The 72,089-nt window shown below is 40.0% G+C and overlaps 1 non-coding gene across 1 annotated transcript; it reads left to right on the top strand.

Moving 5' to 3' along the window:
* The first annotated feature begins 52,866 nt into the window (after positions 1 to 52,866).
* On the top strand, positions 52,867 to 52,973 carry LOC117281809 (small nucleolar RNA R71). The gene has a single exon (XR_004512434.1). It is a non-coding gene; the product is annotated as a small nucleolar RNA R71 (small nucleolar RNA).
* Positions 52,974 to 72,089: the final 19,116 nt, after the last annotated feature.

Below are 72,089 nucleotides of genomic sequence, written 5' to 3'. Positions count from 1 at the left end.
ACGAGTAGCTCCATATAATATATTAGGACTTGTATTCAAAATTTGAGTTCATTCTGAGTTTATTTAATATATTTCGGCGCGAGTTTTTGGAAGTCGAAAGTTCGAAAGTTCATTAAGTTTGATTTGAGGTGTGTTTCATCGTTTCGATGTTGTTATGCATGATTTGAGGCCTCGAGTAAGTTCGTGTTATGTTATGGGACTTGTTGGTATATTCGTACGGGGTCCCGAGGGACTCGGGTGAGTTTTGGATAGAATTGGGTTGTGTTGCGCTCATTTTTCTTATGTTTCGACGTCGTTTCTTCAAGCATAAATGGTACCACATTGAACAAATGAGATCCGATTTCTATTTTGATTGAAGCATTAGATCTGTATCGTAATTACGGATCCGCAACAAAAAGAATTGTCGAATTTGGACATCGTATGAGGATTTTATGGTCATTTTACTATGAATTGGATTGCTAGATTTTTCAGATTCATTACGAAATTGCCACTCACTTCGTATTTAAAAATCTGCACTATTTCCAAATATTAAAACCAACATATCTCCTTCATTATAAGGTCAAATGGAGTGATTCAAAAGTCTATCTTGACTGAAATTTTACAAGGAATCCATTGGAGGCATTAAAAGCAAGTTTTGGGATCGTTTGGCATACAAAACGAGGCAGCACAGCTGGACAAACGTACTTAATATCGAAAGTTTATTCATTTAGTCATATTTTGAGTTGGGGAGCTCGGATTTGGATAATTTTTATAGGAAGTTTTCATCATATGGATTGGGATAAGTGTTCTATACTTGGTTTTGATTATATATCTTGAATCCATCTTCGTTTTTAGCATTTGATTGATGATTTCAAAGTAAAATTTGGGGGTTTTGTCTAAAATTTCATAAAGTGAATTTTGAGTTTTGAACATCGATTCGGAGTCGGATTTGAGTGAAACTAGTATGGTTACTCGTAATTAAATGGGTTGTCGGATTTTATGAGTTTTGTCTGGTTCCGAGGCGCGGGTCCGGGTTGAGCGTTTTGGCCGATTTTGGGCTTTTGATTAAAGATTCTACCTTTTTCGATTGAGATCGGTTCCTTTAGCATTTTTTGATGTATTTGAGTTATTTTTGGTTAGTTTCGAGCCGTTCAGAGGTCGGAACGCGCGGGGATGGTATTTTGGAACATCGCTTGGCTTGCTCGGTATTGGAATTGGCTTGTTCGAGGTAAGTAACTCTTCTAAACTTAGTGTTGAGGGTATGAAACCCCGAGTTACATGTTATGTGATTGATGATGAGGTGACGCACATGCTAGGTGATGGGCATGTGGGCGTGCACCCGGTGAATTGTGACTCCTTTGTTTTCATGGCACTGTTTAGTAGCCTTATTTTGTTGATATCTGTGTTTTCACCAAGTGATTAAGTAACTGAACTGTGAATCATGCTAGCTATCCTGTTTAGGCCTTATGCTAATAAATAGTGGTCGCTTCTTACTGTCATCTCACTGATTTCATTGATATTTCGTACTCAGTCATATTCTTGCATTCATATCATATCTCAGTCTCAGTTGTTGTGTATTGATATATCAAATCAATGTTGTCGGGCTACTTTCATGCTTTGTGAGCCCGTGAGTGAGACTGGAGGGAGTGATGATTGAGAGAGGATGAGAACCTGTTTATGAGTGGCAATTATGGGATTGGGCTGCACGCCGTAGCGGTTATATTAACGATTATGATAGTGCTTGGGTTGTAGGAGCCCCTCCGTAGTCTGTACACACCCCCAGTGGGCGCGAATGATATTATTGAGGGATGGATTTTCCTGGACATGGATTTGTCCGAAGTACTTGATACCTGGAGATGGATTTCTCCATAGGGTTGGATTGCCCTTTTTCCTCGGTACTGGGTGACTTATAGTCAGTGTTGTATATGTTGTGGGATGGATTTTCCTGGGCTGTATGGGTCATATACAGTACCGAGTGGTTGAGCATGATGAGTGGAAAGTGTGAGACAGTGAGATTGAGTACTCTGAGAGTGTGAGTACATGATTCATCTCTGAGATACATGGCATTGGCATGCACACATGACATACAGGCATAGAGATGTATTTTTTCTCATGTTGTACGGTATTACGTCATTCATGAATTTTTACACATATTAATATGTGGGCATAGAGAGGTACTTCACACTTGCTATCTGGAAAGAAAATGAAACATCTAATTTATTGAGGAAAGGATTTTTGGAAAAATTTACGGTTTTCAAATTATCTCATATTTTACGACGATTTCAGTAAAGGATTTAAGTTTTCACTGATATTCTTGAAAAGCAGAACTATTTTCGAAAAATAGTGAAAAAATTGAGCATTTGTATCGCTGAGTTACTTTCTTATTTATATGCTCTATGTTGTTATGAACTGCTATTGGTTATTGGCGTTGGACCCGACCTATGTTCCAGCTCGTCACTGCTTTCAACCTAAGGTTAGGTTTGTTACTTACTCAGTACATGGGGTCGGTTGTATTGATACTACACTTCTGCACATTGCGTGCAGATATTGGCTGATGTTGTTGCTGTGCTCGATGGTTGCCGGATTTGAGGATGTACCTGCGTTCCTATTGTAGCTGCCTCTTGTTCATGGTAGCCTTAGATTTATAAAAATTATGTTTATGTACTTTTCAAACATAAGATGTATTTACTTCATATCAGCTTGATAAATTCTATTCTTAGAAGCTCATGATTTGTACTACCAGTCCTTGGAAAAGGTTTAAGATTCAGTAAATTCCTTTGTTTGATTGTCTTATCACTATTATTGAAATTGGACAGTTATTAGTTGGCTTATCTAGCAGGTTGGGTTAGGTGTCATCGCGACTAGCGGATTTTGGGTCGTGACAGATTGGTATCAGAGCTCTAGGTTCATAGGTTCTACAAGTCATGAGCAGGTGTCTAGTAGAGTCTTGCAGATCGGTATGATGACGTCCATACCCATCTTCGAGAGGCTACTGGACATTTAGGATATACTTCCCATCTTTCTTTCCTTATCGTGCGGCATTGATTCAGCTTGAAGCGTAACTCTTTGAATTCCTTCCACGCATTTGTATGCGCATGTGAGCGCTCGATATCAGTTGTGCATCGACGTCTTGTGATTCCATGGTTGAGGTGCAAAATATGATTTTGGCGTGCTGATGATGGGCCAGTCTGGAGGACTTGAGGCCGGGTTTTGACTGTAGCTTGAGCACGGAGATTTTGATTGTGTGAGCACGTGCTTTTGGGACTTATATGTTTGGTAGTATCCCTATTAGTGGGATTTGTGATTGGATGACTATGTGGCGAGTATGATATGACTGTGGAAAGTGTTCAGATCGTTCGAATGTGACGAAAAAAGTTTGATTGAGATGTAAATTTGGTGCTTGATTTCCGTCTTGATTTGACGTATAGTCTCGGGTTATGGGTGTGTTGAAGGATCCTTTCATGTTTTTTAGTTGAGGAGTGAAGTAGATTTTCATGTGGTGATATGAGTTCAAACTCAGGAAGATTAAGTGATTGCGTAATAGTTATGACTATGGAAGGGTATAAAGAGATGTTAGTTTGAGGCGAAGCAGGTGGGTTATCTCCTACGTGGTGTCCCGAGGTTTGAGTGATCCCTATGTTGTTTTGTAGCGAGTTCTCTTTTACTAGTGAATTATATATAGAGCAATTTAAGTTTGGATCTCTTGTTCAAGTTGGCTTGGCTATTACGAGGATGAATGCGAGATTTACAGATGATTTGAGATATTAGATGGTTTGTGTTACATAAACTTATAAAGAATTTAGTTGAAGTTCAGTGCGAGATTTTTGCAGCAACAGAGTATGGGCATTGTGAGTTATTGTGTGCTTTGATCTATGGCTTGGAGCCAAGTGGGGGAGTCTGCTATGGATAAGTTGATTGCACAGTTATGTGCTGTATTGGTTTCAGTTTGAGGTATACTGGTGAATCAGTTATAACTGGCAGAGGTTGAGTTCGAGGAGGACTCGAGTAAAGGAATTTCTGGATACGGGTTGCATTATGTTTGTGGGTATATGGGAAACACTGAATGATTGATTTGTTATCCGTAAAGAATGTAGTGTGCATGGAGTAGGGAATTCACTCGGTTGCTTAGAAGTATGGATTACTTCTTAGCATGTTGGTGTGCAAATGGGGCACAGGTCATCCGGTCTGTTTGATCAGTTTAATTGAGATTTGAATAGAGTGGATGACTCTCGAGAATGGTTCTAATGGATTCAAGATTTATATATAACAATTGGGAATCTTCAGGATGTATATTTGGCTAGAAACTGAGATTTATATTGGAGGGTGTCACGACTTGTGGCATTTCTATATCATTATGGATTCTACATTTCAGTATCAGGAAAGGGGAAAGAAATGGCTTTAGATTCACGGAAGGTCTCTTCAGAGTGGGTATCTTAGTTGTGGTACTTTTGGGGTGCTTAAGAGGTAATTCAATGGCTTATGAGCCTTAGGGTTGTGTGGTTCCATGCTAGAGTTCGAAGGGCACGTTTGGTTAAGGATCGTAGTGTTCTGGCAAGGAGAAGTATCAATTTGAAAGGCAATTCGGGAAGAACTCGTAGAATTAGGACAGCTTGTTAGTAGGTTGGATCAGCACAGTAATGGATATAATCGGTTCTTTGGGTGCTTATGATGTGGTGGGTTTCTATAGGTGCTTCATGGCAATGCTCTTGGGTTTTGGCTGCCTGCGTGGCTTGGTTGAGATAGGGAGATTTAGTTCTGATGGCTTGATTATGTGTAAATAAGTTTCGAAGAGTTTTCAATGGTTACTACCATGGTTCGAGGTGTATATTTCCTACCGGTGTGTGGAACATGTTGCGAATAGGGGTTTTCTCTTGGATGAGATCAAATGGAAGGTTTCTAACTAGTTGAGTATGTAGTTTACTGTGACTTGGAGTGGATTATGAGATTTTTGTACTTTTCATACGATGGCATGGTATATGCGGTGTGTTGTATGGGATTGAGATTTGCATGAGCAAGGTCACGATGTATTCTTAGGCAGCATGGACGGTTTCAAAGGACTAGGTGAATAATATTACTATTTGGTATGGCTGGATGAAAGTATACATTTCAGAAGGGGCAATGTGTTTTAATTTATGGATACTTCATTGGTATTGCGGCACTCTTGGTTGATGGACTGCTGATATTCAAATTTTATTATGTGGCACGAAAGAATTATAGAAGTATTCCTCATGGGATGATCGTGTATGAGAGATGTGTTAGACATTCGGGTGGTGGAGATGGGATTATGGTGATTCGTGTGTTCTATGGATTTGGAGACTAGGAGTTCTCAGGAGTAGATTGTATCATGGTTGTGGACTGTGAAGTCGTGGCCGAAGCTAGCCAGATGATAGTGTGTGTTATGATTCAGTTATTGTGGAACATCAGGAGGTTATTTATCTATTTTTAGGTGACTAGAGCTGATTTGGGGTCCATTGGTAGGCCCAATTAGAATGTGTATTCTACACCAAGTCGGATTGGTTGGCTCCATATTGTTATTGCTGAGGGATGTGCCATTCGGTTGTTGTTGATCTTATTCGTGTTATGAAATGATCTGTGGGTTACTCTTCTATGCTACGAGGAGTTGTGAATTGTGGGTTATAAGTACATATGGTGCGGTTCTATTGGGGCCATATAACGGAATTTGAGCGAGATGAGTATTTGAGTTTTGCATGATTGATGACGTATTGGTTATGTTCTTTCGGGGTTTGTATGGCACTGTGTCATTTGCCTCTCCATGGTTATGGTAATGCATTTTGAGTACTTGATGTCGAATTACGCGTGGCTATTGATTATGAGTAGGGTGGCTTGAGGTATATGCCATGGATCAGTGTTTGGATGGGGCACACATTGCAGCGAAATTATATCGAGGTATGAACCTTTGTGTTAGATTCGTATGATGGTCCTACGGGGTGTGATGGATTTTCAGTATTTCGATGTGGCAGTACTTGTTAAGCTTGCGGGACAGTTCTCTCATTTGAGTCATTTTTTCATGATTTGAGTACATTTGGATTGTTGCTTATTGGTGCACAGATTGCACGAGTTGTGGCTTTAGATTGTGTTGGAGTGGCATGTCACTAGAATGATTGTGCTGGATGAGATGAGGTCATTGGACCTAGAATGGATACTATCGTAATTGATTACAGCATAGTTGGAAGGATAATATCGGAAGTCGGCTTAGAAATCGGCTATAGTTCTTGTCGAAGGAGGGAGAGTTCCATGACTTGTTGGTCTGATAAGTGGTTACGAGTTTCTGCGTGTTTCTTTCATCATTGGCAGTGTACAAAGGTTCCGAACAAGATTTTAGTTGATATGAGGTTCGTTACCGGTGTCGAGTTGGTTATCGAGTAGCTATTGCGGTCGGAGGTTATCGCTATGAGTATTTGAGTTATGTGGTATATCCTGTGATTGTATCGTGGGTCATGATTATGGCTTGATACAGCTTGTTCAGACTTATATAATGTGTATATGCGAAGTTCGGGTCTTGTAGTAATTTTGGATGTTGGAAATTGGATACTGTGGTTTACGGACTAAGGATGGAGTAATGATATTCAGTTGTGTGGTGTGGTCGATCCTAGTTGAAATAGGGTGACGTGGGATTAACCCCGAGTATGTGCATGGTAAAGTTAAACGGCGGTCTGATGGCCTTGGGAACAACTATTGGCACGTTCGAGGACGAACGTATGTTTAAGTGGGGGAGAATATAACGACCCGAACGGACATTTTGAGCATTTGCACTTCTCTTGGTAATTTGAAGGCACGAATATCTCTATATGATGTATTAGGACTTGTGTGCAAAATTTGAGTTCATTCTGAGTTGATTTGATATGTTTCGGCGCGAGTTTTTGGAAGTCGAAAGTTCGAAAGTTTATTAAGTTTGATTTGAGGAGTGTTTCATCGTTTCATTGTTATTATGCGTGATTTGAGGCCTCGAGTAAGTCCGTGTTATGATATGGGACTTGTTGGTATGTTCGTACAGGGTCCCGAGGGGCTCGGATGAGTTTTGGATATAATTGGGTTGTGTTGCGCTCGTCTTTCTTATGTTTGACGTCGTTTCTTCAAGCATAAATGGTACCACATTGAACAAATGAGATCCGATTTCTGTTTTGGTTGAAGCATTAGATCCATATCGTAATTACAGATCCGCAGCAAAAAGAATCGTCGAATTTGGATATCGTATGAGGATTTTATGGTCATTTTACTATGAATTGGGTTGTCAGATTTTTCAGATTAATTACAAAATTGCTACTCACTTCGTATTTAAAAATCTGCACTATTTTCAAATATTAGAACCAACATATCTCCTTCATTATAAGGTCAAATGGAGTGATTCAAAAGCCTATCTTGACTGACATTTCACAAGGAATCCATTGGAGGCATTAAAAGCAAGTTTTGGGATCATTTAGCATGCAAAACGAGGCAGCACAGCTGGACAAACATACTTAATATCGAAAGTTTGTTCATTTGGTCATATTTTGAGTTGGGAGCTCGGATTTGGACAATTTTTGGAGGAGATTTTCATTAGGTAAGTGTTCGATACTTGATTTTGATTATATTTCTTGAATCCATCTTCGTTTTTAACATTTGATTGATGATTTCAAAGTGAAATTTGGGGGTTTTGTCTAAAATTTTATAAAGTGAATTTTAAGTTTTGAACATCGATTTGGAGTAGGATTTGAGTGAAACTAGTATAGTTGGACTCGTAATTGAATGGGTTATCGAATTTTATGAGTTTTGTCGGGTTCTGAGATGCGGGCCTGGGTTGGGCTTTTTGGCCGATTTTGGGCTTTTGATTAAAGATTCGACCTTTTTCGATTGGGATTAGTTCCTTTAGCATTGTTTGATGTATTTGAGTTATTTTTGGTTAGTTTCGAGCCGTTCGGAGGTCAGAACGCGCGGGATGGCATTTTTGGAGCATCGCTTGGCTTGCTCGGTATTTGAATTGGCTTGTTCGAGGTATGTAACTCTTCTAAACTTAGTGCTGAGGGTATGAAACCCCAAGTTACGTGCTACGTGATTGATGATGAGGTGACGCACATGCTAGATGACGGGCGTGTGAGCGTGCACCCGGTGAATTATGACTCCTTTGTTTTCATGGCACTGTTTAGTGGCCCTATTTTGTTGATATCTGTGTTTTCACCATGTGATTAAGTAACTGAACTGTGAATCATGCTAGCTATCATGTTTAGGCCTTATGCTGATAAATAGTGGTCGCTTCTTACTGTTATCTCACTGATTTTATTGATATTTCGTACTCAGTCATATTTATGCATTCATATCATATCTCAGTCTCTGGTGTTGTGTATTGATACATCATATCATTGTTGTCACGCTAGTTTCATGACATTGTGAGCCCGTGAGTGAGACTGGAGAGAGTGATGACTGAGAGAGGCTGAAAGCCTGTTTATGAGTGACAATTATGGGCTGCACGCCGCAGCGGTTATATTGATGATTATGATAGCGCTTGGGCTGTAGGAGTCCCTCCGGAGTCTTTACACATCCCCAGTGAGCGCGGATGATATTATTCAGGGATGGATTTCTCTACTAGGTTGGATTGCCCTTTTTCCTCGGTACTGGGTGACTTATAGTCAGTGTTGTATATGTTCTGGGATGGATTTTCCTGGGCCGTATGGGCTATATACAGTACCGAGTGGTTGAGCATGATGAGTGAAAAGTGTGATTGAGTGAGATTGAGTACTTTGAGAGTGTGAGTACATGATTCATCTCTGAGATACATGGCATTGGCATGCACATATGACATACAGGCATAGAGATGCATTTTTCCTCTTGTTATACGGTATCACGTCATTCATGAATATTTACATACATTGATATGTGGGCATAAAAAGAGATATTTCACACTTGCTATCTCAAAAAAAAAAAAAAAACAACTAATTTATTGTGGAAAGGATTTTTGGAAAAATTTACGGTTTTCAAATTATCTCATATTTTACGACGATTTCGGTAAAGGATTTAAGTTTTCACTGATATTCTTGAAAAGTGAAACTATTTTCGGAAAACTATAAAAAAGCTGAGCATTTTTATCGATGAGTTACTTTCTTATTTATATGCTCTACATTGTTATGAACTACTATTGGTTATTGATGTTGGACCCGACCTATGTTCCAGCTCGTCACTGCTTTCAACCTAAGGTTAGGTTTGTTACTTACTCAGTATATGGGTTCGGTTATACTGATACTATACTTCTGCACATTGCATACAGATGTTGGCTGTTGTTGTTGCTGTGCTCGATGGTTGCTGAATTTAAAGATGTACTTGCATTCCTATTGTAGCTGCCTCTTGTTCATGGTAGCCTTACATTTATAAAAACTCTATTTATGTACTTTTCAAACAGAAGATGTATTTACTTCATATCGGCTTTGTAAATTCTATTCTTAGAAGCTCATGATTTGTACTACCAGTCCTTGGGAAAGGTTTAAAATTCAGTAAATTCCTTTGTTTGATTGTCTTATCACTATTATTGAAATTGGACAGTTATTAGTTGGCTTACCTAGCGGGTTGGGTTAGGTGCCATCGCGACTAACAGATTTTGGGTCGTGACTGTATATTATTATATATTGTATAAAATTTGTATATAAAGTGTATCGTGCAATTTGCAATGTATCCCAAATGTATCTCCAAAGTGTATAGACTGTTCTATGATGTGTGTGTGTGTGTATATATATATATATATATATATATATATATATATATATATATATATATTATTTTATAATGTATAAAAAGAGTGTGTGTGTATTATACTAAATTTTTATTTCACTCTCGATGAGATAATTTATAATCACAAAAAAATTTGTGACTTATTCATGACCACTAATTTCAAGATCTTCTTTTCTCTTTCAAGCTCCGAAACTCGGAAAAAAAGAAAAGAAAATTGAGCTTACATATGCCGAGTAAAAGAAGTCATACATGATACCACATTGCAGTCTCTGCAGCGTGTAGCCCTCTTAGTTTGATAAGAACTTGTTTTGGGGACAATACAGCTGGCACACTATACTGTGTATATTTGTTATCCAAATTGATACATGGCAATTTTGAGGTGTTAGTATTCACTCTGCCACATGACATCATGCTCGCATCATCTCTAGTCCAACAAGCTCTTTAATTTGCTCATCCAATTCTTCTGCGCCTAAGAAAACGTGTACTTATAGAAAATTTGAACCGTGAAAAAAAAGAAAGAAAAGTAAAAATAGTCTGCATACGGTAAGTTTGGGCTAGCCGGTATAATTAGTTTAGGGTTATGAATTGTCTGACTAATATTTATGACTAATAGATGCTATTTATTTTCTCCGACCGGCTAAAGGTGAATTTCTCTCTCAAAAGAACTCTTGAAAAAGCCCAGCTTTTGAAGTTTCTGCTGAAGTTTACCTTGCTACATTAGTCAGTTTTGCCTGACTTCAGCCATTTTTGTCTGAAATTCATGCACATATGGCTAATGTTCAACTTCAGCATATCTGAAATTGTTTCAAAGTAAACAGATGTAAAAAAATATTTTAAAATTTGGATACAAGTTAAATAACTATGTTCAAATGGAATACCCTATGAAATGTTTATGTTAATTCTTGGATCCCTCTATTCATATTTTTACGAAGTCCTTTGTATGAATTACAGGAATCAAATTGTTGAGATTGCCGTATAGGCCACTTTCCTGAAAGCGGGTTCGGTGTCTTTTGTATAATTACACAACACAGTAAATATTTATATTGTATTTATTATTCGTAGTTATACTTTCAGCAATTTTACCATTTGTAGCTATATTTTACTTTTATAGCAAATTTTTTAAATAAGAGATTAATTGTTTTGAACTAAAACAAGATAGCAACAAGCTCTTGTAGCTCCGTTCGTTAGAACGCTTGCTTAGCTAGCTAAGATCTTGAGTTCGAATCTCAGCAAGACATTTATTTTTCTGTATTTCGCCTTAGATGTATTCGTTGCGCGAACAAATACAGTCGATACATGTTGTATCCTTTGTATATACTATTCGTTGCACATTTAGATACAAATGATACAAGTTTGTAACAACTGAACAGTAGCTACGAATGGTAATTAGGTAAATTATAGTTAGTAGGCTCTAAACTATAGTGGTTTATAAAAAATCCTCATCTTTTGTATATATATAGTGTGGGTTGTTATATGTAAATAGTTTCTTGCGCGAATTAAAAGTAAAAAAAAACGCATTTAAATTGACATGGTTATGTGTCCTTCAGCAATCCGGGTTTCTTACAAATTGTATTGACTTGATTTTGATTGGAAAAGAACCAATGCCAATCATGTGATATTGAAACTAAGAGTAAATTTTATGGGTTGTTATTCGGCTTAGTGTTCATTATTTAATTTTTTTTTATTACGTAAAAGTCATTCAACTTTGTGTTTATTATCAAAAATTATTTTTCTTTATTTAGTTACACAAAAATTATTTTACTATACTCTAATTATCAAAATAGTAACTTTGACCAGATTTTATAAAACTTTCACCTGAAAAATCTATTATGCCCTTGATACTATAATTTTCTCCCATTTATGTAATACCTTCTATTACAATTAAAATACACTTTATATTATTTTATTTATTATTATTATTTTAATATATTAATACATTTAACTTTTCCTTAACATTAATTTTCATTATAGGTAGCATTATTAAATTTGGTTGTAACATTACCGTGAACAAATCTCAAGTTCATGTTCATAACAATGGCTAATGAAATATTTTTAATAAAAATTATAAAATTAAAGCTCGCAAATTTATCAGCCAAACCATATTCATTAATCTTCATTAATCTGACAAACAAAATACTCACATTTAGAACACTGACACATCGTATTAGTAATTTTAAAAAAAAAAATATCAAGAGATAAAGCTATAAAACTTTTAATATTAAACACAAATATATTTAATTTTTTTAAAGTTACTAGCTAGAAAAAAAATCATTTGTTACATAATTTTTATTATGTCAAATAAATATTAAAAATTAAATATTTTTTGTCTTTTTTATATTTTTAAAATATGTTCATATTTGGAAATGATTAAACAAATTGAGTGCCATGGGAAATTTTAATGTACGAATATATTATAAAAATAATAACTAAAATAATATAACTTTATTTCAATTGTAAGTAAAATATCTAGGTAAAAATATATTATATAGTATATATGTGATGACCCAAAAGGTCATCTCATATTTTAGAACTTGATTCTGTGCTCTTAAATCTTAATTTTTTTATTCTTCTCGATTTGCGTGCGCAGTCCGGGAGTGTTTTCGAAAAGCTTTCGTGTTAAAAATTGATAAAAATAAGAATATTTGCCTAAAAGTTGATTTTAGCTGACTTCGGTTAATAATTTTGGTAAACGGGCTCGGATCTATGTTTTAAGGTCCTGATGGGTCCGTATCGAAATATGGGATCTGGACGTATGCCCGGAATCGAATTCGAAGGTCCCTAACTCGAGTTATGAATTTTTGATGAAATTAAAAGTCTAAAAGTTTAATTATTTTTCAGAATTGATTGATGTTTGGCATTGTTAGTACCGGGTCTGTATTTTAGTTTCGGAGCATGGTACAGGTTTATTATAATATTTAACACTTGTTTGTGAAACTTGGTGAGAAACAGAGTTGGTTTGACATGATTCGGACGTCCAGTTGAGAAAATAGAAATTTTAAAGCTTTCTTGAAAATTTCATTCGATTTGGTGTTCAATTCGTAGTTCTAGGTGTTATTTTGGCGATTTGATCGCGCGAGCAAGTTTATATAATATTTTTAGACTTGTGTGCATGTTTGGTTTGGAGCCCCGAGGGCTCGGATGAGTTTCGGATAGGCTACGGGATGCTTTTGACTTAGAAAATCTGGTGTGTCTATGCTGTATCTGGTGTCTGATATGTTGTGCTTCGCGACCGCGTAGTCACTCTCGCGATCGCGAAGGGGAACCTGGGCTGGGGAGGATTTTACTCAACGCGAACGCAAGACCATGGTCGTGAACGCGGAGCATTGGGGGGAGTTGCTCTACGCGAACGTGACCCGTCGAACGCGAACGCATAGCTTTAGCTAGGCTAGGCAGGGGACCTGGGAAACTCTATGCGAACGCAAGCCCTGTCTCACGAACGCGAAGGTAAGGCGGGGTAAACCTTCGCAAATGCGTAAAGCCTCCCGCGATCGCGTAAGTCCTTAGGAGGCTGCTCTTCGCGAATGCGACCGTGTTCACGCGATCGCGATGAACACTATCGCCCTGCACTTAAAACAGAATCAAAAACGGGATTTAGCCATTATTTCACATTTTCAAGAACCAAACGGGCTATAGGCGATTTTCAAGAGATATTTTCTTCCCCAAAGTGTTGGTAAGTGATTCTAAACCATTTTTTTTCAATTACTCATTTCATTTCATGAACTTCAAACCTAAAATCTAGAGTTTTCATGGTAGAATTAGGGGTTATGGGTAGAAACTAGGGATTTCAGAAATTTGGGAATTTAAACCTCAAATTGAGGTCAGATTCCAAAACAGATTATATATCCGGGCTCGAGGGTGAACGGGTAAATAGATTTTGGTCCGAACCTCGGGTTTTGACAAAGCGGTCCCGGGGTCGATTTTTGACTTTTTGGAGAAAAATTTGGAAAATCTAAATTTATGTAATGTAATTGATTTCTTTATCAATATTTGATATTATTGAGTTATTTTTGAATAGATACGAGTGGTTTGGAGGTGAATTCTAGAGGAAAAGCTGTGATTGAGTATTGAGTGGCCTTCGGAGCGAGGTAAGTGTCGTGGTTAACCCTGACTTGAGGGAATTAGGAACCTCAGATTATTTGCTATGTGAAATTCATATGAGTGGCGTATATGTGAGGTGACGAGTACTTATACGCCGCCAATTTACATGTTTTCCCTATTTTCTCCCGTATTTCTAATATTGTCTCTTTTTATGCCTAATTGCTACGTGTTTAGACTAGTGTTATTGAATCGATCGTTCTTATCATGTTTACGGATTTTCTGGTGATAACTGAGTATTTATTTCAACGTTGAGATTGATATTATAGAAACAAATGTTGAAGTAAGGCTTGTATTCGTTATTCTATCTTCCTGTTGTTAATTGTTAATTGCATTATAGTGAGGGAAAATGTTAATGCACGAAGGGTGATGTCGTGCTATATTGTGAGTGTTAATGCACGAAGGGTGATGCCGTGCCATATTGTGAGTGTTAATGCACGAAGGGTGATGCCGTTCCATATTGCGAGAGTTAATGCACGAAGGGTGATGCCGTGCCGTTTCTATTGATGTTATGGTGAGGTTGAGAGTAAAAGCACGAAGGATGATGCCGTGCATTTTTTCTTTACTTTATTCACTGTTCCTGTTGATTCATAGTATATTGGTTGTTCCAGTTATCATTCTGCTATAGTTCTCTACCTCGTATTTTCCTCAGTACGTTTCCCCCTCCCGATATTTCCATTTAGCTCTTCATTACTGTTATTTGTATATGCACTGTTAAATCAGACAGTTTGATTTGTAGGTGCCTTGCCTTAGCCTAGTCACTATTTCGTCGAGGTTAGGCTCGACACTTACCAGTACATGGGGTCGGTTGTACTGATAGTACACTCTGCACTTTCTGTGCAAATTTTGGTACCGGCTCGAGTTGATCGAGATTTTTGCTGTTGGACCACAATCCAGAGACTCAAGGTAGATATGTCGACGTTCACATACCTTGAACTCCCCGTCTATCTTTTCTGTTTTACTATTTCTTTTATTCAAACAGTTGTATTTCCTTCAGACTATTTCTTGTAGTGAATTTTAGAATGCTCGTGAATTGTGACTCCAGATTTAGGTAGTAGTAATTAAATACAGTCTTTATATTATTCCGCACTCACTATATTTCATCTTAGCTAATTTTTGTTATTTATTGAATGGAATAAGGATCAATTTAAATGATTCTCTAACGTTGGCTTACCTAGTAAGTAAAATATTAGGTGCCATCACAGTCCCGACGGTGGGAATTTCGGGTCGTGACAAGTTGGTATCAGAGCACTAGGTTGCATAGGTCTCACGATTCACGATCGAGCTTAGTAGAGTCTGGAGGATCGGTACGGAGACGTCTGTGCTTATCTTCCAGAGGCTATGAGGTTTAGGAACAAATTTCACTTTTATTCTTTTCTTTCATGCGATGTTGTTTTCTCAATACTGATTGAACTCTTATACTCTTATTCTCTCGCAGATGGCAAGAACACGTACCGCTTCCTCAGTTGAGCAGCAGCCAGAGCCTCCAGTGGCAGCTCCTATGAGGGGCAGAGGTCGAGGCCGTGCCAGAGGCCGAGGCAGGGGCAGGGCTCAGCCCAGAGCCTGAGCAGCAGCCCCAGCAGTGGAGCCTCAGATAGAGTTGGGCGAGAAGGTTCCAGCCCAGACTGTTCCTGCCGGACCAGCTCAGGTTCCGGAGGGGTTCATTGCCACCCCAGTACTTCAGGACGCTTTGGTCCGTTTGGTGGGCCTTATGGAGAGTGTGGCCCAGACTGGCACATTTCCCATGGCACCAGCCATCTCTCAGGATGGAGGAGGAGCCCACACTCCCACTACTCCCGCTCCGGAGCAGATGGCTCCCCAGTATCAGGTTCCAGCAGCTCATCCAGTCGGAATAGTTCAGCCGATTGTTGCGCCACAGACCGGTGATGGGTTAGCTATGTTTTCTAAGGATTTGTGGAGATTGGACAGGTTTACCAAGCTCTTCCCCATTCACTTCAGCGGTGCCTTTTCAGAGGATCCCCAGGAGTATCTTGACAGCTGTCACGAGGTCCTACGGAACATGGGTATAGTGGAGACCAATGGGGTCGATTTTGCTGCATTTCAGATGATTGGTTCCGCCAAGAAATGGTGAAGAGATTATTTGTTGACCAGACCAGCTGGGTCGCCTGCTCTTACTTGGGACCAGTTCTCTCAGCTCTTCCTAGAGAAGTTTCTACCTATCACATTGAGAGAGGAGCATCGCCGTCAGTTCGAGCATCTCCAGTAGGGCAGTATGACTGTTACTCAGTATGAGACCTGTTTTGTGGATTTGGCCCGTTATGTTATTCTTCTCCTTCCTACCGAGAGAGAGAGAGGGTGATGAGGTTTATTGATGGACTTGCTCAGCTTATCAGATTGCAGATGTCAAAAGAGACTGGGAGTCAGATTTCTTTTCAGGTGGCTGCCAATGTTGCCAGGCGAGTCGAGATGATTTTAGCTCAGGCGAGTGTGTCAGGGGTATGACAAGAGGCTTCGTCACTCTGGTGGATTTAGTGGAGCCTCATCTGGAGGCCGGGGTACTTATGGCATAGGCCATCCTCCCAGGCCATTTTATTCATCACTCCAGGCATCCCACGGTGCCTCAGGTGGTCGTGGCCCTCAGATGCATTATTCCGACCAGCTAGCCTATAGTGCACCACCAGCCCCTATTAGTGCACCCCCGCTCCAGAGTTTTCAGGGTGGTTACTCAGGTCGACAGGGTCAGTTTCACGGCCAACAGTCACAACAACCAAGGTCTTGTTACACTTCTGGTGATCCGAGGCACATTGCTAAGTTTTGCCCTCAGACATCGAGCAGCTCACAGCATCAGGGTTCTCATGCCATGGTTCCGGCACCAATTGCTACACCACCTACTCAGCCAGCTAGAGGCAGGGGTCAAACAGCTAGAGGTAGGGGCTAGACTGTTAGAGGTGGAGGTCAGGCCGTTAGAGGTGGAGACCAGTCAGCTAGAGGCCGTCCCAGGGACGTAGTTCAGGGTGGTGGGGTAGCCAGGCCTGAGGCTGAGTCATCCAATGCTGTTATTACAGGTACTGTTTCAGTTTGTAGTAGAGATGCTTCAGTTCTATTTGATTCGGGATCTACTTACTCCTACGTGTCATCCTATTTTGCTTCATATTTGGTTGTGCCTCGTGATTCTTTTAGTGCTCATGTGTATGTGTCCACACTTGTGGGAGATGCTATTATTGTAGATCGTGTTTATCGTTCATGTGTAGTCACCATTGGGAGTCTTGAGACTCGTGTAGATCTTCTACTTCTCGATATGATTGATTTTGATGTCATTCTGGGTATGGATTGGCTGTCACCTTATCATGCCATATTATATTGTCACACCAAGACGGTGACCTTAGCCTTTCCGGGGTTGCCTCGATTAGAGTGGAGAGGGACTCTTGGCCATTCTACCAGCAGGGTTATCTCTTATATGAAGGCCCGACATATGGTCGAGAAAGGGTGTCTAGCTTATTTGGCTTTTGTCCGCGATTATAGTACGGAGGTTTCTTCCATGGATTCAGTGCCGGTTATTCGTGAGTTTCCAGAGGTATTTCCTGCAGACCTGCCAGGGATGCCACCCGACACGGATATTAATTTTTGCATTGACTTGGCTCCTGGCACTCAGCCCATTTCCATTCCACCATACCGTATGGTCCCGCCAGAGTTGAAAGAATTGAAGGAACAATTGCAAGATTTGCTTGATAATGGCTTCATTAGACCCAGTGTCTTGCCCTGGGGTTCACCTGTATTGTTTGTGAAGAAGAAAGATGGATCGATGAGGATATGTATAGATTATCGGCAGTTAAACAAAGTCACCATCAAGAACAAGTATCCATTGCCGAGGATTGATGATTTATTTGATCAACTTCAGGGTGCCAAGGTGTTTTCGAAGATTGATGTGAGATCTAGCTACCATCAGTTGAGTATTGGGGCATCCGATGTCCCTAAGACAGCTTTTCGGACTCGGTATGGGCATTATGAGTTTCTAGTGATGTCATTTGGGCTGACAAATGCCCCAGCAGCATTCATGGATTTGATAAACCGGGTGTTCGAGCCCTACTTGGATTCCTTTGTGATTATGCTTATTGATGATATCTTGATCTACTCCCACAGCCGAGAGGAGCATGAGTAGCACATCACCTTCGAATCATTCTTTAGACTCTGAGAGATAGTCAGTTATATGCTAAGTTCTCAAGATGTGAGTTTTGGTTGAGTTCAGTTGCTTTCTTAGGTCACGTTGTATCAGCAGAGGGTATTCAGGTGGATCCTAAGAAGATTGAGGCAGTTTATAACTGGCCTAGACCCACATCACCTATAGAGATCCGTAGTTTCTTGGGATTGGCGGGTTATTACCATCGGTTTGTGGAGGGGTTTTCATCTATAGCAGCCCCATTGACCAGGTTCAATCAGAAGGGTTCCCCGTTCAGATGGTCAGACGAGTGTGAGGCCAGCTTTCAGAAGCTCAAGACTGCTTTGACTACATCACCGGTATTGGTGTTACCCTCAGGTTCATGATCTTATACAGTATATTGTGACATATCTCGTATTGGTCTGGGTGCGGTATTGATGTAGGGTGGCAAGGTTATTGCATATGCTTCGCGGCAGTTGAAGGTTCACGAGAAGATCTACCCTGTCCATGACTTAGAGTTGGCAGCCATTGTTCATGCGCTGAAGATTTGGAGGCACTATCTTTACGGCGTGTCATGTGAGGTTTTCACAGACCATCGGAGTTTATAGTACTTGTTCAAACAAAAGGAGCTCAATTTGAGGCAAAGGAGGTGGTTAGAGCTATTGAAAGACTATGATATCACCATCTTGTATCATCCCGGGAAGGCCAACGTGGTGGCCGATGCTTTAAGTAGGAAGTCAGTGAGTATGGGCAGCCTTGTGTATATTACAGTTGGTGAGAGATCACTTGCACTAGATGTTCAGGCTTTGGCCAATCAGTTCGTGAGGTTGGATGTTTCTGAGCCTGTCATGTTCTAGCTTGTACCGTCGCTCGGTCTTCGTTGTTTGAGCGCATCAGGGAGTGATAGTATGATGAACCTCATTTTCTTGTCCTTAGGGATACTGTGCGGCACAGTGATGCCAAGTAGGTTACGGTCGGAGATGATGGAGTTTTGAGGATGCAGGGTCGTGTTTTTGTTCCTAATATGGATGGACATCGTGAGTTGATTCTAGAGGAGGCCCACAGTTCCCGATATTCTATTCATTCGGGTGCTGCAAGATGTATCAGGACTTGTGGCAGCATTATTGGTGGAGGAGGATGAAGAAGTATATAGTTGCATATGTAGCTCGGTGTCTAAATTGTTAGCAAGTCAAGTACGAGCATCAGAAGCCTGGTGGTTTGCTTCAGAAGAAAGAGATTCCTGAGTGGAAGTGGGAGCGTATCACTATGGATTTCGTTGTTGGACTCCCACAGACTCAGAGGAAGTTCGATGCCATTTGGGTCATTGTGGACGGGATGACTAAGTCAGCACATTTCATTCCTGCGACAGTTACCTGTTCCTCGGAGCAGTTGGCAGAGATTTACATCTGCGAGATCATCCGTCTTCATGGTGTGCCCGTGTCTATCATTTCTGATCAAGGTACGCAGTTCACCTCGCACTTCTGGAGGGTAGTACATCGTGAGTTGGGCACACGAGTTGAGTTGAGCACAACATTTCATCCTCATACGGACGGACAGTCCGAGCGCACTATTCAGATCTTGGAGGATATGCTCCGCGCATATGTTATAGACTTCGGAGGATCGTGGGATCAGTTCTTGCCCCTTGCAGAGTTCGCCTACAACAACAGCTACCAGTCGAGCATTCAGATGGCCCCTTATGAAGCATTATAAGGTAGACGGTGCCGGTCGCCAGTTGGGTGGTTCGAGCCGGGGGAGGCTCGGTTGTTGGGTACAAACTTAGTACAGGATGCTATGGTTAAGGTCAAGGTTATTCAGGATCGACTTCGCACAGCTCAGTCCAGGCAGAAGAGTTATGCCAACCGCAGAGTTCGTGATGTTGCATTCATGGTTTGGGAGAGAGTGTTGCTTCGGGTATCACCCATGAAGGGTGTAATGAGGTTTGGAAAGAAGGGCAAGTTGAGCCCTAGGTATATCGACCCTTTTGAGATTCTGGAGAGAGTGGGAGAGGTGGCTTACAAGCTTGCATTGCCAACGAGGTTATCATCAGTTCATCCGGTATTCCATGTGTCCATACTTCAAAAGTATCACGGCGATCCGTACCATGTGTTAGATTTCAGGTCTATCCAGTTGGACAAGGATTTGACTTTCGAGGAGGAGCAGGTGGCTATTCTAGCCTGACAGGTTCGCCAGTTGAGATCAAAGAGTTACCCTTCAGCTCGAGTGCAGTGGAGAGGTCAGCCCGTCGAGGCAGCTACTTGGGAGTCCGAGTCGGACATGCGGAATTGATATCCACATCTTTTCACCAGGCCAGGTACTTTTCTATGTTCGTTCGAGGACGAATGGTTATTTTAGAGGTGGAGAGTGTGATAACCCCAAAGGTCATCTCATGTTTTAGAACTTAATTCTGCGCTCTTAAGCCTTAAAAATCTCATTTTTACCCTCCTCAATTTGCGTGTGCAGTCCGGGAGTATTTCCGGAAAGCTTTTATGTTAAAAATTAATGAAAATAAGAATTTTTGCCTTAAAAGTTAATTTTAGTTGACTTTGGTCAACATTTTTGGTTAACGAGCTCGCATCCGTATTTTGACGATTCCGGTGGGTCTGTATCAAAATATGGGACGTGGGCGTATGCCCGGAATCGAATTCGGAGGTCCCTAACTCGAGTTATGAATTTTGATGAAATTAAAAGTCTGAAAATTTAATTATTTTTAAGAATTGATTGATGTTTGACATTATTAGTACTGGGTCCATATTTTGGTTTCGGAGCCCGGTACAGGTTCATTATAATATTTAAGACTTGTCTGTGAAAGTTTGGTGAGAAACAGAGTTGGTTTGACGTGATTCAGATGTCCAATTGAGAAAATACAAATTTTAAAGCTTTCTTGAAAATTTCATTCGATTTGGTGTTCAATTCATAGTTCTAGGTGTTATTTTGGCAATTTGATCGCGCGAGCAGGTTTGTATGATGTTTTTAGACTTGTGTGCATGTTTGTTTTGGAGCCCCGAGGGCTCGGGTGAGTTTCGGATAAGCTACGGGATATTTTGGACTTAGAAAATCTGGTGTGTCTATGCTATATCTCGTATCTGATATGTTGTGCTTTGTGATCGCGATCACGAAGGGAACCTATGCTGGGGAGGATTTTACTTTATGCAAACGTGAGACCATGGTCGCGAACGCGGAGCATTGGGGGGAGTTGCTCTTCGCGAACGCGACCAGTCGAACGCGAACGCATAGCTTTAGCTAGGCTGGGCATGGGACCTGGGAAACTCTATGCGAACGCGAGTCCTGTCTCACGAACGCGAAGGTATTAGGGAACATTCAAGCACCAATACACTGGCTAACGAACTTAAAAGGGTCAGATTATCCAAGTTAGACTTAGGCAATATCAGAACTAGCAGCATTAGGTGGAGGTTAAATGCTAAAGAGACTTAGAACAAAGTAGAATTAACAGAATCGTGCACAAAAGTAATCCAGAAAACATATTAAGCCATAGATTTTAGAGCTGAGAACACATGTAAATCAAAGACACATAGGGATGAAATTGCAGAAGTCATGTGGCTTACCAATTAAATGGACAACAATAAAGAACAAAAGATCCACAAGAACCCAGAAACCTCGATGCGTCAAAGTTCCCAAGAGCTTCGAAAGAACCCTGGGCAATGCTTGCACCAAGAGAAAGTTAGAACAGCAGACGCTCAGTGGCCTTTGCTTTCAGCCGGCCAACACAAAACACAGAACAAGATAATGTAAGAATTAACAGAGCAAAGCTTCAAATTTTAGTGAGATTATATCGATTCCCCTTTTTCAAAGGGGAATGGGGAGGGGTTTATATAGTGACAGTAATCGAATAAGTAAACAAGGAAAACTGTAAAATCAAACATAAATAAGGAAGGATTAACATGCATAATCAATAAAAATTGGATTAGGAAAAAAATAGGTAAACCCTAGTTGACAGAAATCAAAGATTGGCCGGAAATCCTGGCTAATCGGACCCATATAGCCATGGTCTTGATGTATATGGACTAGATATTGTCCAGATTCAAACGGTGGAAGTAAATGGGCAGAATCGGAGAGATAGTACTTGCCATGTTTAGGAAAGTACTAAGTAATACCATGGAGAAACACCAGTAGCGGGGAAATAATAGTATGGTAAGTGAATGATGGGAGAATCCCATTATCGACGGGATTAGGGAAAGATTTGGAGAAGGCGGCGATTAGGGTTTTTTGGTGGGAGGAGGAGCATTTGAGGGCGGCTGGGTAAAGATAATGGGTCTTTAGGATTAGGGGGTCGGATTTAAGAGAAGGGGTTAGTTTATTAGGGGTCGTTGATCATTTGAGATCAACGACTAAGATGAAAGAATGGGGTTAGGCGGATCGTTTAAACAAGTTACCGGTCGGGTTATTTTTAAAGGGTGGTTTGGTTTTGGGCTTGGGGTAATTGGGCTAATCCTGGTCCGAAAATTGGTTAAAATTGTGATATTATTTAAATACCCAAAAATTATCAAAATAATTTATAAAAAATGCCTGATAAATAAATATAAAATATTATTTATGAACTAAAAAGATTAAAAATAATAACTTTGTATTATAAAAATATAAAATGTTATTTTGACACAATTAATATAAATAAAGAGCATTTATGTACATATATAGGCTATTACTGCAAAATTGCGCAAATAGCTTAAAAATATTAATGTAATTACATAAAATGAAATAAAATATTTTAAGCATGTATTATAGGTGAAAAAAGAATAAATTTAAGTAGTTAAGTCATCATAAAATAATTTGAATGAGTAATTAAAAAATATTCAAGCAATTTAAATACAAAAAAATCAATTTTAAAGCTCTAAATATTATAGGAAATTATAGAAAAATGATTGTATAGATTTGTAAACTAAATAATGATGTAAAAATGATGTTTTGAAAGTATATATATATTTTTAAGAAAAATATGAGGGCAAAATTGGGTATCAACAGGGGATTTAAGTCATTTTCGTAGAAGCGGAGAATTTACTACAGAAGCGGTTCTGCAGGTGCGTAAATCCTGGGCAGATTATTAAAACAAGGGTTCGTGATTTTGGCTTCATATCAAATAGTTCAAGCACGGTTTAAGCGATTCTTGAGAGGGTTTTCGAGGGGATTCTTGAGGTAAGTCCCTTGTGCTCATTTTTTATCATTAATCTCGCTTCCCTATTAATTTTTCACCCTAGTTGATGTGTGTTTAATGTGTAAATTGGGGGTTTGAGGCTAGAGATTTGGAGGGTTTGATTTGGGAATTTGGGTGACGATTTGGTGTCGGATTTTGATAATTTTATTATGGTTAGACTCGTGGTTGAGTGGGCTTTCGGGTTTTGTGACTTTTATCAAATTTCGAGACGTGGGCCCCGAGGGGCTTCTTTTGAGTCGATTTTAGACTTTTGATTAATAACTTATCATTTTCTTATGGAGTTGATTCATTTAGCCCGTATTGATTATATCACATTGTTTATGGCTAGATTCGAGACATTCAGAGGCCGTTTCACAAGGTAAGGGTGTGTTGGAGTAGAGATTTACTCGTATTGAGGTAAGTAACAGTTCTAAATTTGGTTATGAGGGTACGAAACCCCGTGTTACGTGTAATATATTTTGTTTTGAGGTGACGCACATGCTAGGTGACAGGCATGTGGGCGTGCACCGTAGAAATTATGACTTGGTCAAATTCTGTGGAACCGTGTAGTTGAATAATCTATTTTTATCTATACATTCTCCATGTAGTAGAGAATTTAAACCACAAATCATGTTAGAAATCATTTTTAGACTGTGTTGGCACTGTAGGGACCCACAGAGGTCATGTACATATTGAATTATCTGCTAAATTGTTGTTTTGTACTCAGTCACAGTTTTACTTGTTTATTATATCTTAGTCTCTATCGCTCCTTGCTGATACATTATATCATTTCTATTGGGGTTGCCTTTCATGACTACTGAGAGCCCGAGAGACTGGAGAGATTGCTGACTGAGTGAGGCCGAGGGCCTGATTGTGAGATAGTAATACTATAGCACGTGAGTTGTCTGTACGGATCCAGATATTATACTATAGCACTTGAGTTGTCCGTACAGCACGTGAGTTGTCCGTGCCGATTATAGCGCTTGGGCTGAAGGAGCCCCTCCGGAGTCTGCACACACACCCAATGAGCTTAGGTACCTACTGAGTGCGAGTACCGAGAGTTGAGTGCTGAGTGAATGGGAGGGCTGAGTGACTGTGGCCCTGAGAGGATGCATTTGATTTTATTATTGTTGCACTTAGCTGCCATTTATCACTATCTTGAAATTTATGAAAGATATTACACTATGTTTCACTTAAACTTGCCATGGAGTAACTGTTTGGCCTAATATATCGAACTTGAGAGCATGCTTACTTTCCTACGTTGAAATCTCTATAGTTGAACTATAACCGTGAAGCTCGTCACTACTTTCAGCTCTTTATTTAGTCTTGTTACTTACTAAGTTGGTTGTACTCACGCTACACCCTGCACCTTATGTGCAGACCGAGGTGCTTCCGGTCATGGCGGTTGCTGAGTTGTGGAGTTCGGATTCTAGGAGACTATCGAGGTAGTTGCTTGGCATTTCGCAGACCTTGTTTCTCCTTCCCTATATTTTCACTTATTATATTTAGTTTCAGATTATCATAGACAGTATTTTCTGGACTTGTGATGTATAGATGCTCATATACACAGTGACACCCCAATCTTGGGAATTTTCGCGTTGTGTTTTGGATTTTCTATCCTGGTTATGAGGAGTTTTGTTATTCAAACTGCTTTACATCCATTTTCTTTTAAATGCGTTGTAGTTATTTTGTAAATGTAGGCTTGCCTAGTTCACGATATGAATCATCACGACAGGTTAGTATTTTGGGTTCTGACAAGGTTGTATCAGAGCCTAGGTTACATAGGTCTCACGAGTCATGAGCAGGTTTAGTAGAGTCTTGCGGATCGGTACAGAGACGTCTGTACTTATCTTAGAGAGGCTGCTGAACCCTTAGGAAATTTCACGTTCTTGTATTCTTGTTGTGCGAATTTGTTGGTTCCGGTAACTTAACTTCTGTATTCTATTCTCTCACAGATGGTGAGGACACATGCTACCAGACAGGATGGACATCCACCAGTACCACTAGCTAGGGCCACGAGAGGCTGAGGTCTTGGTAGGGGTCGTGGTAGTGGTAGAGGTGCAGCTCGTACATCAGCTAGAGCAGCACCTGCAGATCCACCAGTTGCTCCAGCTCAGGAGCAGGTTCTAGATGTAGTTGGGCCAGCGGAGCCAACTCAGGCACCAGCCTGGCCTTCAAGAGGCTTTGGCCCAGATATTGATAGTTGGCATTGGTCTTGCTAAAGTGATTTCGGCTTAGGCCGCACCAGCCACTTCTCAGGCCGGGGGATGTACCCATACCCCCGCTTCCCGTACTCCAGAGCAGGCGATGTAGGGACTTCAGACACCAGAGGTACTACCAGCCCAGTTGGTTGCAGCTGCTCAGGTCCCGGTGATCCCTGTTATGACTGATGATGAGTAGAGGAGACTTGAGAGATTTGGGAGGCTTTGGATTCCATCATTTAGCGGTGCTGAGTCGGAGGATGCCCAGGTCTTCTTGGAAAAGTGCTAGTGGATTCTTCATACATCAAGCATTCTGGAGACCAGTGGGGTCTCGTTCACTACTTTTCAATTTTTTGGGGCTGCATTCATATGGTGAGAGGCTTAATAGAGGCGCATGCGGGACAGTGCAGTACCACTTACATGGCAGGAGTTCTCCGTTATCTGCTTGGAGAATTTCGTATTGCAGTCTCACATGGAGGATATGCGTAGACAGTTTGAGCAGCTTCGGCTGGATGGCATGTTTGTGACCCAGTACGAGATGAGGTTTTCTGAGTTAGCTCGCCGCACAGTTTGGTTGGTTCCCACTAATAGGGACAAGATCGTGAGGTTCATCGATGGCCTCACGTATTAGCTGCAGTTGCTTATGACTAGAGAGAGGGTATCTGGTGCCACTTTTGATGAGGTGGTTGACATTTCTCGGCAGATAGACAAGGTCTGTAGCCAGGAGCGTGGTGACAGGGAAGCCAAGAGGCCTCAAAGTTTGAGAGGTTTTGGTGGTGTACCTTCTGGGGGGTAGTCCTTCCACAACAGGGTTCGTCCTAATAGGCTTGCTCAGATGACTCGTCCAACTCATCGTGGCGCATCAGCTAGTCACGATTTTTACAGTGCTCACTGAGGCCAGTCTTCATTCAGTGCACTACCAGTGCAGAGTTCTCACCATGCCTCGTCTGCTCAGGTTTCTACAGGTAGTTTCTCGGGTTATTAGGAGTAGTCGTTCCGTTAGAGAAGGGGTCATTTTGAGTGTGGATACTTTGGTTATATTAAGAGAGATTTCCCTAGGTTGTTGAGTGGGGCTCCACAGAAGAGTTCTCGGCTGATGGCACCAGCACTAGTAGTAACACCACCTACTCAGACAACTCAAGGTGGGGCCCAGGCAGCTAGAGGTTGCCCTAGAGGGAGAGGCCGATGGGGGGGCGATCAGGCCCAATTCTATGCTATTCCTTCCAAACCATATGTTGGTGTTTCTAATGCAGTGATCACAGGTATTGTCTCAGTATGCCATCGGGATTCCTCTACATCATTTGACCCTGGTTCCACTTATTCGTATGTATCATCGTAATTTTCTTATTATCTGGATATGCCCCATGAGTCCTTAGTTTCATTTGTTCATGTATCCATGCCAGTGGGCGATACTATTGTTGTGGGTTGTGTATATCGGTCGTTTGTAATGACTATTGGGGGATTGGAGACTAGAGTTGATCTTTTGCTACTTAGTATAGTTGATTTTGACGTGACCTTAGATGTGGATTGACTGTCTCTATGTCATGCTGTTCTGGATTATCATGCTAAGACCGTGATGTTGGCGATGTCGGGGTTGCCAAGGATTGAGTGGAGATGTTCTCTAGACTATGTTCCCAATAGAGTGATTTCATATTTGAAGGCCCGGCGGATGGTTGGGAAGGGTTGTTTATCTTATTTGGCCTTTGTGAGGGATGTTGATGATGATACTCCTGCTATTGATTCTGTTCTGGTGGTGCAAGATTTTTTAGATGTGTTTTCTATAGACCTGTCAGGCACGCCGCCCGACAGAGATATTGACTTTGGTATTGACTTACTGCCGGGCACCCAGCCCATTTCAATTCTACTGTATCGTATGTCACCAGCTGAGTTGAAGGAATTGAAGGAGAAGCTTTAGGAACTCCTTGATAAGTGGTTTATTAGGCCTAGTATATCGCCTTGGGTACGCTGGTTCTGTTTGTGAAGAAGAAGGATGATACTATGCGGATGTGCATTGATTACAGGTAGTTAAACAAAGTTACAATCAAGAACAAGTATCCTCTGCCACGCATTGATGATCTATTCGACCAGCTTCAAGGAGCGATGGTGTTCTCTAAGATTGACTTGAGGTCTGGGTATCACCAGTGGAAGTTTCGGGACTCGGATAATCTAAAGACAACATTCAGGACCCAAAATGGTCATTATGAGTTCCTTGTGATATCTTTTGGGCTGACCAATGCCCCAGCAGTATTCATGCACCTGATGAACAGTGTATTTCAGCCTTATCTTGACTCGTTTGTCATAGTGTTCATTGACGATATCCTGGTGTACTCTCGTAGCCAGGAGGAGCATGACCAACATTTAAGGATTGTGTTGCAACGGTTGAGGGAGGATAAACTTTATGCTAAGTTCTCCAAATTTGAGTTTTGGCTTAGTTCAGTGGCATTCTTGGGGAACGTGGTGTCCAGTGAGGGGATTCAGGTGGATCCGAGAAAGATAGAGGGAGTTCACAGTTGGCCCAGATCGTCCTCAACTACGGAGATTCGGAGCTTCTCGGCTTGGCCGGTTATTATCATCGCTTCGTGGAGGATTTCTCGTCTTTGACCAAATTGACCCAAAAAGGGTGCTATTTTCAGATGGTCAGATGAGTGTAAAGAGAGCTTTCAGAAACTCAAGACTGTCTTGACCACAGCTCCAGTACTAGTTCTACCTTCAGCTTTTGGTTCTTATGTAGTGTATTGTGATACTTCCCGGATCGGTATTGGATGTGTTTTGATGCAGGAGGGTGTAGTGATTGCTTATGCTTCACATCAGTTGAAACCCCATGAGAAGAACTACCATGTCCATGATTTAGAGTTAGCTGCCATCGTTCATGCATTGAATATTTGAAGGCATTATCTCTACGGTGTGTCTTGTGAGTTGTTTACAGAACATCGGAGTCTCCAACACTTGTTCAAATAGAAGGATATGACTTTGAGGTAGCGGAGATAGTTTGAGCTACTAAAGAACTATGATATCACTATTCTGTATCATCCCGGGAAAGCCAATGTGGTGGACGATGCCTTGAGTAGAAATCCCGGGAAGGCCAATGATGACCCTCATTTGCTTGTCCTTAAGGACACGGTTCAACACGGTGATACTAGAGATGTTACTATTGGGGATGATACAGTATTGAGGATGCAGGGTCGAATTTGTGTGCCTAATGTAGATGGGCTACGTGATTTTATTCTTGAGGAGGCCCATAGTTCATGGTATTCCATTAATCCGGGTGCCGCGAAGATGTATCAGGATTTGAGGCAGCATTATTGGTGGATAATAATGAAGAAAGATGTAGTGGGGTTTGTAGCTCGGTGGCTCAACTGTCAGCAAGTGAAGTATGAGCATCAGAGACCAAGCGAATTGCTTCAGAGGTTAGAGATTCCAGAGTGGAAATGGGAGCAGATCACCATGGATTTTGTAGTTGGGCTCCCATGGACTATGAGGAAGTTCGATGCTATTTGGGTGATTGTGGATTGGGTGACCAAGTCCACGCACTTCATTCCAGTTGGGACTACTTATTCTTCAGATTGGTTGGCTGAGATTTATATCCAAGAGATTGTTTGCCTCCACAGCGTGCTAGTGTCCATCATTTCAGATCGGGGCACGCAGTTCACATCGCATGGAGAGCTGAGTAGCGAGAGTTGGGTACCCAGGTTGAGTTGAGCACATCGTTTCACCCTCAGACGGACAGATAGTCCGAGCGCATAATTCAAATATTGGAGGATATGCTACGCTCTTGTGTCAATGATTTTGGGGGTTCTTGGGATCAGTTTCTGCCACTCGCGGACTTTGCCTACAACAACAGCTACCAGTCGAGCATTCAGATGGCTCTATATGAGGCTTTATATGGGAGACGACGTAGATCTCTAGTGGGTTGGTTTGAGCCTGGTGAGGCTAGGTTATTGGGTATTGACTTGGTTCATGATGCTTTGGACAAGGTTAAATTGATTCAGGAGCATCTTCTCTCGACGTAGTCTAGAAAGAAGAGTTATGCTGACAAAAAGGTTCGTGATGTTGCTTACATGGTTGGGGATAAGGTACTACTCAAGGTTTCACCCATGAAGGGTGTTATAAGGTTCGGGAAGATGGGTAAGTTGAGCCCTCGCTATATTGGGCCATTTGAGGTACTTTAGATGATTGGGGAGGTGGCTTACAAGCTTTCCTTGGCACCTAGTTTGTCGAGTGTGCATCCAGTATTTCATATTTCTATGCTCCATAAGTATGTCAACGATCTGTCTAATGTTTTGGATTTCAGCATGGTCCGGTTGGATGGTGATCTGACTTATGATGTGGAGCCGGTGGTCAAATGACATAGCTTCAGTGAAGGTGCAGTAGGAGGCTACTTGGGAGACCGAGCGGAAGATGCGTAGAAGATATCTACACCTATTTGGGACTCCAGGTATGTTTCTAGACCCGTTCAAGGTTAAACATTTGTTTAAGAGGGGCAGGATATAACGACCCGACCGGTCATTTTTGAGAGTTGTAGCCCTGTTTCCCCATTTACTACTCATTGTGTACTTTATAGCTATTTCGTTACTTGCCAGGGTAGTCGATTCAGGTCCTGTGAGATTTCAGAATGAAATGAGACACTTAGTCTCAAGGTTTAAAGCTTAAGTTGAAATGATTGACCTCATGTTGATATTTGAAACAACTCCAGAACAGAGTTTGTTGGTTCCGTTAGCTCCGTTAGGTGATTTTAAACATAGAAGAATGTTCGGATTATGATTTGGAGGTCCGTAGCGAAATTAGGGCTTGAAATGGTAAAAAATTGGAATTTTTGGAAAGTTTGACTGGGAGTGGACTTTTTGATATCGGGGTCGGATTTCGATTCCGGAAGTTGGAGTAGGTACGTGGTGTCATATGTGACGTGTGCAAAATTTGGGGTCAATCAGACGTGATTTGATAGGTTTTGGCATCGTTTGAATAAATTGAAAGTTCAAAGTTCATTAGGCTTGAATCTATGTGCGATTCGTATTTTTGATGTTTTTCGAGGTGAATTGAGGGCTTAACTAAGTTCGTATCGTGTTTTAGGACTCATTGGTATGTTTGGTTGAGGTCCCGGGGACCTTGGGTTGGTTGCAGATAATTAACGGATCGAAAATGGGACTTAATGCATTGCTGAAGCTGAAGCTCTTCTAGTGTGATCGCACCTGTGAGAGGTTGACCGCAGGTGTGATGCTGCAGATACGACTTGATTTATGAAGAAGCGGAGCTGGTCTGCCCTTCCCTGGGCAGAGCGCAAGTGTGAGGGTTTAACTGCATCTGCGAGCCCGCAGGTGCGAGCGAGGCTCTGCATATGCGGAGTTGAGGGAAAGGCCACTTTTCGTAGAAGCGGCTCCCCACATGCGGAACCTGAAGCGCAGATGCGGGCCTGGGGGACTTAAGTGATTTCCGCAGAAACGGTTCCGTAGGTGCGGATATTTGGTCGCAGGTGCGAAAAGCCTGGCAGATTATTAAAACAAGGGTTCGTGATTTTGGCTTCATTTCAAACATTTCAAGCGCGATTTAGGCGATTCTTAAGAGGGTTTTCGAGGGGATTCTTGAGGTAAGTGCCGTTTGCTCATTTTTTATCAATAATCTTGCTTCCTTAATGATTTTCCCCTTAGTTGGTGTGTATTTAAGGTGTAAATTGGGGGTTTGAGGCTAGGGATTTGGAGGGTTTGATTTGGGGATTTGGGTGACGATTTGGTGTTGGATATTGATAACCTTTGTATGGTTAGACTTGTAGTTGAGTGGTCTTTTGGGTTTTGTGACTTTTATCAAATTTCGAGACGTGGGACCGGGGGGAAGGGGGCAGCTTTTAAGTCGATTTTAGACTTTTGATTAATAACTTAGCATTTTCTTATGGAGTTGATTCCTTTAGCCCGTATTGATTATATCGCATTGTTTATGGCTAGATTTGAGGCATTCAGAGGCCATTTCGCGAGGTAAGGGTGTGTTAGAGTAAAGATTTTCTCATACTGAGGTAAGTAACAGTTCTAAATTTAGTTCTGAGGGTACGAAACCCCGTGTTACGTGTCATGTATTTGGTTTTGATTTGACGCTCATGCTAGGTAACAGGCGTGGGGGCATGCACCGTAGGAATTGTGACTTGGTCAAATTTCGTGTAACCATGTCAATGAATAATATGTTGTTATCTGTACATTCTCCATGTAGTAGAGAAATTGAACCACAAATCATGTTAGAAATCATGTTTGGACTATATGTTGGCACTGTAGGGACCCACAGAGATCGTGTACATGTTGAATTATCTGCTAAATTGTTAGTTTGTACTCAGTCACAGTTTTACTTGTTTATTATATCTCAGTCTCTAATTGCTCCTTGCTGATACATTATATCATTTCTGTTGGGGCTGACTTTCATGACTACTGAGAGCTCGACAGACTGGAGAGATTGATGACTGAGTGAGGCCGAGGGCCTGACTGTGAGATAGTCCTACTATAGCACGTGAGTTTTCCGTACGTATCTAGATATTATACTATAGCACGTGAGTTGTCCGTGCAGCACGTGAGTTATCTATGCGGATCCAAATATTATACTATAACACGTGAGTTGTCCGTGCGAATTATAGTGCTTGGGCTGAAGGAGCCCCTCCGGAGTCTGCACACACTCCCAGTGAGCGCAGGTACCTACTGAGTACGAGTGGCGAGAGCTGAGTGCTGAGTGAATGGAAGGGCTGAATAACTGTGGCCTTGAGAGGATGCATTTGATTTCATTATTGTTGCACTTAGCTTCCATTTATCACTATCTAGAAATTTATGAAAGATATTACACTCGATTTCACTTAAACTTGTCATGGAGTAACTGTTTGGCTTAATTTATCGAACTTGAGAACATGCCTACTTTCCTACGTTGAAATTTCTCTAATTGAACTATAACCGTGAAGCTCGTCACTACTTACAGTTCTTTATTTAGTATTGTTACTTACTGAGTTGGTTGTATTCACGCTACACCCTGCACCTTGTGTGCAGACCCAGGTGCTTCCGGTCATGGCGGTTGCTGAGTTGTGGAGTTCGGATTCTCGGAGACTATCGAGGTAGCTGCTTGGCATTTCGCAGACCTTGTTTCTCCTTCTCTATCTTTCCACTTATTGTATCTAGTTTCAGATTATCATAGACAATATTTTTCAGACTTGTGATGTATAGATGCTCATGTATTTAGTGACACCCCGATGTTGGGAATTTCTACGTTGTGTTTTGGATTTTCTATCTTGTTTATGAGGAGTTTTATTATTTAAACTGCTTTACATCCATTTTCTGTTAAAGTGTTGGAGTTATTTCATAAATGTCAGCTTGACTAGTACCACGATAGGCGCCATCACGACATGTTAGGATTTTGGGTCGTGACATTGTTCTACTAGCATATAAATGGGACGAAAGATCTTATCCTTTCTCTGGCCTAAAACAGCTCCAACTGCTGTATCACTAGCATCACACATGACCTCAAAAGGTTGATTCTAGTCTAGGGACACAACTATAGGGGCAGTTGATAACTTTTCCTTAAGGGTCTCAAATGCTTTCAAACAATCACCTGAAAAATCAAACTTAATATATTTCATCAAGAGGTTAGTCAACGGTTTTGAAATCTTTGAAAAGTCTTTTATGAACCATATGTAAAAACATGCATGACCTTGAAAGCTTCTAATACCTTTAACAGTTGTGGGAGGGGGTAATCCTTCTATAAGATCAATTTTAGCCTTATCAACTTCTATCCCTTTAGCAGTGATTTTATGTCCTAAAATAATTCCCACAGTAACCGTAAAATGACATTTTCCCAATTAAGAATTTAGTTTGTCTCTTCACATCTCTTAAGGACTAAGGTCAAGTGGTAAAGACAATCTACAAATGTTTTGCCAAAGAGTGTAAAATCATCAATAAAAATTTCGAGAAAGTTTTCTGTCACGACCCAAAATCCATAAAGGTCGAGATGGCGCCAGACACTACTGTCAAGCAAACCAACAATAAGTACTTAATTGGATTCTCGTTTTGTTACTTTTGAAAACATATTTTTCCTTCAATTTAAATCACAAATGATGAAGTTTACAAGATAAATAATAATATCTTTAAATTTTTCCATACAGCACAGCCCATAATCCCCCCAAAACCCGATGTCGCAAGTACATGAGCATTAACTAAGAATGTAAAATAAAATACAACAGCTGTCTGTAATACAAATTGGACAGGAAAAATGTAAGTACTTTGAGGGAGACTCTGTTGGGTACAGATCGTCGTATAGTATGGAGCTCACCTAAGTCCCTGTCATTATCGCGCCTCTGCACAACATATGTGTACCTGCACAAAAATGTGCAGCAAGTGTAGTATGAGTACGTAAATCAACGCGTACCCAGTAAGTATCCCGCCTAGCCTCGAAGAAGTAGTGACGAGAGGTCAACTTCGACACTTACCATGGGCTATAAATAAATGGAATAATATCATTAAATTAGACATGGATTAATAAATACGGTTGCAAGCCCATTATTTTGAAGTAAGTAAACAGTTCTTTCATAATTAAGGAAATCTCCAAATTTTATCTCCCATTTTGTTTAACGATTATATCTCCGACCATATCAAATTATCAGTTTATCTCAGATCAGGGAGGCAACATCGTTATTTATAAACTTCAAGGCAAGAAATACAAGCACGCGCAAGTCATGCCGATGTCGTACCACCCGATCCAACAATTATTTAAACTGTGCACTGCCAGAGAGTCAAATGGCGTGAACCATAGATGCATCTATTTAATCTACCGAGGCGTTCGGCCAGTTCCACAAAAGGTAACACATTCAAATAATCAATCAAGAATTCATAAAGGGGCAATTAGCCAAGGAAAAGGCAGTTACTCTTTTAAAAGTCAAGAAAACGATGTCTAGCCTTTTAGAAATTTATTAGCAAAGTTCGATATGATTTAAGAATTTTTAAATTGACAACAAGATTACAAGTATTACAAGTAAAGCATGCTTTTGGGTCCTAGACTACCCGAACTTAAGCATAATAGTAGCTAAGCACGGACTCCCATCACCTCGTGCGTATGTAGCCTCCACAAATAAGAGCACACATTGATTTATTTCACCTATGGGGTACATTCCCTCTTACAAGGTTAGAAAGGAGACTTACCTCGCTCCGAAGTTCTATAACCGGTTTCCGAGCGCTTCAAACAACTTGAATCGATGCAAAACGCTCTGAAACAAGCCAATAATTATGCAAACCCATTAATATATACTCAAATACTCAATGTAATCCAATTTATAACAATTTCTAACCCCAATCGATAAGTCGATAAAAATCACCCTTGGGCCCACGTACCCGGATTCCAAACATTTTCAACTTTACCCATAACCTCACGAACTAAAATATATAGTTTATTCTCAATTCCATGTCCAAAATTCGTGGTCAAAATCCAAATATACAAGATTCTAGGTTTTTCCACCAAAGCCCCAATTTCTACTATTTCGCATGTTCAAATCCATTTAAACTCACGTATTTAACTCAAAATTGTGAAGAAAGCACTTACCCCATTATGATTGATGAAGATGGCACTCCAATGTGCTCCAAAATCGGCTCCCATGGGCAAAATAAAAATGAGATAGAGACACACCCTCGTTTTAAAGAAGACACTGCCTAGCCACGACTTCCGCACCTGCGGTCACTTGGCCACTTCTGCGGTTTCGCAGGTGCTTCCCAACTACTACTTCTGCGGTCTTCCATCATACCCCTCAACTCTGCATTTGCGGCCACCATCCGCTTATGCGCCTCCGTTTCTACGGCTCTACGCGCGCAGGTGCGGTCCCGCTTCTGTGGATCTTGACCGCATCTACGGTGCACGCATCCCCCTGCCAAATCCGCTTCTGCGAGTTCTTTTCCCGTACCTGCGGGCTCGCACATGCGGCCATCATTACGCAGGTGCGATTACACCAGAAGCTCAGCTGCTTCAGCCCTTCTTCAAATTCCAAATTGAATTCGTTAACCTTACGGAATCCACCTGAGGCCCTCGGGACCTTAACTAAATATACCAACACGTTCCAAAACATGTTACGAACTTAGTCGAGCCTTCAATCACATGAAACAACGTCGAATTCATGAATCACACCCTATTCCAAGCTTAATGAAATTTAGAATTTCAACTTCTACATTCGATGCCGAAACCTATCAAATCATGTCCGATTGACCTCAAATTTTACACACAAGTCATATTTGACATTACGGACCTACTCCAACTTTCGGAATCGGAATCTGACCCCGACGTAAAAAATTTCACTTCCGGTCAAACTTCTCAAAAACCTTCAATTTTCTAACTTTTGTCAAACGACTCCAAGATGACCTACGGACCTCCAAATCCACTTCCGGACACGCTCTCAATACCGGAATCACCATACGGAGCTATTCGCATACTCGGAATTTCAAATGGACATCGATAACATTGAAATGCACTTCAACCCAAATATACGGAATTCTTTCAAAATGCTAACTTCCACAATAGGTGCCGAAACGCTACCGGGGCATCCAAGACGCGCTAGAGCTCAAAACGACCGGTCGAGTCATTACATTCTCTCCCACTTAAACATACGTTCGTCCTCGAATGTGCTAAGAACTGCACAGGAGTTGTCGGAAATCACTGTTTAAGACCTCGTGCACCAACCCGTGCTACCACAACTCAGTTGAGCACATTAGCTCGATCAAATCTGAAGATATTCACTTTTATTTAGGCAAATAAGCCTTAGAGTCCAATCCCAACATCTGGAATTCTCTGCCAGGCCTGCTTCCAACATACAAACACCGTATCAATCACCACACGATGTACCAGAACATGACTGCATACCTTTGTTGAATTCACACCATGCACCGCAACATTCACATGACCATAATAATATTCTCTTATCATAATAGCCGAAAGGTTTACGAATTCGATGCTCACAATGCACCTCATGGCATATATAACTCTTGCTCCAACTCTTGCAATACCGCCACAACGGAAGAGATGTGTAGAAATTCGTAACCAACTGCCGAGTTATCAAACCATTAAATCTCCCCTCTTGACTAGAATCATCACCTCATTATGAACCAAATAATGGTAATTGCTCTTTAATATACTTCATATAATCCGATCGCACTGATCCCAGATCCAAGATCTCGTCTCACCCAGTATAAGCCGCTCAGGCAACAAGCTGCCCCAAACATGACCAAAAGTCTCATATGCTAACGCAATATGCCAATATGCTACAAACTCGAACGTGACACATAAGGAAAATGAATTTATGGAAAGGATTACTCAACCCGCGTAACTAATTAGACAACCGAAAAGGTGTTACGAACCTTCCTCAGAAAAAGGGACACAAAACACACAAAATAGAATATAGGGGATTGTACTCAACATCACACTGTTGCGGCGCGCAACCCGATCTGAACATAAAATCTGTATAAGGAGATACTTACCGAGCTAAAATGCTCATTACTACAAAATATCCGAATATCGGACACAAGCACGCTAAGTGCATAATACCATCCCTAGGAGGACCAACAGTGCTATACACTACAAAACTCAAGCACAACTAAGGTGCGATATATGATCTGAGTCTCGAGAGCTATCCTGCTCATATAACACCATCGCTACGCGGAACCTCAACACACATGAAATTAACAAGCCATTTCACAACTCACACGGCAAAATATAGTATTACATGAAATAGCCGTCGACGAAACGACGTCCAACGTCCGAATACTCCTTCATAAGGAGCGCTATGCTGAAATGAACACATTTGGCCCGACATAGAGCCCATATTCACATTTAAATCCATTCAAAGACCTCAAGCTAATTTTGATCGCACCGTACTAGGCTAATAACCTTTCAAGGGTCCATAATAACCCTTTTTCCCATAACACACAAGAATAACCATTATAGCAGGAACAAACCTCTACAGTCCACAACCAAATGAACCGAGCGCACTCCAGGCATAAATTCTCACATGAAAAATAGTACCTTAATCCAAATACTTGGTTCCAATCTTCGATCAATAAAGTGACTACATGTCACACTTATACAATCTTCCCGTGGACTGTTCTCCCATGACCTTCCGCACCGGGTAACAAGTCTGCACATCCATACAACCGACCGCACAAACGCTGTGAATCAAATCGAGAATCTCCAATCAGTATGCAAAGCCTTTTACACAAGACACCGATCTCAGAAGACGCTGAAGAAAATACCAGCTTACTCTAACTATCTGAATCCTTTCCCGCTCATCCGAGCTCTTGACATTCTTGCCGACACCAAACTGCAACCTTGATCCTCAACTTCTGAATCCCATGTCGATCACTGCACTTAATTGTGCCAATGCACAAGAGTGTAAGAATTTTATCAAAACTCTTGAACCACTAATAGGGTAAACACTTCATCATATAGAAACCTTATACTTAACTCATTTCAAGGGAACCATTGTAACACGTGACTAAATTCTCATATCCGCAGAAAATACCAACCTCAAGTAGTGGTCTAAACCACCATAACTCTTCCGGGATCCATCTGCACATAACATGCCATAATACTCGAAAGCCTCCAAATAAGATCAGTTACGGCGACCGTCAAACTTCGCATGTACCGTCACCAATCACATGAATAACCCAACACACTGTAGGAGTTGATCATTGCCATTATTATGCCAATTCACCCATTGCTAACCATACCCGACTTCTCCTAATTTACTCTGGATCTTCCTTAGAAATAACAACAGCTCCTTTATCAATATAACGAACACAATCCGCACTCATCCTGAGTGGCCTTGAATCACGAGACCATGTTGTCTTAAAACCCATGAACCAATTCATACCCCCCTTGTGCGTATAATCGCGTCTTCAACTGATACACCTATTGTGATAATTCTTCTATAAATCCAAGGTTATATGCTCCCATTACTCTCATGATACCCCGTAGACCAAAGATATCACGGGATACTCCAAGCTTCTTTATCATAATCCGCTACAAAAGCTCGATATTCAACCATACTATGGACTCGAAATCCTTAGGCACAACGCCTTAACTTTTGAATCTACTAGGATCGTTATTGAGAGTCACCCAGTCTGACTTTGTCCCGAATATAATCAACTCCAAGGCTCTGATAGCACATGAACGCCCTCTCAAGAAGCACCCGGCTGAATCACTTTCCTTGTAAATCACCTTTACACGAAGCATAAATCCCGAGTCTTCCCAAAGCCTGAGCATGATTCGATAAGGCTAACTATAGCACACATTCCTGAAATCGCTTGCTCAAATTACCACTGATGTCCTCTTCCCTTAGTCATAATAACCCATCAATATGTCGATAACCAGAAATCTTACAAATAGATGACCATGCAATCCAACTGTAGGCGGTGGGACTCTCCCACTTAGCTTGAAACTACTATTACCTGAACCTGGAACCCACCAAGATCCTTCCTTCATCGACATGCTCTAGCACAATCAACCTGCCAAATTCCTCGAAATCCTTCCATTAACCTTTAATAAACACTCTAAACCACTAGCCACATTTACATATTCAATCTCTTACTGCATAGCTAGTAGAATTCTTCGTAGAATTTTCGTCATCCACGCGACCGCTGACCTGCTCACAGGAGATAACCCACTTGTGGAAATTACATGTCGACGTCTTCTAACGTCGCTGCACTGGGTACACTTACTACATAATCAGTAACCCATCCTGAGCCCGTGCTCATTCACCAGCTGTATAAGTTCGTTCACTACTCATGGACATCAACTAAATGGTGTGACAGTACATTCCCATCCAAAGTCATGTTGTAACCTTCTTCGTATCAAGTAACTCCTTTCTGTTTTATCCAATTTCCCGTCGTATAATAGCCAATATTTCAAATTAAGTCCGTAGACCCAATCACCGTCCACCATAATTCCCAAATCACTCTAAACTTTCCTCAAGGTGTGTAGCTATCCTATCACAGAACCCGCATGCTACTCTGTCACTCTCCCACTTGGGTCAAACCCTCTCCTTTAAGCAACTACTCGACTTTTGTTTCTCGCACTTAGCCTTCTAGGAAATTAACCACCACAAGACACCTCCCACATGTCCTTCCTCATCCTTCGCTACACAGTTATTTCCTTAAATCAAAAGCTACCTCTATAGCACTTGAACCGATAGACCGCTACCAACTTCAAACCTTTCCGAAGATCATCTTCCTTGAGCCCTCAACACCCGTACCACCAATTAAATCCTGAACCACGACACACTGCGATCTCTGACAACCGCTTCCCCGGCACTATTTCACACCACCCTGTCCGAAGGCATATTGATGAAGACCGTAACACCGGCGAACTTAACACATTCAATCAAGGGCGACGACACCACATTATTGATGAAAATTCCACCACGCTCAAAAATACCGAATCTCGTTATTCCATCAACCCAAATCTAAACATTCCTGGTCCGATTGCCTTACCTTCACCAAAAATAAAATACCGGATCTCTGAATCATGCACTGAGTAAACCTCCTTCCAAGTCATTTACTGCTTTGACGCATAGACAAGCATCCTTCCATTACACAAACACGGTGTGATAGCAACACATGAATCGTCATACCAATTGGCGTATAGCCCCAAAACCATCATAAATACAGCTACTGAGCTGAGATGACAGAACATCCTTCCACAAGGCGACGACGTTAGCCCAATCGAATATGCAGGGGGAAACATCCTGCTCTACATCATTAGTGCCATTAAAATTCCTTGATTCCAATTTATAATAAGTACTTCGCGTCGCGTAAGATTGAATAGGAAGTAAATGAAGGCATAAGCCTCAAAGGAATCGAATCGCACGATGAGGAATCAAGAAGGGAAGTGCTCCTAATAGCCACGTAGCCTCTCGAAGATAAGTGCAGATGTCTCCGTACCGATCCGCAAGACTCTACTAGACTCGCTCATGACTTGTGAGACCTAAGTAAACATAGTGCTCTGATACCATGATGTCACGACCCAAAATTCATAAAGGTCGTGATGGCACCAGACACCACTGTCAGGCAAGCCAACAACAAGTACTTAATTGGGTTCTCACTTTTTTACTTTTGAAAACATATTTTCCCTTCAATTTAAATCATAAAATATGAAGTTTACAAGATAAATAATAATAACTTTAAAATTTCAAATACAGCACAACCCATAATCCTTCCAAAACCCGATGTCACAAGTGCATGAGCATTAACTAGGAATGTAAAATAAAATACAACAGTTGTCCGTAATACAAATTGGACAGAAAAAATGTAAGTACTCTAAGGGAGACTCTGTTGGCTGCAGATCGTCGTATAGAATGCATTTTACCTATGTCCCTGCCATAATCATGCCTCCGCGCCCACAAGGCCGCTAAAATGTGCAGCAAGTGTAGTATGAGTATATCAACACGTACCCGGTAAGTATTCCGCGTAACACCGAAGAAGTAGTGACGAGGGGTCGACTTCGACACTTACAATGGGCTATAAATAAATGGAATACTATCATTAAATTAGACATGGATTAATTAATACGGCTGCAAGCCCATTATTCTGAAGTAAGTAAACAGTTCTTTCATAATTAAGGAAATCTCCAAATTTTATGTCCCATTGTTTTTAACGATTATATCTCCGGCCAATAAGACCATATCATATTATCAGTTTATCTCAGACCAGGGAGGCAACATCGTTATTTATAAACTTCAAGGCAAGCAATACAAGCATGCGCAAGTTATGCCGATGTCGTACGACCTGATCCAACAATTATTTAAATTGTGCACTGCCAGAGGGTCGAATGGCGCGAACCATAGATGCATCTATTTAATCTACTGAGGCATTCGGCCCATTCCACAAAAGATAACACATTCAAATAATCAATCAAGAATTCATCAAGGGGCAATTAGCCAAGGAAAATGCAGTTTCTCTTTTAAAAGTCAAGAAAACGTTGTCTAGCCTTTTAGAAATTTATTATCAAAGTTTGATATGATTTAGGCATTTTAAAATTGACAACAAGATTGCAAATATTACAAGTAAAGCATGCTTTTGGGTCCTAGACTACCCGAACATAAGCATAATAGTAGCTATGCATGGACTCCCGTCACATCGTGCGTACATAGCGCCCACAAATAGGAGCACACATTGATTTATTTCACCCATGGAGTAAATTCCCTTTTACAAGGTTAGAAAGGAGACTTACCTCGCTCCGAAGCTCTATAGCCGGCTTCCGAGCCCTTCAAACAACTTGAATCGATGCACAACGCTCCAAAACTAGACATTAATTATGCAAACCCATTAATATATACTCAAATACTCAATGTACTCTAATTTATAACAATTTCTAACCCCGATCGAAAAGTCGATAAACATCACCCTCGGGCCCACGTGCCCGGATTCCAAAAAGTTTCAAAGATAACTTTACCCATAACCTCACGAACTCAAATATATAGTTTATTCTCAATTCCATGTCCAAAATTCGTGGTCAAAATCCAAATATACAAGATTCTAGGTTTTTCCACCAAAGCCCCAATTTCTACTAACTCCCATGTTCAAATCCATATAAACTCATGTATTTAACTCAAAATTGTGAAGAAAGCACTTACCCCATTATGATTCATGAAGATTGCACTCCAATGTGCTCAAAAATCGGCTCCCAAGGGCGAAATAAAAATGAGATAGAGCCACACCCTCATTTTAAAGAAGACAATGCCCAGCCCCGACTTCCGCACCTGCGGTCACTTGACTGCTTCTGCGGTTCCGCAGGTGCGGCCCAACTACCGCTTCTGTGGTCTTCCACCAGACCCCTCAACTCCGCATCTGCGGCCACAATCCGTGTCATGACCCAAAACTAACCCCTGTCGTGATGGCGCATATCGTGGAACTAGGCAAGCTAACTCATTTCCAAAACAAACCGATATTTTCATTTCAAAGATAATCTCAAGGTCATTTAACATAAAACCTCCATTTAATGAGTTCAAATTAAATAAAAACATAAGTGCGGAAAACAAAAGTTCGACATCGGGGTGTCACTAGTTATGAGCATATACTACAATCTGTCTAACAATATCAAGGCTAACTCAGCCCGAACAATAGCTAAATACAACTAGAGGATGATAGGAGGGAGAAGAGCATGGGCTGCGATCGCCAAACATCTACCTTGCTATCTCCAGCAACCAGAACACTCAATAACCGCTACCGTGTCCAGCTACACCTGAATCTGCACACAAGGTGCAGGGAGTAACGTGAATACGCCAACTCAGTAAGTAACAACAATAAATAAAGACTGAGTAGTAGTGACGAGCAATAAAGCATATAACATTCATATCAGGAAATCTCAGTAAAATACCACATGCTTTTTAAAAATCAGGATTTGAATCAAATTATTTAGTTTAAACCCAGTTCCAGTAAAAATCATTTAAAGACATTTTTCCAACAGTTTTTCAAACAAAGGCTCAATGCAAAGGTGAGCAAAAATGATGAAATCATAAACAACCCCTCGGGCAAAACATCACTCATATACAGCCCCTCGGGCAAACCTCACAGTCACTCGTACCACTCGGGCATACCTCACAATCACTCTTGCCACTCGGGCATACCTCACAATCACTCATGCCTCCCAGTCACTCAGCACTCGGCACTCGCACTCAGTAGGTACCTGTGCTCACTGGGGGTGTGTACAGACTCCGGAAGGGCTCCTTCAGCCCAAGCGCTATAATATGCACGGACAACTCACGTGCGATAATAATAAAGTATGCTGCAGGCGGGCAGCCCCGATCCACACTCATCCTCACCAATCAGTCCCTCGGCCTTACTAAGTCATAAGTATACTGCAGGCGGGCAGCCCCGATCCACACTCATCCTCACCAATCAGGCCATTAGCCTCACTCAGTCATAAATATCTCAAGCCACTCGGGCATTTCAGTAAAACAGGGCATTCGGCCCAAAATATTTATATGCATCAAAATAGAGTCATAAAAACTGAGTTATGCGGTAAACAAGTATAAACATGACTGAGTATATATTTTCAATCGAAAACAATGAGAGGATGGTAAGAAACAACCTCTAAGGGTCCAAACAGTATTGGCGCAAGGCCCAAACATGGCATTCAGCCCAATTTATAGAAAATCTTTCTAAAACATATAATTATCAATGGTTTCAACAAAGTATGCAACTTTACAGTTGCTACGGGATGGACCAAGTCGCAAATCCCCAACAGTGCACGATCACACGCCCGTCACCTAGCATGTGCGTCACTTCAAAATAGTAGAATGATACTAAATCCGGGGTTCCATACCCTCAGGACCAGATTTACAATCGTTACTTACCTCAAATCGGTCAAATCTCTATCCCGCAATGATCTTGCCCCTAGACTCGGCCTCCAAATGCTCCGAATCTATTCAAAATCAGTACAATACCATCAATACGCGCTAATGGAATAAATTCCACAAAAAATAAACTACAAAATTAGACCAAAACCCGAAATTGGCTCAAAAATCGCCTGTGGGGTCCACATCTCGGAACCCGACAAAAGTTACAAAATCCGAAAGCCCATTCAACCACGAGTCTACCCATACCAATTTTACCAAAATCCAACCTCAACTTGACCCTCAAATCTACAAATCTTATTTCCAAATTTCTAAGTTCCAATCTCTGATTTACACCTCAAAATCATGTAATCTAGTCAGATTATTCGATGATAATTCAATATTATGGAGTAGAAATGATCACAAGGGACTTACCTCATGTTTTCCTTTAAAATATATCAAAAATCGCCTCTCTTCAAGCTCCAATTTGTCAAAAATGGCAAATGGGACGAAGTCCCTGTTCTTATAATTCTGCCCAGACAACCTCGGTTCTGCCTCGATCTTGGCCTTTGATCTTGGCCTTCGATCGAGGTCCTTGATCCTGGTCCTTGATCCTGGCCCTTGATCCTGGCCCTCGATCCTAGGCCTTCGATCCTGGTTCTCGATCCTAGGCCTTCGATCCTGGTTCTCGATCCTAGACCTTCGATCATGGTTCTCAATCCTAGGCCTTCGATCATGTCTTCGACCCGGCCTTCGATCGTGACCCTCGACCTTGGGCTCGATTTCTAGGAGATTTCTGGGCTCGATTTCTGGGCTCCATTCTGAGAGATTTCTAGGCTCGATTTCTGGCAAAAGAAATTTCCAACAGAAGGAAATTGCAGTAGCTGTTCTAGTTCAATTTTTGATCAGTTAACCATCTGAAACTCAGGACCTCAACTAAATATACCAACAAGTCCTAAAAAATCATACGAACTTAGTCGAATCCTCAAATTACCTCAAACAACGCTAAAACCATGAATTACACCCCAATTCAAGCCTAATGAACTTTGAAATTTCTAATTTCTACAAATAACTCTGGAACCTATCAAATCACGTCCGATTGACCTCAAATTTTGCACACAAGTCCTAAATGACATAACAAAGGTATTACGATTTTTAGAATCGAATTCCGACCCCGATATCAAAAAGTCAATTTCCCGGTCAAACTTCTCAAAAATAAAACTTTCGGCATTTCAAACCTAATTCCTCTACGGACTTCAAAATAATATTCCGGACACGCTCCTAAGCCCAAAATCACCTTACAAAGCTATTGGAATCATCAAAATTCAAATCCGCGGTCGTTTACACATAGGTCCATATCCGGTCCACTTTTCTAACTTAAAATTTTCAATTATGAGACTAAGTGTCTCATTTCACTCCGAGTTCCTTCCGGACTCGAACCAACAAACCCGATATAACATAATATAGCTGAATAACACAAAAAGAAGTAGGAATGGGGAAAATGGGGGTATAACTCTCGAAACAACCAGACGGGTCGTTACATCCTCCCCCTCTTAAATATACGTTCATTCTCGAACGTGCCCAGAGTTGTTCCAAAAGCCATCAAATCACTGTGTTGCTTTCACATGCATATACCCAGGGGTGATCCCACGTCACCCTATCCCATACAGGTCTGATAGTACAGCATAACTAAAATTTCTCAATTCAACCTAGCCCACAAGCGTTCGAATCAAATTTCCAATATCCAAAATTTCCTATAAGATGAAAAGTTTGCATCTACATACCGTGTAAGTCTGAATAATCTGTACCAAAAGCTGTAACCATAACTCAAATACTCAAATTCAAATACCGCATAGCTCGAATGCTCGAAGTAATGATTTCAAATCACAGTATCAACTCAAATAAATCCAGTGCCAGTAATAAACCTCATATCAAACAAACCATCGTTATAAAACCTTCGTACAATGCCGATGATGAAAGAAACATACCGAATTCATAACCATTCATTAGACCATCAGGCCATGGAGCTCTCATTCCTTCTACAAGAACTATAGCCAATTTCAAAGCCGACTTTCGATATTATCCTCCTAATTATACCACAATAAAATCTGATAGCATCCATTCTAGGCCCAATGACCTCGTCTCCTCCAACACGACCACTCTAGTGACATGACACATCAATATAATTTAAAGCCACAACCCGTGCAATCCGTGCACCAGATAGCAACATTCCAAATGTACCCAATCGTAATAATGACTCAAACAGGAGAACCGTTCCGCAAGCTCGACGAGTGCCACCTGGACGCAATGTTAAGAACCCAACATATACCGCAGAACCATAACTTATGAATCTTACACAAGGGATCATATTTCCACATAACTCTGCTGCAATACGCGACCCTATCCAAATACTGGACCATATAAAATACCTCAAGTTACCTTGCTAAAAAATCAATAACCATGCGCAATTCGACATCAAGTACCCAAATTGCATTACCATACCCACAGAGAAGCAAACGACACCATGCCACAAAAAAACCCGAAAGAACACGACCAATACGTCATCAACTAAGCAATATCCAATACTATTCTCGCTCAAATTCCGCTATAAGGCCACAATAGAACTGCACCATATGTGCATATAACCACGAATCCCAACTCCTCGTAGCATAGAAGAGTAACTCACCGATCATTTTCGAGCATGAATAAGCTTCACATCAACCGAATGGCACATCCTTCAACAATAGCAGTATGAAGCCAATCAATCCGGCTTGGTGTAGAATACACATCCTAATTGGGCCTACCAATGGGCCCCAAATCAACTATGGTCAGCCACCAATAGATAAACAACCTCCGAAAGTCCACAATGACCGAATCATAACACCTTCTATCATCTCGCTATCTCCGGCCACAACTTCACAGTCCACCACCATGAAACAATCTGCTCATGAGAACTCCCAATCTTCAATTCCATAGAACACATGAATCACCCTATTTGATTACACCTCCACCGCCTGAATGCCTAACACCTCTTTCATATACAATCCTCCCACGAGAAATACTTTGAAACTTATTCCGTGCCACCTGGAAAAAATTTGAATATCAACAGTCGATCAACCAGGAGAGTGCCGCAATACCAGCGAAGTACCCATAAATCAAAACACACTGCCCCTTCTGAAATGCACACTCTCATCAAGCTATACAAGATAGTAATATCATTTACCTAGTCATCGGAAACCGTTCATGCTGCCAAAGAATTTATGTCCTTCCCTTCAAAACTGAACTGTGACCTGGTACATGTAAATCCTATTCCCGCTCAACACACCACATCTATTATGCCATCATGTAACAAGCATAAGAATTCCCTTATCAATTCTGAGTCACTAGCAATTACATACCTTATCAGTCAGAAACCTCTTTCTTGCTTCTTTCTAGGAGAAAATCATAACACACAACACGCTCCGTGCATCGGCAGAAATTATCCAGTTTAAACCATGGTAGAACCCATCATGAACACTTTGAAATCTATTTGCACATAATCAAGCTATCTGAACCGAATTCCTCTATCTTCACCGAGCCACACAGGTTGCCAAATCCGGGAGCATTGCCACGAAGCACTTGTAGATACTAGCCACGTCATAAGTACACAAATAACCGATTATACCCATTACTATGCTACCCCAACCTACTTCCAAACTGTCCTATTTCCCCAAGTCCTTTCCAAATTGCCTTCAAATTGCTATTTTATTTCCTTATTAGAACACTACTATCCTTAACTAAAACTTGCCCCACGAACTCTAGCATAGAATCACACCACCCTAAGGCTTATAAGCCGCCGAATACCCTTTTTTTAATGGATTCCAAAGGTTCCACAACCAAACATGCTTACTCCGAAGAGACTTTATAGGAACCTAAAACCGTTTCCTTCACCTTCTTGATACTGAAATGCATAATTCACAATGATATGAGATGCAACGAGTCTCAACACCATTCAATGCGACTCCCAGTTTTCTAGCCATATTTATAAATCTTGAATCCATTGTAACCATTCTCGAATTAACCGACCAAACAGACCGAAACGACATGTGCCTCATTAGCACATCAACACCCAAGGGAATAAAGAGTAACCCTCACTCCTATGCAACCGAGCAAATTCCCGCTCCATGTACACTACATTCTCTGTGAATAAACACCCAATTATTTTTATGGTCCTCCTATAACCATAGAGTGTAATACAACTTGTGTCCAGAAATTCATTTACCCGAGTCATCCTTGATCTCGACCTCTGCAAGTCATAACTGATTCACCGGTATACCCCGAACCGAAACTAATACGACCCATAACCGTGCAATCAACTCGTCGATAGCAGACTCCCCCACTTAGCCTTAAGCTACAATTATATAAAATTAAAACCCGTAAGGATTTCTCCTTCTCAATTACCAAGGTCTCGCACCATTAACCTGCCAGACTTCTCGAAGTATTTTATTAAGCCTTTCATGAACATTCTGAATCCGACCTCAACTCGACCCTCAAATCTACAAATCTTATTTTCAAATTTCTAAGTTCCAATCTCCGATTTAAACCTCAAAATCATGTAATCTAGTTGGATTATTCGATGATTATTCAATATTATTGAGTAGAAATGATCACAAGGGACTTACCTCAAGTTTTTCTTAAAAATATATCAAAAATCGCCTCTCCTCAAGCTCCAATTTGTCAAAAATGGCAAGTGGGACGAAGTCCCTATTTTTATAATTCTGCCCAGACAACCTCGGTTCTGCCTCGATCTTGGCCTTCGATCTTGTCCTTCGATCGAGGTCCTCGATCCTGATCCTCGATCCTGGCCCTCGATCCTGGCCCTCGATCCTAGGCCTTCGATCCTGGTTCTCGATCCTAGACCTTCGATCATGGTTCTCGATCCTAGGCCTTCGATCATGGTTCTCGATCCTAGGCCTTCGATCATGTCTTCGACCCGGCCTTCGACCGTGACCCTTGACCCTGGGCTCGATTTCTGGGAGATTTTTGGGCTCAATTTCTGGGGTCGATTCTGAGAGATTTCTAGGCTCGATTTCTGGTAGAAGAAATTTCCAACAGAAGGAAATTGCAGCAGTTGTTCTAGTTCAATATTTGATCCGTTAACCATCCGAAACTCGGGACCTCAACCAAATATACCAACAAGTCCTAAAACATCATACGAACTTAGTCGAATCCTCAAATCACCTCAAACAATGCTAAAACCATGAATTACACCCCAATTCAAGCCTAATGAACTTTGAAATTTCTAATTTCTACAAACAACTCCGGAATCTATCAAATCATGTCCGATTGATCTCAAATTTTGCACATAAGTCTTAAATGACATAACAGAGGTATTCCAATTTTCACAATCGGATTCCGACCCCGATAGCAAAAAGTCAACCCCCCGGTCAAACTTTTCAAAAATAAAACTTTCGGCATTTCAAGCATAATTCCTCTACGGACTTCCAAATAATATTCCGGACATACTTCTAAGCCCAAAATCACCATACGGAGCTATTGGAATCATCAAAATTCAAATCCGAGGTCGTTTACACATAGGTCCATATCCGATCCACTTTTTTAACTTAAAATTTTCAATTATGAGACTAAGTGTCTCATTTCACTCCGAGTTCCTTCCGGACTCGAACCAACTAACCCGATATAACATAATATAGCTGAATAACACAAAAAGAAGTAGGAATAGGGAAAACAGGGTTATAACTCTCAAAATGACCGGCCGGGTCGTTACAATCCGCTTCTGTGCCTCCGCCTTTATGGCTCCACGCGCGCAGGTGGGGTCCCACTTCTGCGGATCTCGACCGCATCTGCGGTCCACGCCTCCCCCAGATAAATCTGCTTCTACAAGTTCTTTTCCTGCACCTGCGGGCTCGCACCTACAGCCCTCTTCACGCAGGTGCGATTACACCAGAAGCTCAGCTGCTTCAACCCTTCTTCAAATTCCAAATTCGAACTGTTAACCTTCCGAAATCCACCCGAGGCCATCAGGACCTCAATCAAATATATCAACACGTCCCAAAATACGTTACGAACTTAGTTGAGCCTTCAAATCACTTAAAACAACATCGAATTCATGAATCGCACCCCATTCCGAGCTTAATGAAATTTAGAATTTCAACTTCTACATTCGATGCCTAAACCTATCAAATCATGTCCGATTGACCTCAAATTTTGCACAGAAGTCACATTTGACATTACGGTGCTACTCAAACTTTCGGAATCGGATTCCAAACTAGACATCAAAAAGTCCACTTTCGGTCAAACTTCTGAAAAACCTTCAATTTCCTAACTTTCGCCAAACGACTCCAAGATGACCTACAGACCTCCAAATCCACTTCCGGACGTGCTCCCAATATCGGAATCACTATACGGAGCTATTATCAGACTCGGAATTCCAAACAAATATCAATAATATTGAAATGCACTTCAACCCAAATTTATGGAATTCTTCCAAAATGCTAACTTCCACAATAGGTGCCGAAACGCTCCCGGGACATCCAAACCCCGATCCGAACATACTTCCAAGTCCGAAATTATCATACGAACCTGTTGGAACCTTCAAATACCAATTTTGAGGTCGTTTACTCTAAAATCCAATCTTAGTCAATTCTTTCAACTTAAGGCTTTCGAAATGAGAATTTTCTTTTCAATTCAACTCCAAACTTCCCGAAATTTAATTCCGACCACACGCACAAGTCATAATACCTGAAGTGAGACTACTCATGGCCTCAAACTGCCAAACGATGTGCTAGAGCTCAAAACAACCGGTCAGGTCGTTACATTTTCAGTCATGGCAGAAAACATTGCTCACATGCAATGCTGAAATGTAGCAGGGGCATTGCATAGACCAAATGGAATTCTCCTATAGTTATATGTTCCATGAGGACATGTGAAAGTTGTCTTGTCCTTATCTTCAGGTGCAATTAGTGTTTGGTTATACCCTGAATAGCCATCAAGAAAATAGTAAAAACCATATCCTGCAATTCTTTCTAACATTTGAACAATAAATGGTAAAGGAAAATGATCTTTTCTAGTGGCATCATTGAGACGTCTGTAATCAATACAGACTTTCCATCCTGTGACAGTCATTGTAGGTATGAGTTCATTACTTTTATTTTTTATAATTTTCATACCTCCTTTCTTTGGTACTACTTGAACAGGGCTTACCCAAAGACTGTCTGAAATGTGATAAATAATACTTGCCGCCAAAAGCTTTACGATCTCTTTTTTTTACTACTTCCTGCATTGCTGGATTCAATCTCCTTTGGGGCTGGACTATTGGTTTATAACTATCATCGATGAGATTTTTGTGTGTACAAATAGTTGAATTAATCCCTTTGATATCTTCTATAGTCCACCCCAAGGCTCCTTTATGTGCTTTTGATACTTCAATCAGTTTTTCTTCTTGTCCTGCAGTAAGACAAGATGAAATAATTACTGAAAATAATTCTTCTTTAAGATAAAAATATTTTAAATGAGATGGGAGAACTTTGAGTTCAATTTTTGGTTGAACTTGTTCTGGTTGCATCTCCACATCTTCAGAATCTTTTTCTAGTATTTCGGCTTTTCTTCTGATGATAGGATCATCGTCTTATATAGTGCCGGATTTGGCCAAATATCTTTCTATTGAGTCTGAAATTAATTGATCATCTTTGAATTCATTTGTAAGATAATTAAGTATGTCAATCGAAAAACACGAAGATAATGTCTCATCTCCTGAAAATCTTAATATCTTTTGCATATAAAAAATGATTCTTTCTTCATCAACTCTCAAAATTAGTTGTCCTTGATGAACATCTATGATTGCTCTACCTGTGGCAAGAAATGGTCTACCCAAAATAATTGGTTCATCGGGACATTCCTTATCTACTCTTATGGGCACATTTTCAATTATTCCCTTAGGTTTCTTAGTACTTTGATCTAATAACTGAAGAGAAACACCTATCTCTTTTATTTCACCAAGATTTAATTTTCTAAAGATAGAAAATGGCATCAAGTTAATTGAAGCTCCAGAATCACAAAGTGCTTTTTCAAAATATACTCCTCCCAAAGTGCATGGAATTGTAAACAACCTGGATCGCCAAGCTTTTGTGGTAGCTTATTTTGAAGTATAGCACTACATTTTTTAGTAAGCATCACCACAAAAACTTCTTCCAATTTCTTTTTACTTGATAAAATTTCTTTTAGAAATTTGGCATAAGAAGACATTTGTAACAAAGCATCAGTGAAAAGAATATTGATGTGAATCTATTTTAAAATCTCCAAAAACTTTGAAAATTGATTATCAAGCTTTTCTCTTTTCAGTTTTACTGGAAAAGGAATTGTCACAGGGAAAGGAGTCAATTTTTCAATATTTGTTTATTCATTTTTCTTGACTTCCTTCTCTTCAGATAGTTCAGAAGGTATGTCAACATTCTTACCATTGTTTACCTGTTGCTCTGACTGGTCTGCATAGGGTTCATCAAGCTCCTTACCTGATCGTAAGGTGATGTCCTTAAGGTGCTCATTTGGATTTTTCTTTGTATTGCTTTGCAAGGGACCTTAAATCTTTTCTGACACAAAAGTTGCCAGTTGGCTTAATTGAATTTCTAGATTTTTGAGGGCTGAACCCTGACTTTCCATATTTTCATCAGTGGCCTTAATGTACTTATACAAAAGGTCATCAAGACTTGAATAAGCTTGTTGAGGCCTTTGCTGATATGACCCTGCTTGTAAATAAGGTTTGTAGTTTGGTTGCCCACGGTTCTAATTCTGGTATCCCGGCAGACCTTGTACTTGTTGCTTCTGGAAGCTTTGAGATTTCTCTGCACCATTTGGATTGCTCCATTAAAATCCTGGATGCTTTTGTGCCATTGGACTCCCAAAAGGGTACAGTTTATAACCGACAGAATAGACCTGTTCATCATTATGATTGGTTGCTTGACATTCATGGTTTAGATGGTTTCCTCCACACATGTCACAAGCCTCAGACTGGCTTGCTTATTGTGCATTCACCTGAAAAGATTCAAACTTTTGTGCCAAAGAAACAATTTACTGCGTTAGTATATTTAAATCATCAACCTGATTTACCGTAGCAGTCTTCTTGATGATTATACAGTTAGATGGCCATTAGATGGCATTCTCAGAAATCTCGTTCAACAATTGTAATGCTTTCTCCAATGTTTTTCCCATTACAGAACATCCTACAGCTGCATCAATCACATTTCTAGAAGAGGGTTTTAACCCGTGATAAAAAATATACAATTGCATATGTTCAGGAAAGTCATGGCGTGGGCATTTTCTTAAAATTGCTTTTAATCTTTCCCAAACTTGATTAACTGACTCAGTGTCAGTCTGCAAGAAACTAGAGATGTCTTGTCTTATCTTTGTGGTTTTAGCAGGGGAAAAATATTTGTTTAAAAAATTCTGAGTCATTTGGTTCCATGTGGTAATAGAACCTTGTGGCAAACATCACAACAAAGTTTTGGCATCTCCTTTTAAAGAAAAAGGAAATAGCCATAACTTGATAGCTTCAGGAGGTACTCCATTATATTTAGCTCTTTCAACAAGTTCCAAAAAGTCAATTAAATGAGTGTGTGGATCTTCACTTGTGTCTCCAGTGAAGATGCAAGACTGTTGAATCATTTGAATCAGGCAAGCCCTAATTTCAAAGTTGTTAACTGCCACTGGGGGTTTTCTGACACTAGATTCACAGTTGAAGCGGTCAGGTCTAGCATAATCCCTTAGGATTCTATTTGGTGGCCTTGCTGCTACTTCATCAAACGGATCCTCCACATGTACTGGTGGTTGAATGTCTTCTACTCCCCGATTCTCTATTCCTTCACGAGATATGCTTTGAGAAGATGATGTTTGTCCTTTCCTGCACAATCAAAGAGATTTTTCAATTTTTGGATCGTAACTAACCAACTTTTAAAGAGAAGAAAAATAATAATAAATTAACACTAATTTAGCAGTACTAGTAGTTAATAAAATAACTAAAGAAATTTTCAAATATAACAAAAATAGTTAGAAAACAAAAGTACGATAATAGTTTAAGTATAAGTAAAGGTAGTACTAGTAAATAATAGTAATTAGAAAGAAAGTTAGAATAGTATTGTATGTAAAAGTACTAGTAATATTATATTAAATATACTACAGTAAAGGTAATGATAGAAGTAATAGGAAGAAATACTTATTAGTAGATAGTGAAAATATTAACAACAACAACAACAATAATAATAATAATAATAATAATAATAATAATAATAATAATAATAATAATAATAATAATAATAATAATAATAATAATAATAATAATAATAATAATAATAATAATAATAATAATAATAATAATAATAATAATAATAATAAAATTATCAAATTAGTAACAAAATATTTAATCTAAAGTAGATGAATGCCAATCCCCAGCAATGGCGCCAAAAATTTGATGAGGCCAATGTGTATTGGAATTTTCTGCTCGCACACTGTCAAATTCTAATATAGTTTATGATATAGTCCCACAGAGACAGGATAATCTATGCTACAGACTTGTAATATTTTAACTACTATTTGAGAGAATCAAATTGATGAAAAATGATTGAGGTTTAAAACTTGGTAATTACTTAAATAAAACAAATAACTTTTAAAAGATTTATAATTTTAAAAAAAGTTGGGAATCATTGAATTCACTTGATAATATTACTATAATAAAATCTCAATTTCTATATTTATTTCTTTAGAGAATAATTGCTTATTTCTAATACAATTATATTTTGCTCACTAAGAAATAATCAATTAATAACACTCCGTGAGAATTATGTTAATTAATCAACGTAAGACTAGTGACGTTTAAACCGAAATATTTTTCAATCCTGAATTGTGCTAAAAGAAAGTAAAAACTTCGTGAGAATATTTTTACTAAGGATAAATAATCTTGCCTAAAACAATTCCTCGGTGAGAATTAAAACTGGGGCAAGCAAGATTACTGACTTGAAATATTAGTTTACTAAAAAATTACTTTCACTCTACTATTTTATTCATCAGTTATTATATATTAATTTTGTTCCGCAAGAATTACAAAATTAATATATGTTACATCCCGTAAGTTTAACAACATTGATACTCTTAGATATTATGTGAATGTGGTATTTTCTTTTAAGTGGAGTATTTTAGTAAAAGTTTTATAATTATAATTTTGGATAGTTACCATTATTACTATTTTTGAATATGATAAATTATACACATAATATGAGAAAGTTTATGAGATTTTCTTTATTGTAAAGATAGAAATTATTTTCTCACAAGAAAAGAAGTTTTTCTTTTTACCATTTTAAGAATTAAGCGTACGAAATTTTTTCTCTTTGTATGAGATTAGCAAAATTAGAAGTTGAAAAAATATATATATCTTTACACGGATATTTTAATGAAATAATAGTGAATGTATTTATTTTATATGGCACCATATGACCATGATAGTAGGGCACATAAAGTGTGTTAAAAGTGGGTAGTATTTTAGGTAATTTGAGACAATTCTTAATTATGAAAGTAATTGGTTAATTATCGGATAGCGGGATATTATCTAATTAATTAATTAATTATTGAATAAGATTAATATCCCCACCCGACCCCCACGTGGCAGCAAGCCACTAAACCAAACAAATGACTCTTACTCCCTTTTAGTTAGGTGGCCATCTAAAGTAATGTAGATATGACACTTACGTAGAAGTTTGACTTCATTTTGACTAAAAGTAATCAAGTGAGAAATCTTATACCTTCTTCCTAATTCAAGACTTAAAAAGATCCTATTTTTGTTCCTACATATTACATGCCAATATTCTCTATATTATTATGGAATTGACAATCACTAGCAAATGCTGATTCGTAACTATCCCTCTTCTGCACGTGGTTGCATTGATAAAGAGCTACTACAATACTTGCATTCAAGAAGTAAAAATGGAATGTAAAACCATACCACGAGTGATGCTGATTCCGTATAGAATTTAGAGAGATGGATAAGAATTCAGCAAAGTAACGATATTAAGCAAATATTTCATATGAAATTATACTGCTTAGTAGCAACGGAATTTTGGCGGTTCTAAAGGAGTACGGTGCAACTTCTTCCAAGAATATCATACGGATTTTTTCCTACTCCAGGTATGTTAAGGTTATCCATTCTTTCTTTTGGCATGATCCAAGTAATGATACGTAAACGTAATACTATTCCATAAGTGATTCTACTCTTAGCAGTTAAGGATGCCTATATTATTCATTCCGGTAAAGTGATATTCAAGCATGTCTACGTATGTCCATAGTCCCTATTGAGATATATGACAGAGAACTTGTGTTACAGATATATGTGTTAGGATTTGTTTATAAATATAGTTTTTATAGTTTAACTAAACATGCAGTAATTATATGCATATAATGAACAAATATAATTGATTGTAGAAACATATTAATATTATAGTTTGTAGTTGTTTGTGACAAGTTAAACTTGAAAATTGATTATGAACTATAACATAATGAATTATAATATCGTATATATTGTTACAACACAAAATATTATAAAATATCAATTTGATTATAATATATCGTTAGATTGTTGTAGATTGATTTTGATGTAATGATTCATGCATAATAAAGGGTTATAATGTATTTTTTATTTAATTGTATAGGTAGTTTGACATTGTGATATGTATGATTGTATAAATACTATGATGAAATTCATTCAACTTAATGTAAGACAATTACCACATATTGTCGTGACTGAAAATTGCACTATTAACGATGTCTATCTTGACAACTTTGGGGGTACTAAATAAAAGATATACGATTGTGTATATAGTTTAATATAGTATAATTATAATGTGTTAAGGCTGTATGATATTGATGGAATTAAGTGTTTTGTGGTGTAGTTTTAGATAATTGATTTTGATTAATTGTGATAGTAAATAGTGACGTGTAATAAGTAATAGAACTAATGTTATGTAATAAATATGATTAAAATATTGAATGAAGTTGTGTATTGTATACGATAGAGAAGTTAATGTTTATAATATTGTTACAACCCGACAGATCGTTTTTAGAATGTAAGTCCCGTCCACCGGCATAAGGCCCTGAGAAGCTTCGTATTATGTGTATTGACTTGCGTGCATGGTTGAATTCAGTTACCGGATGATTCGGAGTGATTTGGGACACTTATTCCCTAAAATGGAAGCTTAAGTCTTAGGATTTTGACCGTAGTCGGAACTGTGTGAAGACGACTCAGGAATGGAGTTCCGTCAGTTCTATTAGCTCCGTTGGGTGATTTTGGACTTAGGAACGTGTTCAGACTGTGAATTTGAGGTCTGTAGCTGATTTAGGCTTGAAATGGCAAAAGTTAAATTTTTGAGATTTTGACTGGAAGTGGACTTTTTGATATCGGAGTCGGAATGTAATTTTGAGAATTGGAACATCTCCGTTATGTTAATTGGGAGATGCCTGAAAATTTTGACGTCATTCTGGGTTGGTTTGATAGGTTTCTGCGTGAGTTTTAGAAGTTGGAACTTTTGAAACTTCATAAGTTCGATTCGTGATGCGATTTGTATTTTCGGCGTTGTTTGAAGTAACTTGAGACCTCGAGCGAGTCCATGTTAGGTTATAGAACGTGTTTGTGTATTTAGACAGGGTCCCGGGGGCCTCGGGTGTCTTTCAGATGGGCCACCGGCCATTTTCTTTTATTTTTGAACTGCTGTTTTTTGTCATCTGGTTTCCTTAATTGCGTTCGCGTTCCTTCCTTCGCGTTCGCGAAGAGTAATTTTAGAGGAGGGAATATTTCTTCTTCGCGTTCGCGAGCTTCTATCCGTGATCGCGTAAGTATGCCCTTCTCTTCTTCGCGTTCGCAGCCCAACCTTCGCGTTCGCGTAGTAGAAACTAGGAGCTGGGAGCTGGTGATCATTTTCCTCTTCGCGTTTGTGAGTTTCCCTACGCGTTCACGAAGGTTTCCGTCTCTTCTTCTTCGCGTTATCGTTCGCGAAGCACTTCCTGGCAGCCTTAATTTTTCTTCTTCGCGAACGCGTCCCTTTCTCCGCGTTCGCGATACACAAAACACCTGGGCAGAATATAAAGTCCTCTATTTTGAGGGTTTGCCATTTTCACCATTTTTGGAGTTCTAGAGCTCGGTTTTGAGCGATTCCTTGTAGGTTTTTCAATCAAATCGATTGGGTAAGTGTTCTTCACCTAGAATTTATTTATTTTGTGACTTTTACCCGATTCTGAGACGTGGGCCCGGGTTGACCTTTTAGGGTGGATTTCGGGAGTTTTGTTAAAGTATTGATTTTATTAATTAGATGAATCTATTATGGTTGTATTCATGATATGTAATTGTGTTTGGCTAGATTTGGGGTATTCGGAGTCGGATAATTGAGAAAAGGGCATTCTTACGGACTGGTTGAGCTTGGTTTGAGGTAAGTATCTTGCCTAACTTTGTGTAGGGGACTTCCCCTTATGATTTGAGTCTTCTATGTTTATTGTAATCCGTGTACACGAGGTGGCGAGTGCGTGCACGGACTTATTTATAGAAAGTTGGCCTTTTAGGGTTCTTAGGTCATTGTAATAATTGAATATGCAATTATTTTTGTTATGATTATATATCTTAATAACTAGATTCACATCCACCTGCCTAATTAGAATCAATTGCTTCATGACCCACTATTATTGTTACTGGATTCATATGTACCTTAATTGAAACTGTTATCTTTTTTATAGTCATGCTATCTTTTCATAACTGCTTATCTTTATTTGGAATTAATAATATTTTATCCTACAATTCTTCAGTCTTAATCGAGGTTATGATTATTTTTCTGCTGCTTATCCTTAATTGAATTGTTGAATATCGTTCATAATTTTCTCAACCTTAAAAGAAGTTTAGATATCCTATATCTTAGTCGACTTATTTTATTTGTAATTACTTGATTCGTGTTAGTTTCCCTGTTGTTGAAGTGTATATTGTGGGATCATTGCTACACATTAGTTTTCCCTTTGTTGAGCTATTCTCTTTATGCCTAGCATTCTTTACTGTGGTTATTCCTCTTGAATTGGTTCTACCGTTTCTTTGTGAATTAAAGTTCTAGAGTTGATTTACTTGTCGTACTTTGTATTATTGTCATTGTTGTTGTGGTACTTGTTGTGGTGATGCACGAGGTTTCTGCCGTGTAGTTGTTATTATTGTGATGCACGAGGTTTCTGCCGTGCAGTTGTTATTATGGGGTTGCACGAGGTTTCTGCCGTGCTATTGTTACCATTGATATTTGCACATACGGCATGATAAGTATATATATATATATATATATATATATATATATATATATATATATATATATATATATATATATATGGGTTGCGCATGTGGCGAGACAAGGTGGGAATATTATTATGCACGTGTGGCGAGAAAAGGCGGGCATTTATGTTACTATTGCACACGTTGCGAGATAAGGTGAGCTTTGTCAGGGATTGATTAGTGATGATTTATGGCATTGGGGCATTCTTGTTGTTGATATTTGTGTGGTGGTATACGTACCTGTGTGAGCTTTATCTTGTGAAAGCTGTGAGAAAATATTCTACGTGTTGTCTGTTCTTCTTGTTCCTTATGCATATTTATGGTATGGACTATGTTAGGACACTTGCACAAGCATACACGTAGTTAAGCACTCTTATCGGATAAGAGGTGTTCTTGATATTGTTGATCATAGATGCTCACCCTTGTTTACTTGCCCTCTATGTGAGAATGGCTCTATTGGCACGTGGTCATCAGTGCGGTTATGAGGTGTTATGAGGGCACAGGATGCCAAGTGTTAGGGTGCAGGTATTGAGACCCGTGAGTTATGATTTGTCCGAAGTTCGGTACCTCATGGAGTTGTTGGCTAAAACTTGATGTAAAAGCGGTTGTAGTTGTTGAGTTATTACTTGTCCTTGCCGTATTTGTGATTCCGGATTTAGGTTGTGTTCCATTCACTTTGTCTGTGTCATTTTCATGATATTCCGCTAATACTTGTTGTTTCTTTCTTTAATGCCATTACTGTATTGTGAGCCATATTGCATAGTCCTTATGTAGACAATACTCTTGTTGTTCATATACTGTACCCGTTTAGTTTATTAGACCAGTGGGTGTCTTGACTGTTCCTCGTCACTACTCCACCGAGGTTAGTCTTGATAATTACTGGGCACCGCTGTGGTCTGCTCATGCTACTCTTCTGCACAATTGTTTGTGCAGATCTAGATATTTGTTCGTTAGCTAGCTGTGTGGACTGTTGCTGCAGAGACTCAAGGTAAACCTGTCGCTGTGTTCGCATGCTTCGGAGTCACCTTCAAGTTTTCATTTTGCACTGTTTATTCTTATTTCTGGACAGTTGTAATTAGTAGTTTTCTAGCAAACACTCTGTAAAGCATATGACTTGTACTACCGGTTTTAGGAATTGTAAGAGATTTCTATTTAACTTGTAAGATGTTATTTAAATAGTGTTGTTTCAATTAATGTTAGGTTTAGCTAGTCCCTAAGACTAGGTACCATCACGATACCAAACAGAGGGAAAATTGCGTCGTGACAAATATAGTGATACATGTACATGCATCTTCATGCGTTTACCACCGTGCTACGGCAGGTCGGGCAGTTACCACCGGTTGGGCAGTTATGTATCATTATTTACCGCCGGTTGGGCAGACATGCATATTCATTTACCACCAAGCTACGGCCGGTTGGGCAGTTACATATTTACTACCGAGCTACGACCGGTTGGGCAGTTACATATTTAACACCGAGCTACGGCCGGTCGGGCAGTCATGCATTTATCACCGAGTTACGGCCGGTTGGGCAGTTATATATTTACTACCGAGCTATGGCCGGTCGGGCAGTTATCACTGATTAGTTGGGAAGTCATGCATCATACGATATGGATAACAGTCTCAAAAAGAAGCATTGTATATATGTAAGTATAATAAGTATGCATATACGGTGGCACTTCAGAGATTCAGGTTGATTCTTATATGTCTTTAATTAATGTTGACTTACTGTTATGTTTCAGTTCTGCCTTAAATACTCAGTACATTATTCGTACTGACGTCCTTTTATTGGGGACGCAGCATTTATGCTTGTAGGTATAGATAATTAGTTTGATGAGCCCTCATAGTAGACGAGATTGGCATTCAGCGAAGGATCGGTAAGACTCCACCTCATTCGGAGTGCAACCGAGTCTATGAGTCATCCTATCAGAGTTTTTCTACAGACTTATGAGTAGGCCGGTACCCTGTCCCATTTGATGTCAGATAATCCTAGAGGCTTTGTAGATAGAGGTTCATTTTGTACAGTATGTTAGAGGCCTTGACGGAAAATATGTATTCATATTTTAAGAACGACAGTTTATTGATACAGTGTTGCCCACTTAGAGTTATACATTACGAGTTATGGCCATGTTGGCCCATGATAGTTGCAGAAGAAAAAAATGAAATACATAATTGTTCAGTCGGGCCAGTAAGGCACCGGGTGCCAGCCACGCCTCCCCAGGTTTGGGGCGTGATAATATATGAATAACTTAGAGAAAAAATATATAGATGTAATAATAGAATAATTAAAAACCATCATTTCAGCACAATATGAAATGTAAATAAAAATTTTCAAGCCAAGAATATAAAAACTGAGATAGTATTATAAAATATATTAAGCTTCATCAACTATCCCAACGAAAAGAGATTACTCTATTATGGAGTAAGAAAAGCTAAAATAGATATTTAGAAGACTAGTAATATTTAAAAGATTAAGGAAATATTTTTACTACAAAAAGAGAAGACCAAGACTAGTTCTTGTCTTACAAAGATTGGATATCTGTAATGACCCGATCGATCATTTTGAACCCTAGCGCATCATTCGGTGGTCTGAGGCCATGAGTAGTCTCACGTCATGTATTATAATGTGCGCGCGTGGTCGGAATTGAATTTCGGGAAGTTCAGAGTTGATTTGGAAAGAAAACTCTCATTTCAGAAACTTTAAGTTGGAAGAATCTAACTAACGTTTGATTTTTGAGTAAACGACGTCAGAATTATGATTGGAAGGTTCCAACATGCTCGTATAATGATTTTAGACTTGGGCGTATGTCCGGATCGGGTTTTGGATGAGCCGGGAGCATTTCAGCGCCTATTGTGAAAGTTGGCATTTTGGAAGAATTTCATATAAATTGGGTTGAGGTGTATTGCAATGTTATCGATGTCCGTTTGGGATTACGAGTCTGAGAATAGCTCCGTACTTTTATTCTTGTATTGGGAGCGCGTCTGGAAGTAGATTTGGAGGTCCGTATGTCATTTCGGGGTCATTTGGCAAAATATAGAAATTCGAAGGTTTCTGAGAAGTTTGAACGGGAGTGGACTTTGTGATATCGGGGTTGGATTCCTATTCCGGAAGTTGGAGTAAGTCCGTAATGTCGAATGTGACTAGCGTGCGAAATTTGAGGTCAATCGTACGTGATTTGAAAGGTTTTGGCATCGAATGTAGAAGTTTGAAGTTCTAAAGTTCATTAAGCTTGAATTGGGGTGTGATTCTTAGTTTTAATGTTTTTTCGGGCGTTCTGAGGGTTCGAACAAGTCCATTTTATGATTCCAAACTTGTTGGTATGTTCGGGCAGGGCCCCAGGGGCCCCGAGTGGCAATCGGACGAGACTCGGACCAAGTTGGAAATTGGGAGCAACAGATGAAGCTCCTAGTTGCTGTCATAATCGACCTGCGCTTGGCCAGCCACAGCTGCGAGCTCGCAAGTGCGAGCTACGAGCGGAAGAAGGGAAAGAGTGAGGCCAGCCCAGCCACCACAGGTGCGGAAGCTTTGGTGCACCTGCATGACCGCAGGTGCAAGAGCAGTAGTCGCAGGAGAGGATGGGCTCGTAGAAGCGGTCCCTTTTGTCCGCAGATGTGGAGCTTGGCCAGGTAAGGGAAATGCGCACCTGCGAGAATTTTGTCATAGGTGCGGGACCGCAGATGCGGCCAAGGCACCGCAGGTGCGAAAAATCGTTAGGCAGAATCATTTTAAGATTGGGATTTGGCTCTTCTTCTCTCATTTTTCACTTGGTTGGGGCGATTTTGGAGAGCTTCAAGGAGGGATTTTCATCATCAATCTCAAGGTAAGTGATTCATGCATATTGTGAGTTAAATACAAGATTTATACATGGATTCAAGCATGAAAATTTGTAGAAATTAGGGATTTTGAAGAAAAAACTAGAAATTGGTATTCTTGGATTTTGATCACGAATTTGGGCATGAAATTGAAGATAAATTATATATTTGAGTTCATAGTGCTATGGGTAGTGTTAGTCTTAGAAAATTTTCGGAATGCGGGCACGTGGGCTCGAGGGTTGCTTTATCGATTTTTCGAGCAGAGTTGGAGATTGCTATTAATTGATTAATTAGACACAAGCAATACAACACAATCAATAAAGGCTAAAGGGATCAATTCCACAAGAAAACTACTAAAATATAGCCCAAAATCCAAAGTCGGCTCAAACCAGCCCCCGGGCCACGTCTCAAAATCCGACAAAAGTCACAAAACCCAGAAGCCCATTCACTCACGAGTCTAACCATATGAAATTTATCAAAATCCAACATCGTTTGCTCCCTCAAATCCCCAAATTACACTCTCCAAAATCCCAAGCCCTAACCCCCAATTTTCACTTCAAAACCCTGAGAAAACAACGAGAAAACACCATAGCTAAGGGTACTTAGGCTCAAGGGACTTACCTCAGTGAATTTCCTTGAATCCCCTTCAAAAATCACCTCAAAAGCTCCAAAGTCCGAGTTAAAAATGGTGGAAATGAGGAAAAATCTCGAAGTCCTATATTTATACTTTCTGCCCAGTAAAACCGTGCCTGCGGTCCCTTTTTCCGCTTCTGCGACACCGCACCTGCGCAGTTTCCATCGCAGGTGCGGAACTCACTTAAAATCCCAGGTTACGCATCTGCGCTTCTCACTCTTCTTATGCGGAAATCGACCAACTCCTCACTTCTGCATTTGCGGCCTCGCAGATGCAACCCCCTTCTCACACCTGCGGTTCTAGTCCAACTCAACACTGCCTGCATCTGCGACCTCCCATGCGCTTCTGCATTCGCACACCTGCGTCTCCCTCTCCGTAAGTGCGGAAAACACCAGCAGCAAGAGTTTAGCTGTATAGTTCAAGTTCCAAACCTTCCCTTAATCACCCGGAACCACCCCGAGGCCCTCGATACCTCAACCAAATATACCAACACTTCCCAGAATATCATAAAAACTTAGTCGAGCCGAAACCTATCAAACCACGTCTGAATGACCTCAAATTTTACACACATGTCGCAAATAACACCATGAACCTATTCCAACTTCCGGAAATCCATTTCAACCTCGATATCGAACTCTCAAAACATGTAAAACAATATCAAAACTAAGAATTGCACCCCAAAATCAAATTGAACTAAATTATGAACTTCAAGCTTTTCAACTTACTTCAAACGCACCGAATCATACATAAACTACTCGGAATGACACCACATTTCGCGTACAAGTCATAAATCACCATACGGAACTATTCCCAGGATCAGAATCCTAAACGGACCTCGATAACACCAAAGTCTTCCCCAAACCATATTTAAAGAACTTGAAAACCTTCAATGCACCAACTTTCAACATTAAGAGTCGAAACACTCTTGAGTCATCCGAAACCCGATCCGAACACACACCTAAATCCAAAATCATCATACGAACCTATTAGAACCGTCAAATCTCATTTTCGAGGTCGTTTACTCAAAATATTGACTCAAGTCAAACTTGGCCATCTTAGGCCACTATTAAGGAACCAAATGTTCCGGTCTCAATCGGAACCCTTCCAAACCCAAGTGAACCATCCCTGCAGGCCATGAAACAATAAAGAAACATATAGTGAGTCTTAATTAGGGAGCATCCTTCACTAAATCAGTGACATATATCCTGGCCTCGCCGGGCTCAAACTATCCGATGGACGAACGACATCGCGACCATATATAGCCTCAAATGGAGTCATCTCAATGCTGTACTGATAACTGTTGTTATAAGCAAACTCGGCCAAAGGCAAGAATCGATCCCACTGCCCTCCAAAGTCAATGATTTTATGCCATGATTGCCTTGATATAGCGCTTGGGCTAATGGAGCTCCTCCGGAGTCTGTACACACCCCTAGTGAGCGCAGGTACCTACTGAGTGCGAGTGCCAAGTGATTGGGAAGACTGAGTGACTGTGAGGACTAAGTGATTGGGAGGACTGAGTGACTGGGAGGACTGCGTGAATGAGAGGTCTGAGTGAATTGATACTCTGAGAGTATGCATATGGTCTTTATCACTGATTTGCATCGCATTTGGCATGCACACTTGACATACAGGCATAAAGATGTATTTTTCTCATGCTATATAGTATCACGTCATTTATGACTTCTCATACATCTTGACATATGGGCATAGATAGACATTTTACACTTGCTATATGAAAGGAAAATGAAACATCTTATTTATTGTTGAAACAATTTTTGGGAAAAATCACAGTTTTTTAACTTACTCATATTTTTGGCAATTTCGGTAAAAGATTTAGGTTTTCACTAAGATTCTTGAAAAGCATGCCTACTTTCTGGAACTGTGAATGAGCTGAGCATTTTATTTCTAATATACTTCTTTTATTACTTGTACTATGCCGTTATGAATTGTTGTGGGATATTGGTATTTGACCCGACCTTTGTTCTAGCTCGTCACTACTTTCAACCTAAGGTTATGTTTGTTACTTACTGAGTACATGAGGTGGGTTGTACTCATACTACACTTATACACCTTGCGTGTAGATGTTGGCTGCTGATGTTGCTAAGACCGACGAAGCTGGATTTGAAGATGTACCTGCGCTCCGGTTGTAGCTGCCTCTTGTTCATGGTAGCCTTAGAATGTATAAATCTGTTTATGTACTTTTCGAACAGATAATGTATTTATTTTATACCATCTTTGTAAACTCTATTCTTAGAAGCTCATGATTTGTACTAGCACTCCTTGGGGGAAATGTATAAGATTCAGTAACTTTTCTATTTAATTGTACTGCAAACTTCTGTGGAATTGGATAATTGTTAATTGGCTTACCTAGCGGGTTGGGTTAGGTGCCATCATGACTAGATTGATTTTGGGACTAAATGGATTTTGGGTCGTGATAAGTTGGTATCAGAGCTCTATGTTCATAGGTTCAACAAGCCATGAGCAAGTGTCTAGTAGAGCCTTGCAGATCGATATGATGACGTCCATACCTATCTTCGAGACGCTACAGGACATTTAGGATATACTTACTATCTTTCTTTCCTTATCGTGCGACATTGAATCAGCCTAAAGTGTAACTCTTTGAATTCCTTCCATGCATTCGTATGCGTACATGAGCGCTCGGTATCAGCTGTGCATCAACGACTTGTGATTCTATGGTTGAGGTGCGAGATGTGATTTTGGCGTGCTGATGATGGGCCAGTTTGGAGAACTTGAGGCCGAGTTTTAACTGTAGCTTGAGCACATAGATTTCGATTGTGTGAGCACCATCTTTTGGGACTTATATCTCCAGTGGTGTCCCTATTAGTGGAATTTGTGATTGGGTGGTTATGTGGTGAGTATGATGTGACTACGAAATGTGTTCAGATTGTTTGAATGTGACGAGAAGAGTTTACTTGAGATGTAGAAAGGACTATTAGGTGTTTGGTTTCTGTCTTGATGCGATGTATGGTTCCAAGTTATGAGTGTATTGTCGGATCTTTCATGTTGCTTAATGCTAGAATGAATTAGGTTCTCATGTCTTATTGTTGAGATCAGACTCAGGAAGATTAAGTGATTGCATAGTAATTGTGGTTGTGAAAGGGTATGAAGAGATGTCAGATTGAGGCTAAGCAGGTGGGTTACCACCTGCGGGGTGTCTTGCGGTTTTGTGATCCCTATGTTGTTTTGTAGAGAGTTTCCTTTTTCCAGTGGATTATATGTGTTGCAATTTGAGTTTGGGTCTCTTGTGGGAGTTAGCTTGGCTGTTACTAGGGTGAATGCGAGATTTGCAGATGATTTGAGGTACTTTGTGGGTTGTGTATGTGAGCTTATGAAGGACTCAGTTGAATTTCACTATGGTATTGTGGCAGTAATAGAGTGTGGGCATTTTGAGTTATTATGTGTTTTGATCTATGGTTTTGAGGAGCATTATAACTTGCAGTTTAAGCTCATACGTTGAGGAGCATTGCAACATGTAGTTTAGGCTTGTGCATTGAGGAGCATTATAACTTGCACTTTAGGCTCGTGCGTTAAGGAGCGTCATAACTTGCAGTTTAGGCTCGTGCATTGAGGAGCATTATAACTTGCATAGACTCTTCAGTTTAATCTTCGGATGAATACTTGCCCCCATTCTCATCATCCTCGGCTTCTGTTTCATCATGAGGCTCAAAACTAGAAAACCTTTGATCTCCATTTGTAGCCATACTCAATTCCATATCATGTGCACAAGTTGCTAGTTTTTCAAATGTTTTGGGCTTTATGCCTTATAAGATATAGCGAAGACCCCAATGTATGCCTTGAATGCACATTTCTATGCCGGAAGTTTCGCTAAGGCAATCTTTGCAGTTAAGGCTTAAGCTTCTCCAGCGGTTAATGAAGTCAATAACTGGCTCATCCTTTCGTTGATGCGAGTTTGTAAGTTCGATCATGCTTATGATGCATCTTGTGATATAGAAACGATTGAGAAACTCTTGCTCCAACTGCTCCCAACTATCGATGGAACCAGATTCGAGATCTGTGTACCAATCGAAAGCATTACCTTTGAGAGATCGAACAAACTGTTTGGCAAGATAATCTCCATACGTTCCAGCATTGTTGAAAGTTTCAACAAAGTGTGCTACATGTTATCTCGAATTTCCCTTGCCGTCGAATTGTTTCAACTTAGGAGGTTGATAATTAACATGCATCTTCAAGTTATCAATGTTTGCGTATACGACTTTGCATATGTGAGAGATAATTTGGACGACTACGGATTATCTTTGATAGCTTCCATAATGAAGTCCTTTAATTTCTTAACAGGAATCAGACCTTCAGCGGAGACTTGAATCTCCTTGGCTGTTGTTGCTTGCTTTTCGGAGGAGTCTCCTTTCTCTTGTGATCTTTGAAAATTTAAAGGTATTTGTGTCTATTTTCCTTTTAATATGTATCCAATGTATTTGTTAACTTCAAAAGTTTAGCATCTTGATCTTTCACGTGATTTGATAAGCTTTCAATTGCTTTTGTCCAATTTGCAAGTTGTTCTTCTACTGTAGAAACTTCAATAACCATTGCTTGCATGATCGCCATAGAGGATGAAGAATAATATGGATCATTGTTGGAATAGAGCTTAAATGTCAAATTAATGGAGACTATAGGAGATCCAACGCTCAAGTCATCCTATCGGCTTGCATGAAAGGTTTCTTGGACTTAGATAAACTAAATTGAGCAAGAACCTCTTCGATCCTTTTGGCGACATCGTTCCCTTTTTGGGTCGCGCTTGTAGAGGATCTTGTTCCTTTTGAGGATGAAGATCCGACAATAAGGCTTGATGCGGATGACACTTGAAGTGTTTGTTATCCTAAAGAGCATACTTTGCTCCTTGTAACTGGCCCAAAGCTTCCAAAGGTAATATTGAGGATGTTTTCCACATCAGCATAGAACTTGGAATTAACAGCTTTAGTGGAAGTTGATCTGGAGTTGATTTTCTTTGAAGCCATTACGATGTTCTTAACCTTCAGTGATTGAAAAGTTGAGATGAGAGGTAGAGATTGTCCCATTGGGCGTGCCAGAATTTGTAGACAATATATTTGCGTCGAGAAAATAAAATCAACATCGAAAAATATTGCAACAATCATAGTATTTGATTTTAAATAATTTGAGTGTATAATCTCTATAAATCCTCTGATTCATCTTTCCAATAGTAAATAAATTCAAGGGCCTTTGAGCTTGAGCTTGAATATGTAGTTGTTGCCACGAATGATGATCTTGAATTCAACTAGGACGAACTTTGATTTGAACTCGATTTCTTGAACCTTGATCTATTCTGCGTTCTTGAGCTTGAACTTGATTTGTTCTTCGTTCTTGAGCTTGAACTATATTTGTTCTTCGTTCTTGATCTTGAACTTGATTTCTTAAACTTGAACTTGATTGCTTGAAGCTTGAAACTTGTGGAGGAATTTGTAGTGTTTGATCCACGAGCTCTTTCTTGCTTCTTATTATAACTTCTGGTGTCTTTTCTGAGTTATGAAGACCCCTATTTATAGTTATGGGAGAGAAGAGTTATGATAAGAACAAACTCGTTCCGACCAATAAAATTGAAGTGTGACAAGGTCGCATTTGATTGGTCAAAATATGTCACTTGCACACGTGGCACAATTTTATTGGCCTTTTAATGTGACGTGGCATGTCATGTCATTTTGACATGTGGCATGATCCTATTGGATCTTCCGCTTGACTTGGAGTGCCACGTCATTTAACGTGTGGAACCAAACTGGGCCTCTAGCAAGATGATATTTTGGGCCTTATTGAAATGGGCTCATCATTTGTGGCCTAATTAAATGGGCTAGCCCAATGAATTTTGTAATGACCCAACCGGTCGTTTTTAGCATTTGCACTTCGCTCGGTAGTTTACGGACATAAGTAGCTCCGTATGATATATTATGACTTATGTGAATCGTCGGTTTTGATTTTCAGGTTATTAAGAATCGAATTGGAAGAATAGATTTCATTGTTGAAGCTTTAAATTAGGAGAGCTGATCAAGTTTGACTTTTTGTAAAATTGAAATCGGAACGGAGTTTTGATGGTTCTGGTAGGTCTGTTGGGTGATTTTGGACTTAGGAGCGCGTCCGGATTATGATTTGGAGGTCCGTAGTAGAATTTGGCTTGAAATGGCAAAAGTTGGATTTTTGAAAAGTTTGACCGGGAGTGGACTTTTTGATATCGATTCGGATTGTGATTCCAGGAATTTGAAATAGATTCGTTATTTCATTTGGGACTTGTGTGCAAAGTTTGACGTCAATCAGACGTGATTTGATATGTTTCGGCATAGGTTATGGAAGTTCAAAGTTCAAAGCTCATAGATTTTGATTTGAGGTGTGATTCATCGTTTTGATATTGTTATGTGTGTTTTGAGGCCTCGAATATGTACGTACTGTGTTATGGAACTTATTGTCATGTTTGGACGGGGTCTCGAGGGGCTCGGGTGAGTTTCGGACGAGGTTCAGATCATTTCATTGCATTTTTGGATTTTTGCTAAGCTGCTTATTCTGGTGTGATCGCACTTGCGGCTGGTTTGTGCAGGTGCGATGGTCGCAGAAGCGACAGAGGAGTCGCAGAAGCGTTAAGGGGAGCTGGGCGTGAGGATCGCAGGTGCGGGTGCTTGGACGCACCTGCGCAACCGCAGATGCGGTTCAAGTGCGTAGAAGCGTTGCTGTTGAGTTATTTGCTTACATTGCAATTTCATACTCAATCATGTTCATTCATTTCATATCATACCTCAGTCTCGGTTGCTACATATTGATACATCACATCATTATTTTGGGATGATATTTTTGACATTGAGAGCCCGATATACTGGAGAGGTTGATGACTGAGTGAGACCGAGGGCCTGATTATGAGGATATTATGGGATCGGGCTGCACGCCGCAGCATGTTTCATTGATTTTATGCCATGATTGGCTTGATATAGAGCTTGGGCTGATGGAGCTCCTCCAGAGTCTGTACACACCCCCCAGTATGCGCAGGTACCTACTGAGTGCGAGTGCCGAGTGATTAGGAGGACTGAGTGACTGTGAGGACTAAGTGATTGGGAGGACTGCGTGAATGAGAGGTCTGAGTGAATTGATACTCTGAGAGTATGCATATGGTCTTTATCACTGATTTGCATCGCATTTGGCATGCACACTTGACATACAGGCATAAAGATGTATTTTTCTCATGCTGTATAGTATCACGTCATTTATGACTTCTCATACATCTTGACATATGGGCATAGATAGACATTTTACACTTGCTATATGAAAGGAAAATGAAACATCTTATTTATTGTTGAAAGGATTTTTGGGAAAAATCAAAGTTTTTAAACTTACTCATATTTTTGGCAATTTCGGTAAAAGATTTAGGTTTTCACTAAGATTCTTGAAAAACATGCCTACTTTCTGGAACTGTGAACGAGCTGAGCATTTTATTTCTGAGATACTTCTTTTATTACTTGTACTATGACGTTATGAATTGTTGTGGGATATTGGTATTTGACCCGACTTTTGTTCTAGCTCGTCACTACTTTCAACCTAAGGTTAGGTTTGTTACTTACTGAGTACATGGGGTGGGTTGTACTCATACTACACTTATACACCTTGCATGTAGATGTTGGCTGCTGATTTTGCTGAGACCGACAGAGCTGGATTTGAAGATGTACATGCGCTATGGTTGTAGCTGCCTTTTGTTCATAGTAGCCTTAGAATGTATAAATCTGTTTATGTACTTTTCGAACAGATAATGAATTATATTATACCAGCTTTGTAAACTCTATTCTTAGAAGCTCATGATTTGTACTAGCACTCCTTGGGGGAAATGTATAAGATTCAGTAACTTTTCTATTTAAATGTACTATAAACTTCTGTGGAATTGGATAATTGTTAATTGGCTTACCTAGCGGGTTGGGTTAGGTGCCATCACGACTAGATGGATTTTGGGACTAGATGGATTTTGGGTCGTGATAAGTTGATATCAGAGCTCTATGTTCATAGGTTCTACATGTCATGAGCAAGTTTCTAGTAGAGCCTTGCAGATCGATATGATGATGTCCATACCTATCTTCGAGACACTATAGGACATTTAGGATATACTTCCTATCTTTCTTTCCTTATCGTGCAACATTGATTCAGCCTGAGGCATAACTTTTTGAATTTCTTCCATGCATTCAAATGCGCACATGAGCGCTCGATATCATCTGTGCATCAACGGCTTGTGATTCCATGGTTGAGGTGCGAGATATGATTTTGGCGTGCTGATGATGGGCCAGTTTGGAGAACTTGAGGATGGGTTTTGACTATAGCTTGAGCACAGAGATTTCGATTATGTGAGTACATGCTTTTGGGACTTATATGTCCAGTGGTGTCCCTATTAGTGGAATTTGTGATTGGGTGGCTATGTGGTGAGTATGATGTGACTACGAGATGTGTTTAGATTGTTTGAATGTGACGAGAAAAGTTTACTTGAGATGTAGAAAGGACTATTGGGTGTTTGGTTTCTGTCTTGATGCGACGTATGGTTCCAAGTTATGAGTGTATTGGAGGATCTTTCCTGTTGTTAATGCCAGAACGAATTAGGTTTCTCATGTCTTATTGTTGAGATCAGACTCAGGAAGATTAAGCGATTGCGTAGTAATTGTGGTTGTGAAATGGTATGAAGAGATGTCAGATTGAGGCTAAGCAGGTGGGTTACCTCCTGCAGGGTGTCTTGC

Source organism: Nicotiana tomentosiformis, chromosome 1, assembly GCF_000390325.3.
Source record: "Nicotiana tomentosiformis chromosome 1, ASM39032v3, whole genome shotgun sequence".
Lineage (NCBI taxonomy): Eukaryota > Viridiplantae > Streptophyta > Magnoliopsida > Solanales > Solanaceae > Nicotiana > Nicotiana tomentosiformis.
Note: the sequence above shows the minus strand (reverse complement) of the source record. Positions and strands in the feature narration are given on the sequence as shown.